Raw genomic sequence first — 70,810 nt, 5'->3', positions numbered from 1 at the left:
TGGACAAATAACATAACCTCTCTGTGTCCCGGTTTTCTCAGCTGTAAGATGAGGATACCCCATGAGCGTACTGATGATGCAACAGATTAGTACATGTAAGATGCATAGTGAGTTTTCAAAAATGTTGATTATTATTATTTTGTTTGTATAAATTTATGAGATACAAATGTAATTTTGTTGCATGCATCGATTGCGCAGTGGTGAAGTCAAGACTTTTAGAGTATCCACCATCCAAATGATGCACATGTATACCCATTAGGTAACTTCTCATTTTCCACTCTCCTTCTACTCCCTCTGCCTTCCCAGTCTTCATCGTCTTATCATTCTACTCTCTCTGTCCATGTGTCCACATTATTTAGCTCCCACTGATAAACGAGAACATGAGGCATTTGTCTTTTGGTGTCTGAGTTATTTCACTTAATATAATGACCTCTAAAATTAATAATAAAATTATCATTTATTTTCTTGTCACAGGAAACTGATAAAGGAGGGAGAAGAAAGAATAGCAAGAGAAAAAGGAAAAAAGTCAGGGCAGGGCTAGGTTGCAGAAGTTATCAAGAAGGAGAGGACATCAGTTAGAAAACAAAACTCGCCAAGGGGAAGATGAACAATCTATTAGAGGCTGGGTGCGGTGGCTCATGCCTGTAATCCTAGCAGGCCGAGGCAGGCGGATCACCTGAGGTCAGGAGTTTGAAACCAGCCAGGGCAACATGGTGAAACCCCGTCTCTACTAAAAATACAAAAATTAGCCAGGTGTGGTGATGTGTGCCTGGAATCCCAGCTAGTCAGGAGGCTGAGGCAGGAGAATCACTTGAACCCGGGAGGCAGAGGTTGCAGTGAGCCAAGATCGTGTCACTGTGCTCCAGCCTGGGTGACAGCAAGATTCCATCTCAAAAAACAAAACAAAACAAACAAACAAAACAAACAAAAAACCAAGCTACCAGATTGGGTAAGGAACATTTTAGGGATATTTGAGAGCATACTTTGAATAGGGTAGTCAGGAAGGAAACCATACTCCAAAGGGAAAAGGTGAGATGTTCAGAGCAGAAGAAAGAGGAGGAGAAAACCAATTGTTGAACAAAGTGGCCCCTGACTGGGGGATAGGTTAAGTCTCAGTCATTGCTACAGTCACACATACCTGGAAGAAGGGATGACCCCTGCATTCCTGTGGTACAGGTATCCCACGCCAGCCAGCCCTGGAAGCTCCCTACTGTGCCGTAAGCCAACCACTTTTCCTTGCTGAAGAAATCTCATGAGGATTGATGTATGTATCTCAGGTCAGCTGACTCATGAAATTACTATCAGAAAAGCGAACTGCTTCCCCTCTTTCGCCATCAGACTCATGGTTCTGCTTTTCGTTTATTTGCTGTACCTTTTCTGCTTAGCATATTGTTGATCACCTTTAGGATGATTGAGTTGGTAAACCCTAACAAAGAAATGCCCTGTAAGTTACATCACATTGCCTGAGGATGAGGAAGTGCCTTTGGGACCAAAATAAATCTTAAATAACCCTGTGGTTTTGAGCTGGGTAAACCAGATTTTAGGGCATCCGTGTTGGTATCTGAAGTTTCCAGAGGAGTCATTTTCGCATATCTTTCTCTTCGCCCAGTAGATGATACTTACTGGATATGATTGCTGAGCCAGAAGAAGTTAAGAGTCCCAAAGTCTCATAGAAGGTAATACATTATTTGGTTATTTGGACCAACCCTAACCAGTCACAGGATTTGGGAGAAAAGGTCTCTAAATCTATCCTTCCTCCAACAAATATTTATTTATTTATTTGGGTCTTGCTTTATTACCCAGGCTGGAGTGCTGTGACACAATCATAGCTCACTACAACCTCAAACTCCTGGGCTCCAGCGATCCTCCCACCTCAGTCCTCTGAATTGTTAGGACTACAGGTGCATGCCACCACGCCTGGCTAATTTTTTTTTTAGTTTTATTATTTTTTTTGAAGAGAGACCAGGGTCTCACTTTGTAGCCCAGGCTTGTCTTGAACTCCTGGGCTTAAGCAATCCTGCCTCAGCCTCCCAGTGTTGGGATTACAGGTGTGAGCCATGGCACCTGGCCTCCCCTGCTGAAAACTCTTCTAAAGTTCTCCATTAGACTTAAAACACCAGACTTCCTACTAAAGCAGTGTCACTGTCTGGGGTTCATCCTCTCATGTCAAGGAAATTAAGGATGTGGACGCACAAGAAATGAATTTAAGGCCGAGCACAGTGGCTCACCCCTGTAATCCCAGCATTTTGAGAGGCTGAGATGGGTGGATCACCTGAGGTCAGGAGTTCGAGACCATCCTGGCCAACATGGTGAAACCCTGTCTGTACTAAAAATACAAAAATTAGCTGGGCATGGTGGTGTATGCCTGTGATCCCAGCTATTCAGAAGGCTGAGGCAAGAGAATTGTTTGAACCCGGGAGGCAGAGGCTGCAGTGAACGAAGATTGTGCCACTGCATTCCAGCCTGGGTGACAAGAGTGAGACTTCATCTAAAAACAAAAACAAAAACCAAAAAAAAAAAAACAGTTTAGGAGCAGAAGTTTAATAGGCAAGAGAAGAGAAAAAAGAGAAAAGCTCTATCCTGCAGAGAGAGAGGGGCTCCCAAGCGGGTCTTCCGGTCTCGTGGTGAGATACATGGGGTTTTACAGCCAAGCTTGCGGAGGAGCTGTCTGATTGACATAGGGCCCGAGAGATTGGTCGGACTGGCTGTGCTGTTTGCATAGCACACAAAGAAGCTGGCCGCCCCATCCTCATCTTTTATTATGCAGATGGAGTCTCTACCTGGCTGGCACCATGTTGCCCGCTTTTATACTGCACACATGGTGATAAAGAAAAGGGAAGAGGGAACCTCCATGTTGTACCTGCCTGGCCCCCAAGGAGCCTTTTCCTATTGGCACGGCTGCTGCATTGACCTTCGCAAACTTCCAGCTTGCTTATTTATGTTTGTAGCTCGATTCTACAGACCGCTGTTTGTTGTGGTGGTGATGATGATGATGATGGTGGTAACGGTTGCGGTGGTGATGGTGATGGTGGTAATCATAATCGTGGCGGTAGTGATGGTGGAGGTATAGGTGGTGGTGGTGACGATGAAGGAAGAGATGATGATGATGGTGATGATGGTTGCGATGATGGTGAAGGTGATGAAAGTGATGGCGATGGTAGTAGCGATGGTGGCGGTTACATTATGGTGATATTTTCAGAGATGGTGATGATGGTGATTGAAGGTGACAGTTGCAGTGAAGGTGGTTGTTGTGGTGATGGTGATGGCGATGAAGGCTGTGACAGCAGTGGTGATTGATGATGGGAGTGAAAATAGCAAAGGTGGTGGTTATATTGGTCGGGGAGGTAAAGATGAAAAGAAATAATTTTGGGGCTGCTTTTTTTTTTTTATCAGGGAAGCCTTACTGAGGACTCTCTTAGTCTCACCAGTTGCCTAAATAATGTCTTTTTAGCTCCTGTATCACTACTATGGCCTGTCAGCCCCTCCATGGTTTTTCCTCATCCACATCTTCAGCCTGATTTACTATGACTGTCCCTTGTGCTTCTTGTACATGGGACACAGAGGTCTCTTCATTTCTTGAACACATCAAGTTTTTTCCCACCCCAGGGCCTTTGCATGTGCTGTTGATGCTTTCTAGAATGCTTTCCACCTTAATATTCACATTTGTCTCCTCTAGAGTCCTGCAGATTTTGACTTTTTCTCTGTCCCAACTTAGAAATCCAGAGTGCCTTGACTGCTCTGTGACATCGCCGGCTGTATGTTTTACCCTGCAGGCTCAAACCAAGCTGAGATCTTAAACATCTCCAGGCACTGGTAAAGCTGTTTAGGTTGTTTATTAAAACACTGCAAGAAGGCTGGGCGTGGTGGCTCATGCCTGTAATCCCAGCACTTTGGGAGGTTGAAGTGGGTAGATCACCTGAGGTCAGGAGTTTGAGACCAGCCTGGCCAACATGGTGAAACCCTGTCTCTACTAAAAATACAAAAATTAGGCGGGCGTGGTGGCATGTGAGGTTGCAGTGAGCTGAGATCGTGCCATTGCACTCCGGCCTGGGCAAAAAGAGTGACGCTCCATCTCAAAACAAAAACAAAAGAAACAAAAATGAACAAACAAGCAAACAAACAAAAAAACCACGGCAAGGAAGTAGCCCTGGTGGCAACTGAAGACACGGTCATGGATTAAATCATTTAGGGAGAGATTATAGAGTGGAAAAAGAACCCTGAGTAACTCATTTAAAAACTCAGGGAATGTCAATTTGTGCAAAGGCAATAGAAAAGAAATAAAAATAAAATAAAGGAATGGAGGTGTAGCTATTAGAGGAGACAGGACAAGAATGGCCAGAGAGATGGGAGGTGAGGGTGGGAAATGAATGGAGTATGGTATTATGGAGGTAAAGGAAAGAGATCACACTGAATTAAGACTGAAAAATATCCACAGGACAGAGCTGCAAGGAGGTTGTTTGTATTCTTTTTTTTGAGAGGGAGTCTGGCTCTGTCACCCAGGCTGGAGTGCAGTGGTGCGATCTCAGCTCATTGCAAGCTCCGCCTCCCGGGTTCACATCATTCTCCTGCCTCAGCCTCCCGAGTAGCTGGGACTACAGGTGCCTGCCCCCATGCCGTGCTAATTTTGTTTGTTTGTTTGTTTGTTTATTTAGTACAGACGGGGTTTCACCATGTTAGCCAGGATGGTCTCGATCTCCTGGCCTCATGATCCGCCTGCCTCGGCCTCCCAAAGTGCTGGGATTACAGGTGTGAGCCACCACGTCTGGCCTGGTTGTTTGTATTCTTAGCAAGAACAATTACAGTAGTGAAGGTGCTGGTGGTGGCGATGATGATGATGTTGACGATAGTGGTTGTGGTAGTGGTTGCTATGTATAAAGTTTCGGTGCCACGAAAGAAATGGCACTCAAATATAAAATTTTCCTTTTAATTCTCAGTGAGGCAAGTTACTTCTACATAGAAGGGTGCGCCCTTACAGATGGAACAATGGCGAGCGGACATTTGGCCCAGGGAGGGGAAGGGGTTCTTATCTCTGACACACGTGGCCCCTGCTGCTGTGTCGTTCCCCTGTTGGCTAGGATTAGACCGCACAGGCTAAACTAATTCCGATTGGCTAATTTAAAGAGAATGACGGGGTGAGAGGTTTGGCGGGAGTCAGGGCAGAGCAGGTAGCAGGTAATCGGAATGAGTTAGGGTGGAGCAGGTGATCAGAATGCGTTAGGGTGGAGTAGGTGATTCGAATGAGTCAGGGTGGAGCAGGTGATCGAAAAAGGTTACTTTACAAGGAAGTTAAATTTAAAAGTAGAAGGCAAAGAATTGAATGTACTGACATATTAATTCTTTGAGAAGAAATTTAGAACTCATATCTAATATGGCTATGATGATGATGATGATAATAACGGTTGTGGTGGTGATGATGGTGATAAAACGGTTGTAGTGGTGACGGTGGTAATCATGGTAGTGGCAGTAGCGATGGTGGTGGTAAAGGTCGTGGTGGTGATGATGGTGGTGATGATGCTGGTTGCGATGGTGCTGAAGGTGACGAAAGTGACGGTGATGGTAGTAGCGATGGTGGTGGTAACAGGATGGTGATGTTTTCAGAGATGGTGGTGATGATAGTGATTGATGGTGACAGCTGTAGTGAAGGTGATTGTTGTGAGGGTGATGAAGTCTGTGATAGCAGTGGTGATGATGACGGGAGTGAAAATAGTGAAGGGGGTGGTTATGTTGATAGAGGAGGTGAAGATGGTGGTGATGCCAATAATGATAGGGAAGGTGGTGGAGGTTGTGGTTATAATGGTGTAAGCCCAAAGTGGATTGAGGAAAAAGCACGAGGTGAAGAAGTGGAGACAGCAAGTGAAGTCACCTGTAAAGACAGTTAGAGAAAACAGTGTGCGAAAGCAAGATGAACAAGAGACTTCCTTGGGTGTTTGGAGCATGGTGGAATTAACTGGCTATTGGGATTGTCAAGGCCGTGAACGTACATAGTAGGTTCGTTGGGCTCTCAACATCCCACTGGCCCAGCCTGCATGCAGTGAGGTTTCCTGATCTTTCTCCCTAGTGATCTTCTAGGGGTGGGGTTGTAGAGGCAAGAGTTGATCAAGAGAGACAAGTGGTGCTACCTAATGCTCAGGCCAAAGTGGTTGACATAGTTTGGACGTTGTTCCCTCTAAATCTCATCTTGAAATGTAATCCCTGGTGTTGGAGGTGGGGCCTGGTGGGAGGTGATTGGATCATGGGGGTGGATTTTTTGTGGCTGGTTTAGTGCCATTTCCTTGGTGCTGTCCTGGTGATAGTGAGTGAATTCTCGGGAGATCTGGTTGTTTAAAAGTGTATGACTCCTCCCCTCCTCTCTCTTGCTCCTGCCCTCACCATGAGACACCTACTTTCCCTTCACCTTCTGCCATGTTTGGAAGCTTCCTAGGCCTTCCCAGAAACCAAGCAGATGTCAACTTCCTGTAAAGCCTGCAGAACCACGAGCCAGTTAAACCTCTTCTGTATAAATTACCCAGCCTCAGATATTCCTTTGTAACAATGCAAGGATGGCTTTACTCAGTAGTTATGCTATTACAGAATGTGGGCTGCAGAGTCAGAATCCCTGGGTTCAAATCCTGGCTCTGCCAATTATTAGCTGTGTGACTTTGGGAAAGTTACTCAACCTCTCTGTTCCACAGGCAACTGATCTGGGATAACTGCAATAGTCTCCTAACTTGTTGTCCTTCTGTCCCATCCTCCACCTTGCCGAACTTTCTGAAAGATGACTCTGGGCCCATTACACCTCTGCCCCACAACCCCATGAATATTTTACAGGCTAAATACACTTACTTAGTAGGTGCATAAATCTCACCTCACTCTGGTCCCACTCCACTTCTCCAGCCTAATTTCCTACCCTTCTGCTTCAGCCTTTCCACCTTCCCTGATACATTTTCTGTTTCCCTGAACTCCACATGCTACTTCTAGCCTTTCATGCCTTTGCACATGTGATTCTCTCAACCTGGAATGTGTTTCTTTTTTTTTTTTTTTTTTAAGACAAAGTCTCGCTCTGTCACCCAGATTGGAGTGCAGTGGCGTGATCTCGGCTCACTGCAATCTCTGCCCCCCGAGTTCAAGCAATTCTCCTGCTTAGCCTCCCGAGTAGCTGGGACTATAGGCACCCGCCACCGTGCCTGGCTAATTTTTGTATTTTTAGTAGAGATGGAGTTTCCTCATGTTGGTCAGGCTGGTCTTGAACTTCTGATCTCAAGTGATCTGCTCGCCTTGGCCTCCCAAAGTGCTGGGATTACAGGTGTGAGCCACCGCACCCCGCCTGGAATGCCCTTTTGTTTCTTGCCACTCTACTCCTGGCCACATCCTTCAAGTGCCATTCTTTTGCATATCCTTCCTTGATTAGCTCTTGTGAAAGGAAAATAAAGTCTCAGGACCCCAATTCACTATTCCAAAAGGAAAAAAAATTAAGCTGAAAGCGGAGTCAAGCAGATGGCTACAGATAAAAGGTCAGGTATCTTCACAGGTAGCTACTGTATATTCATTTTATCTTATGTAAAGTGCCAATATACTGAGCACAAGGTGAATACATCATTAACTATTCCCCCACCTGCTCCTTTTTTCTCTTGCAACACATGGGTTCAGTAATATGACCAAACTCTCCCTCTTTCCTCTCCAGTCTGCTTTTCCCCTTTAAATACTGAAGCCCTCAAAATTATCTTTGGAGAAACAAACAGACGATAGTATGTCTTTTTGTGTTCCTTTCTTCCAGGCACGTTCTTAACCCTAGCAAAATAAGCTTCTAAATTGATTGAGACCTGTCGCAGGTACTTTTTGGTTTATACTCTCCACTGTCCCCTTCCCTGCCTCTAAGATAGAGTTAGCTTCTCTCATTTCTCTGTTCATACCCTATTTCATCAAATCTAAAGCATTATTAATTTTAAGGTACACCATTGGCCGGGTGCGGTGGCTCACGCCTGTAATCCCAGGACTTTGGGAGGCCGAGGTGGGCGGATCACTTGAGGCTAGGAGTTTGAGACCAGCCTGGCCCCCATGGCAAAACCCCATCTCTACTAAAAGTACAAAAAATTAGCCAGGCGTGGTGGCACACACCTGTAATCCCAGCTACTCGGGAGGCTGAGGCAGGAGGATCGTTTGAACCCGGGAGGCAGAGGTTGCAGTGAGCCAAGATGGTGCCACTGCACTCCAGCCTGGGTGAGAGAGTGAGACTCCATCTCAAAAAAATAAATAAATAAATAAATAAATAAATAAATAAAATAAAATAAAATAAATAAATTAAGGTACACCATTACTTTATGTACCACTACACCTAACCATTAAACTATCACACAATGCTTTCTTATTCCTTATAAATTTTTATTTTATTCTTGAATGAGCTATAATAGATTTATTTAGAAATGAATGTTTATCATGCATAGCTCTGTTGCATGCATACCAAAGAAACTAGCAGTGGGAACTAAATTGGTTAAGATGTTCTTGAAGCTTCTTCATATTCAGAATCTTCTAAATTACTTTCAACACAGTCATTGATGCCCATGTTTCAATGTCCATATTTCTCTACATCAGTAGTTCTCAAGATGTGGTCCCCAGATCAGCTGCATCAATATTGTCTGGGAATTTGTTAGAAATGCAGATTCTTGGGCCAGTTGCGGTGGCTTACGCATGTTGTCCCAGCACTTTGGGAGGCTGAGGCGGGCGGATCACGAGGTCAAGAGATTGAGACCATCCTGGCCAACATGGTGAAACCTCGTCTCTACTAAAAATACAAAAATTAGCTGGGCATTGTGGCATGCGCCTGTAGTCCCAGCTACTTGGGAGGCTGACACAGGAGAATTGCTTGAACCTGGGAGGCAGAGATTGCAGTGAGCTGAGATCGCGCCACTGCACTGTAGCCTGGCAACAGTGTGAGACTCTGTCTCAAAATAAATAAATAAATAAATAAATAAAATAAAAATAAATAAATGCAGATTCTTGGACCATATCCAGGCCTGCTGACTCAGGAATGTCGAGATAAGAGCCCAGTAAGTGTTTTTTAACAGACCTTCCAGGTGATTCTGATACATGCTTAAGTTTGAGAACCCAGCTTTGCATGGTATTGTTCTCTGAACCATCAGGAGTATTGTGATGTAGCATTTAATCAAAGAATCCACGAGAGAACCAGAGGCCATTGTTAGTTCTCTGCCATCCTCACATTGCTTAGTGGAGCACCTGAATATAAATCAAATGTCTTCCAACTGTGATGACAAAATGAAATTATAATTCCTATTCATAACCAAGTTATTGTGGCATAATATTCCAGGGGCTTTCTTGCTGGAAATCTAAAAGTGTGTTCTCAGTTATCTCTGAGAGCTTCTTGCAGGTTCATCTCATAGATGCTCCTGAATAGCCCTTTCCATCCTTCCATGCATCCATCCACGCATCCATCCATCCATCCATCCATCCATGCATCCATGCATCCATCCATCCATCCATCCATGCATCCATCCATCCATGCATCCATCCATCTATCCATCCATGCATCCATCCATCCATCCATCTATCCATCCATGCATCCATGCATCCATCCATCCACATGCATGCATGCATCCATCCATCCATCCATCCATCCATGCATCCATCCATCCATCCATCTCATCCATCCATCCATCCATCCATCCATGGTTCATCCATCCATCCATCATCCATCCATCCATCCATGGCATCCATCCATCCATCCATCCATCCATCCATCCATCCATCCACTCACCCAGCCGCCTGCCTTTCATCCATCCACTCATTAACCTATCCTTCTTTTCATCCCCCAACCCATTTATGCACTCATCCATCCACTTAGTCACACACTCAACTTTTCATCTTGGGTAACAGAGGTTGGGATGATCATGATTTTGGTGAGGATAGAGATTGAGATACAAATGATTTTTGGTGGGGGATGGAGGCTGGGATGCACATGTTTTTTTAGGGGGATAGAGGTTGGAATGCACATGACTTTTGAGGAGTTAGAGGTTGGGATGCTCATTATGTTTTGGGGGATAGAGGTTGGGATGCATGTGATTTTTGGGGGGACAGAGACTGATAGGCACATGATTTTTTGGGGGGATAGAGGTTTGGATGCATGTGATTTTTTGGAGGGTTTGTAATGCACATGATTTGTTGGGGGTAAGGGTTGAGATGCACTTGATTTGTTTAGGGGATGAGGATTAGAATGCACTGAATTGGCCGGGCGCGGTGGCTCACTCCTGTAATCCCAGCACTTTGGGAGGCTAAGGCAGGTGGATCACGAGGTCAGGAGTTCAAGACCAGCCTGGGCAAGATGGTGAAACCCCGTCTCTACTAAAAATACAAAAAATTAGCCAGGCGTGGTGGTGGGTACCTGTAATCCCAGCTACCCGGGAGGCCGAGGCAGGAGAATCACTTGAACCTGGAAGGCGGAGGTTGCAGTGAACCGATATTGTGCCATTGCACTCCAGCCTGGGCAACAAGAGCAAAACTCCATCTCAAAAAAAAAAAAGAATACACCAAATTTTGAGGGGAGTGTAGGGTTCATAATGCACATGATTTTGGGGTGGGGTTTATCATGCACATGATTTGCTGGGGGGCAGAGTTTAGGATGCACTTGATTTCTTGGAGGGATAAGGGTTAAAATGCACATTTTTTGGGGGGGGTGCAAGGAGTGGGATGCATATGATTTTTGAGGCATAGAGGTTGGGATGCCCATGACTTTGGGGGTAGGGGTTGTAATGCATGTGATTTCGTACAGAGGGGTTACTCCTAGAAGAAGATTACTGAAGAAGGAGGATAGGACAGGGGAAGGAACTAAACAAGGAGGTGGTCTCAGCAAGAGTCCAGCCTCGACCTAATCCCATGGGGAGCTCTGGACTGTGCACCATGGAGTTGATCCACCTTGAGGCAGGGCCCTTATACAAGGCCCTTATGTCAGTCAGTCATTGACTGTGGCTGCCCTGGGGGTGGGTGCAAGCCAAACCTCACAGGTAAATGAATGAATGCAACCGCGAAGGACAACTGGGTGGAGCACCAGGAGCATCGACTGCATTGCTCAAACCTTTCTCTGGGTCATGCTCACCCGCTGCCTCAAATGTTGCTACACAGAGTATGAATGTCACTTTCTCTTCATTTTAAAGTGTTCAAAATAACAATTCTCATTAGCCATGTTGCAACATCACATGATAAACGTGGGGGTGAGCAGCTTCCACATAATTCTTTTTTTTTCAATTTCTGCTGTTATTTTTCATTGAAAAAATAAGAATTGTATCTATTGATGGGGTACTATGTAACGTGTTGATATATACACATGTGGAATGATTTTACCAAGTGAATTAACACATTCGTTACTTCACATACTTATATATTTTGTTGTTGTGAGAACATTTAAATATATTATTTATAATTTTTTTTGTTTTGGAGACAGTGTCTCACTCTGTCACCCAGGCTGGAGTGCAGTGATGTGATCATAGCTTACTGCAGCCTTGGACTCCTGAGATCAAGCGGTCCTCTTGCTCCAGCCTCCTGAGTAGCTGGGACTACAGGGGAACGCCACCATGCCTGGCTCATACATATAGTTTGTAGAGATGGGGTCTTGCTATGTTGCCTAGGCTGGTCTCCAACTCCAGAACTCAAGCTCTCCTCCCACCTCAGCTTCCCAAAGTGCTGGGGTTACAGGCATGAGCGACTGTGCCTGGCCAAAATGTAATTTTTAAAACAATTTTCAAATATACAATGAATTATTAACTATTGGCACCTTGCTGGGCAACAGCTCTTGAAAATTCATTCCTCCTGTTTAACTGGAACTTCATATTCTTTGGTGCATGTAATGCTTACTTCTTTTAAGGGGGGAGACCACCCCTCATATTGTCTTATGCCCAATTTCTGCCTCCAAAGAAAGAAGAAGTGCAAATTAAAAGGCAGAAATGAAATCCACAGGCAGACAGCCTGGGCACCGCACCCTGGGCCTGGTAGTTAAAGCTCGACCCCTGACCTAACTGGTTCTGTTATCTTATAGATTACCGACATTGTATAGAAATGCACTGTGAAAATCCCTATCTTGTTCTGTTCCGATCTAATTACTGGTGCATGCAGCCCCGAGTCACGTACCCCCTGCATGCTCAATCAATCACGACCCTCTCACATGCACCCCCTTAGAGTTGTGAGCCCTTAAAAGGGACAGGAATTGGTTACTCGGGGAGCTTGATTCTTGAGACTGTCTTGCCGATGCCCCCGGCCGAATAAACCCCTTCCTTCTGTAACTCGGTGTCTGAGGAGTTTTGTCTGCCGCTCGTCCTGTTACATTTCTTGGTTCCCTGACCGGGAAGCGAGGTGAATGGTGGATGGTCAAGGCAGTGCCTTAGGCGGCTTAAGCCTGCCCTGTGGAACGTCCCTGCGGGGGACTCCGACCAGCCCCAGTGACGCGGATCCTGAGAGCGCTCCCGGGTAGGCATTTGCCCCGGTGGGACACCTCGCCAGAGCAGTGTGTGGCAGGCCCCCGTGGAGGATCAACGCAGTGGCTGAACACCGGGAAGGAACGGGCACTTGGAGTCTGGACATCTAAAACTTGGTAAGACTAGTCTTTGAACTTGCCCACTCCATTTGAGTGGAAGCGTGGTCTCATCACCCACCGCGTGCCTGTACCGGCACTTTGGTTTTGGTTTTGGTTTTGACTTGGTTTGAATTGTTTGACAGGATTGGTCTTGGGAACTTGCCTACTCCATTTGAGTGGAAGTGTGGCCTGATCACCCACGGTGTGCCTGTACGGGCACTTTGGTTTTTGTTTTTGACTTGACTTGGATTGCTTGATACTTTGGTTTTGGTTTTGACCTGGCTTGGATTTCCGGATACTCTGATTTTGGTTTTTATTTTGGTTTTGTGTAAACTACAAAAGTGTGTGCGTGCCCTTTTTACCCGTTGTTTTGTGGTGTGCGTATGGTGTGAGCGTGGTTTTTTGTCTAGAGGAAACATGGGTGAGGCACAAAGTAAGCCTACCCCACTAGGAACTATGTTGAAAATTTTCAAAAACAGGATTTAAGGGAGACCATGGAGTACTATGACACCAGAAAAACTTAAAACTTTGTGTAAGATAGACTGGCCAGCATTAGAGGTAGGTTGGCCATTAGAATGAAGCCTGGACAGGTCCCTTGTTTCAAAGGTATGGCACAAGGTAACCTGTAAGCCAGGGAACCCAGACCAGCTTGTTTTAGATCCCCGCCCCCAACACACGGGGGTTGAGAGAACAGCAGCATAAACAGCTGGCAGAGGCAAGGAAAGACCAGCAGAGAGAGAGAAAGGAAAGAGACAGAGAGGAAAAGAGGCAAAGAAAGAGAGAGGAAGAGACGGAGAGGAAGAGACAGACAAAGAGCAAAGTCAGAGAGAGAGAGACAAAGTCAAAGAGAGAAAGAAAGAGATATACAAGCAGTTAAAAAAAAAAGTGTACCCTATTCCTCTAAAAGCCATCATACCAATTCTAATTTGGACAAAACAAGGTCTTATTAATAGCAAAGGATAATTAAAATCCCAAACTTACAAGGTTTTCAACAAAAGTAAAGTTTGCTAAAAGTTAACAGTGTAACATGTATTATAGTAATTCTATTCTGGTGACCTTAGACAGTCTAGTCCACAGACATTAAAAAAAAAAGTTTCACTTTGGAAAAAAAAATGGTTATCATCTTCGGGAAAAAAAGGGGGAAGAAAAAGGGGGGGGGCGGAATTTACATAAAAAGAGTGTTACATGGTAAATTCTTGTCCTGAAATAAATTAACTGGTTGTTTAAAGAAAGAAATGTTTGTAATAAGTCAGAAAGTTAAGGCATATAAAAAAAATTGCCTGTAAAATCATGAAAAGAAAAAAAAAAGGTTATAAAAAAAGTGTGTTAAAAAAAGAATTTATGCAAAAAAGTTGTATAATTTAAAAGTAACTAGGCCTCCTGAATGTAAAACTATTGGGGGGGAAAAAAAAACACAGTTTCTGTGCAAGTTGTATAAGAAAAGCAAAATACACCTTTGGTAAAAGGATTATAAGGAGGCATAAGAATGTACATTCTTAACTACGTTAAAAAGTTAAAAATTACTGTTTTGAAGGTTTAAGCAAGGTTTAAAATGTTAATTGTAAAGAACATTCTGTGTGTAAACATATTAGCTAAAGTTAAAGAAGTATCATCCAGTTTTTCTGTGAACTGGACATTCAAGTAAAAGCATAACAGGTTTTTCTTAAAGCACCAACCTGGTCTTCAGCAAAAATTATAAAAGGTTAAAAAGAGTCTATAAAATCTTACCTTATGGTCAAACATTAAAAATTAAATAAGTATGTCTACAAGGTTTTATTAATATTAGGTTTAACATTAATAACACACTAATGTAAAGATAAAATTTAGCTTATCTGGTATAAAAGTCATATGAGAAGCATTGTTAAATGTAAAATGGTATTTGGCTTTCTTTGGTTTAAAAACGAATAAAAATAGGTGCTAAAGGAAATTTCTCAGTAAAAAGGTACTAAGGACTATAAAGTCCACTGCCAAAGTCCCCACATTTAGGACAAAAGGTCAATTTCTTAAAAATTATATACTTGGTTTATCTTCCACTTTACTTTCTCACAAAATAAAAAAACAAAACAAAACAAAACAAAAACAAAGTCTTTTTTTTTTTTTTGAGACGGAGTCTCGCTCTGTCACCCAGGCTGGAGTGCAGTGGCCGGATCTCAGCTCACTGCAAGCTCCGCCTCTCGGGTTTACGCCATTCTCCTGCCTCAGCCTCCCGAGTAGCTGGGACTACAGGCGCCCGCCACCTCGCCTGGATAGTTTTTTATATTTTTTTTAGTAGAGACGGGGTTTCACCGTGTTAGCCAGGATGGTCTTGATCTCCTGACCTCGTGATCCGCCCGTCTCAGCCTCCCAAAGTGCTGGGATTACAGGCTTGAGCCACCGTGCCCGGCAAAAACAAAGTCTTTTAGCACATGTACCACCCCTAGAATTTCCGGTAAACCAGCACCAGCCTGAAGATCACGTTCTCATGGAAAGGTGGAAAGAAGAAAAACTTGAGCCAACCTGGGAAGGACCCTACCTTGTGCTGCTAACCACTAAGACTGCTGTTCGTACACCAAAAAAAAAAAAAGGATGGACTCATCACACCCGAATCAAGAAAGCGCCAACCCCTCCAAAGTCGTGGGCCATAGTCCCAGGGGAAAACTGTCATGCGCGTCCCTGTGAAGAGACCACCAAACAGGCTTTGTGTGAGCAATAAAGCTGTTTATTTCACCTGGGTGCAGGTGGCTGAGTCCGAAAAGAGAGTCAGCGAAGGGAGATAAGGGTGGGGCCGTTTTATGGAATTTGGGTGGGTAAAGGAAAATTACAGTCAAAGAGGGGGTTGTTCTCTGGCGAGCAGGAGTGGGGGGTCACAAGGTGCTCAGTCGGGGAGCTTTTTGAGCCAGGATGAGCCAGGAAAAGGAATTTCACAAGATAATGTCATCATTTAAGACAAGGACTGGCATTTTCACTTCTTTTGTGGTGGAATGTCATCAGTTAAGGCGGGGCAGGGCATTTTCACTTCTTTTGTGATTCTTCAGTTACTTCAGGCTATCTGGGCGTATACGTGCAAGTCACAGGGGATGCGATGGCTTGGCTTGGGCTCAGAGGCCTGACAAAAACCCTACAGAACTAAAGCTAAGAAAAATTTAGCTCTTTTAATCTATTCTATTACTCTTTCTTCTTTCCTCATTCTATTGCTGACCATCTAGTTATTAATATAACCAAGTCAATTTTGCCTCAAACTATTGCATTTAATGCTTGCTTTGTTACACCCTGTGAGGACTTGCCAAGTCAAAGACAGCTTTCTACTTCAGAAAAGTACTTCTGTCCCTCCTGACTCTCCTCAGACTAGACATTAGTAAACTAGGACCATTTAATCCGGAGAGATTTCGATAAAGACCCCAGTGCCAACCAGGAGTGTTGTCCCCGGATGTACAGCTTTCACGCCATAGTTGGTCCAATGTTCTGTGGACCACTAAAGAGCAAGGATGGACTGCCCCAACTGGTTTTTGTAATTTCCCTGAAACCATACATTGATTTTACTAGAGGATCCTAGAAGTTAAAGACTTAAAACAAACTTTAGCAATTAAGACAGGATACCAAGATGCAATTGCCTGGTTGAAATGGATCAAATATTCCATCTGCACATTAAACAAAAGCACTTGTTACACTTGTGCACATGGCAGGCCAGAGGCCCAGACTGTCCCCCTTCCACTAAGGTGGTCCTCCAGTCGACCAGGCATAGGCTGCATGATGGCTCTTTTCCAGGATTCTACAGCCTTGAGTAATAAGTCATGCCACGCTCTCTCTGCTATATCCCAAAGTCCCTGCGGGTCAGCCCCCGAGGGCCATCCAGCTTCTGTCTCCCAACACTAAGTTCACTTCGTGTCTCTCACGACAGGGAGGAAACTTAGCATTCCTTGGAGACTTGAAAGGATGCAGTGAGCTTAAGAATTTTCTTTTTTTTTTTTTTTTTTTTTTTTGAGACGGAGTCTCGCTCTGTCGCCCAGGCTGGAATGCAGTGGCCAGATCTCAGCTCACTGCAAGCTCCGCCTCCCAGGTTTACGCCATTCTCCTGCCTCAGCCTCCAAGTAATAGCTGGGATTGCAGGCACCTGCCACCTCGCCCGGCTAGTTTTTTGTATTTTTTAGTAGAGACGGGGTTTCACTGTGTTAGCCAGGATGGTCTCGATCTCCTGACCTTGTGATCCACCCGTCTCGGCCTCCCAAAGTGCTGGGATTACAGGCTTGAGCCACCGCGCCCGGCCCAAGAATTTTCAAGAGCTTATCAATCAGTGAGCCCTTGTTCATCCCTGAGCAGATGTGTGGTGGTGTTGGGGTGGACCTTTACTGGGCACTCTGCCGAATAACTGGAGTGGCACTTGTACTTTAGTCCAATTGGCTATCCCTTTCACCCTGGCATTTCATCAACCAGAAGTAAAAATAATAATAATAATAAGACATCATAAAGCGAGAGAAGTCCCTTATGGCTCTTTCAACTCTCATGTCTATTTAGACACAATTGGAGTCCCACGAGGAATACCAGATCAATTTAAAGCTTGAAATCAAATAGCTGCAGGATTTGAGTCAGTATTTTAGTAGGTGACAGTTAATAAAAATGTAGATTAGATAAACTACATCTATTACAACCAATAGCAACGAGCTTTTCATGAGGTAAAAGAAAAACTCATGTCGGCCCCAGCCCTGAGGCTACCTGACCTGACAAAACTCTTTACATTCTTATGTGTCAGAAAGAGAAAAAATGGCAGCTGGAGTTTTAACCCAGCCTGTGGGGCCTGGCCAAGGCCAGTGGTCTGTCTCTCAAAACAACTAGACAGAGTTTCCAAAGGCTGACCCCCAGGTCTAAGGGCCCTGGCAGCAAAGGCCCTGTTAGCACAAGAAGCAGGTAAACTAACCCTTAGGCAAAACCTGAATATAAAGCCTCCCCATGCTGTGGTAACTTTGATAAATACCAAAGGACATCATTGGTTAAAAAATGCTAGATTAACCAAGCACCAAAGCTTGCTTTGTGAAACTTCCCACATAGCCGTTGAAGTTTGCAACACCCTAAACCCCACCAACTTGTTCCCGGTATCAGAGAGCCCAGTTGAACATAACTGTGTAGAGGTGTTGGACTCAGTTTATTCTAGTAGGCCGTTAAACATCAGTAGACTGGGAGCTGTAGGTGAATGGGAGCAGCTTCGCCAACCCCTGCAAAGTGACTCTGAAAAAGACGACAAGCCCTGCTGCAGTCACACCCGGAAGCTGACTGGTTCACTCATGGCCGAAGCATGAGGAAACTCATCGTGGGACTCATTTCTCTTAAAATTTAGACTTGTAGAGTAAGGACTTCAACTGACCTTCCTCAGACTGAGGGCTGTTCCCAGTGTATACATCAAATCACTGAGGTAGGACAAAAGGTTCCTAAGGTCCTATTATTTTACAGTTAGGATAAGTGTACTGGAACTCTAAAAAGAACTTGTTTGTATAATGTTATTCTATACAAGGTATGTAGCCCAGGAAATGACCAACCTGATGTGTGTTATGACCCATATAAGCCTCCCATGACCACAGTTTTTAAATAAGATTAAGGACTGAGGACTGGTGGGGGCTCATATGAGTAAGTGTTAGCCAAAACAGAAGAAAAAAAGGGTGCCCAAACAAGTCACCTTAAAATTTGATAACTGTGCTATCATTAATAGTAATAAGTTAGGCAAAACCTTAATATAAAGCCCCCCCCCCATGCTGTGGTAATTTTAATAAATACCAAAGGACATCATTGGTTAAAAAATGCTAGATTAACCAAGAGCTAGTAATAATAATAACCAATACCCTTGATCCTTGCTGGAAAAAAGAAGAGTGTGTGACCTTAGGAATTGATGGGGCCAGACTGGATTCTCAAGTAAATATCTTGGTTCGAGAAGAAGTTTACAAACGCTCTCCTGAGCCAGTGTTTCAAACTTTCTATGATGAACTAAATGTACCAGTACCAGAAATTCCAGGAAAAACAAGAAATTTGTTTTGCAATTAGCCGAGCATGTAGCCCAGTCTCTCAATGTCACTTCATGTTATGTATGTGGAGGAACTGTAATGGGAGATCAATGGCCATGGGAAGCCTGAGAATTAGTGCCTACCTACCCAGTTCCTGATGAATTCCCAGCTCAAAAGAATCACCCTGATAATTTCTGGGTCCTGAAAGCCTCAATTATTGGACAATATTGCATAGCTAGAGAAGGAAAAGAATTCACTCACCCTGTAGGACGACTTAGTTGTCTGGGACAGAAACTGTATAATGGTACCACAAAAACAGTCACTTGGTGGAGTTCAAATCAAACAGAGAGGAATCCATTTAGCAAATTCCCAAAGTTGCAAACCGTGTGGACCCACCCGGAGTCCCACTGGGACTGGACAGTCCCTACTAGATTGTATTGGATATGTGGGCATCAAGCTTATGCCAAATTACCTGACCAGTGGGCAGGTGGTTGTGTTATTGGCACTATTAAACCATCTTTCTTACTACTGCCCATAAAAACAGGCAAACTCCTGGACTTCCCTGTCTATGCTTCCCGTGGAAAGAGAAGCATAGCTATAGGAAATTGGAGAGATGATGTATGGCCCCCTGAGAGAATCATACAGTATTATGGGCCTGCTACTTGGGCACAAGACAGCTCATGGGGATACCATACCCCTATTTACATGATCAACCGAATCATATGGTTACAAACTGTCTTAGAAATAATCACTAATAAAACCAGCAGAGCCTTGACTATTCTGGCCTGGCAAGAAACTCTGATGAGAAATGCTATCTATCAAAATAAATTAGCTCTCAACTACTTGCTAGCAGCTGAAGGAGAGATCTGCAGGAAATTTAACCTTACTAATTGCTGCCTACACATAGATAATCAAGGGCAAGTAGTTGAAGACATAGTTAGAGATATGACAAAACTGGCACATGTGCCCATGCAAGTGTGGCATGGATTTGATCCTGGGGCCATGTTTGGAAAATGGTTCCCAGTGCTAGGAGGATTTAAAACTCTTATAATAGGAGTTATAATAATAATAGGAACCTGCCTACTGCTCCCTTGTTTGATACCTGTACTTCTTCGAATGATAAAAAGCTTCATTGCTAACTTAGTTCCCCGAAATGCCTCCGCACAAATGTACTACATAAATCACTATCAATCTGTCTTGCAAGAAGACAAGGGTAGTGAAAATGAAAGTGAGAACTCCCACTAATAAAATGAGTGAGAGTCTCAAAAGGGGGGAATAAGGGAGGAGACCACCTCTCATATTGTCTTATGCCCAATTTCTGCCTCCAAAGAAAGAAGAAGTGAAAACTAAAAGGCAGAAATGAAATCCACAGGCAGACAGCCCGGGCACCGCACCCTGGGCCTGGTAGTTAAAGATCGACCCCTGACCTAACTGGTTCTGTTATCTTACAGATTACAGACATTGTATAGAAACGCACTGTGAAAATCCCTATCTTGTTTTGTTCCGATCTAATTACCGGTGCATGCAGCCCCCAGTCACGTACCCCTTGCTTGCTCAATCAATCACGACCCTCTCACATGCACCCCCTTAGAGTTGTGAGCCCTTAAAAGGGACAGGAATTGGTTACTCGGGGAGCCCGGCTCTTGAGACTTAAGTCTTGCCGATGCCCCCGGCCAAATAAACCCCTTCCTTCTTTAACTCGGTGTCTGAGGAGTTTTGTCTGCCGCTCATCCTGCTACACTTTTTTTGTTTTCTTAAGACGGAGTCTCACTCTGTCACCCTGGCTGGAGTGCAGTGGTGTGATCTCAGCTCACTGCATCCTCTGCCTCCCAGTTTCAAGTGCCTCTCCTGCCTCAGCCTGCTGAGTAACTGGGATTACAGGCGCTCACCACCACGCCCAGTTAATTTTTGTATTTTTAGTAGAGACGGGGTTTCACCATGTTGGGCAGGCTGGTCTCGAACTCCTGACCTCTAGTGATCCGCCCAACTTGGCTTCCTAAAGTGCTGGGATTACAGGCTTGAGCCACCATGCCTGGCTGTAATACTTAATTCTTGACAGCCTCAAAGATGACCATGGCAGCCAGCTTGGTAGTCAGGTCGATGTAGATCCCTACACAGAGGATGCTGTTGATGTCTCACCGAGATCCCATTTCCTGGCTGATTCCCTAGAACTATTTCTATGAGAAGTAAAATCAAATTTTATTAATGCCAAGAAAGTATTTATTTACCCTAAGGAACAAATGGTTTGTTCTGTAGGGACTCATCCCCCAGCTGTTGTGAATTAGTTGCTATCACTCACAGCTGTCTGATATGCCAACCTGAAATAATCAAAAGCATCAGATTCCAGTTTTAAAGAGCTTATTCAAGAGAAAAGCCAGGAATAGCTATTCCGGGATGCACAGACTCTAGAGAAATGGAGTCAATGCTCTGAAGTTAAAAGCTAAGTTCTTGCTTGTATAGGAAGACAAATTTAACGGGATTACATTTTCTATACAAGGCTGGTATATGAGTTATAACAAATTAATGTGTGTGTGTGTGTGTTTTTTTCTGTGTGATTTTCTTTTTGTTGTAGTTGGTTTTCATTTTCTTTCCAGTTTAAAAGCATGTATTTAACGTTCCCTCTAAAGGCAATGTAACAGCCATGAAGTCCTTATGTGAGAAAAGGAGGAGAGGGAAGTTAATTTATAATGAAAGTCAACAGCAGAGAAGGAAGGGTCTTCCCCGGCTCTTCAGCCACCTGTAACATTTTACAAAACAGTGCCAGTAAAGGAAAAGGTTTAATCTGTAATCAGAGAAACAAAAGCTGTGGCTTCCTGGGTTTCAGCTGCCTGTCACCCAACTCAGGCCCTGTAATTCACATTCCTTTAGGGCCCTAAAGAATTTAATTGAGTTCCAATAGCTTAGTTTTCTTTTTATTTAGAGGTGAATTCTCACTGTCACCCAGGCTGGAGTGCAGTGGTGTGATCATGGCTCACTGCAGCCTTGAACCCCGGGACTCAATAGATTCTCCCACCTTAGCCTCCTGAGTAGCTGGGACAACAGGCACATGCCACTATGCCTAATTTTTTTTTTTTTTTTTTTTTGTAGAGACAGGGATCTTGGTACATGACCCAGGCTGGCCTCAAACTCCTGGCCTCAAGTGATCCTCCCATCTGGGCCTCCCAAAATGTTGATATTGCAGGCATCAGCCAACTGTGTCCAGCCCCAGTAGCTTACATTTTGAATGACTAATTTTATACCTCCTTCAGAGAATTGCTGCCTCAGCTGAACAGGAGCTGCTTTGGGAGGTTCTGATCCCCCACCCTTAGGAATCATCTTGCAGCCAATGGCTGTCTCAGATGGGGGTACAAAAGGTAGCTCCTTTCCTCAAAATGGAATGGGACCAATTCTGGTCTCATATTCCAGAGCGCCCTATGGAATTAGGCTGAAACTTGACTCCAGCTGAGCCCACATCTTTGTTCACCTCCTTCCTTTCCTTCCTACCCTGCTTTCCTTACTCCCTCTCTCCCAAGAGCACCCCAGCAAATCATGAGGACCCACCCTCCTCCCAGGGATTGTGATCTAACCAAATCCCTCCCTTGTTTGGTTATGTCATCAAAACAAAAGAAGAAATAATTCAAGTTTCCTAACACTTTCTGGTTTTATCCTGAGATTTTAAAATATGATGCTTGGTGTATGGCAAGAGACAAATAAGATTCCCTATTATCAATATTACTTTATTGATGATAATAATGATGATTGAGTCCTATTCCAGAGTGCTTAATTTCTTTTTTAAATTGAGATAAGAGTCTCGCCATATTGCCCAGGCTGGTCTTTAACTTCTGGCCTCAAGTGATCCTCCTGCCTTGGCCTTCCAAAGCACTGGGATTACAGGTGTGAGCCACCGCGCCCAGCTCAGAGGGCTTACTCTTTACATTATAGTGCCATCTTCTGGTAAGACTGAAGAAAAAGAAATCCAAAGTAGCTTCAAATGCTGGGCTTTAAGAAGCTGGATTGAAGTATGGATGAAGGTCTAAATCTTCCGGGTATGAGGAGTTGAGGCAAATCCTACAGAGACATTAACTTGTTCTTTTTTACATCACCTTAAATCTATTATTGTATCTTTATTATTCTGAGACATTCAGGCCCAAAGATACTCATTAAGTCAATAAGCTAAATTTAGTGACAAGTGCATGAGAATGAGAGTTAGGAAGCCTGATCGTGATATTTATTCATTCATGCATTTGCAAATCCATCCATCCGACAAATGTTTAAGATATGTGTCTCTGTGCTCAGTGATTTTATGTCAGGTTGATTCATTTTACTCAATCTTTACTTTCTCACATTTAAAATAGGGTTAACAATGGAAAACAGTGTGGCGATTCCGCAAAGACCTAAAAACAGAAATACCATTTGGCCCAGCAATCTCGTTACTGGATATATACCCAAAGAAGTATAAATCATTCTATCATAAAGACACATGCATGTGTAAGCTCGTTGCAGCATTACTCACAATAGCAAAGACACGGAACTAACTTAAATGCCCACCAATAGGAGGCTATATAAAGAAAATCTATGTCTTAGATTCACATATCTTATTTTTAGTGAGAAAGGCAAGCTGTAGAAGAAACAAAAATACATCATCTTATTTTTGGAATAAAGACAGCTGACCCGTGAACAACAAGGGTTTGAACTATGACTATCCCCTTATAGGCAGATTTTTTTTCTACCCCTGTTCTCCTTGGGACAGCAAGACCAAACCCTCCCTTTCCTCAGCCTACTCAAGGTGAAGCTGGCGCTGAAGACCTTTATGATCTTTATGATCACTTCCACGTAACGAAGAGTAAATATATTTTATCTGCTTCATGATTTTCTTAATAACACTTTTCTCTGAGCTTAGTTTAAGAATATGGCATACAATACATATAATATACAAAATATGTGTTAACTTTGTTATTGGTAAGGCTTCTGGTTAACAGTAGATTAGTAGGTAAGTTTTTGGGGAGTCAAAAGAAGTGAATTTTCCACTGCACAGGGTGGCGCCCCAACTCCCGTTGCCTACGATTGAGCCATATATAAAAATACAAAAACAATCTTAAGTATGGGTATATTTTTGAAGGGGACTGGATTAAGCCCATGGATAAAGGTGGAAGGGGTTGGAGAAAAAGGAAGGAGAAAAGGGTAAGTTAAATATTGAGCATCCCTAAAGAACCCTGGGGGAGGGTCGGGTGTCCCCTCTCAACCCTCCAAGCTCAGGTCCGTCATCCCGCCCTCCGAGTGCAAGCTCCGCTCCCATTCCCACCCCAAGCACAAGCCCGCCCATTTTTGCCCCTTGGGCGCCCGACCCGCCCCTACTACCACCCTCCAAAACAAGGCCCAGCCAACTCTGCCACTGGGGTGCAAGCCCCCTCATCCGTCTTCGGAGGGCAAGCCACACCCCACCCCGCCCCCGAGCACAGGCCCCGCCCCACTTTTGACCCTGGGCCCTAAGCCCCACCCCTATCCCCGTCCCTCGGATATAGGCTCCGCCCCCAGCACCACCCTCCATGCTCTGTGGGACCCCACTCCAGAGCCTAACCTCATCCCCCGGGTAAGAATACTAGAATTTCGCCTTGGAGGCTAAAGAAGATGTTAGTTTTTCTGCCGCCGCCTAAGGCTACTCTGGCCACTACAGCCGGAGCCACAGCCACTTCCGTTCCCAGCGGCCCCAAGACCAGAAGCGGAAGTGAGCGCGGTGGCGGCAGACGGCTGCTGAGCTGTGCTGCGCGGCGCCGCGCGGCGCGGCGCGGTGGGAGTGTCTCCGGCTGGTCTGCAGGTGTGGCCCGGCCCCTCGGGAGGGCGGGGAGGGCTCGGCCGGCGCGGGGAGGGGCTGGAGGGCCTAGAATAGCTCCGCCTGTCTGAGGTGCTTCCTCCCTGCGATCATCCCCGGGCCGGCGTGAGGCCCGCACAGCCGGGGCCTCGCATCTGAGCGCCCACCGCCCGGTCTGTCGCTCTCAGGTACCCCCCGTCCGGGCAGACAGGGCTGTCATCCTATCAAAAGGGAAATCCCAAACAGTCCAGGTCCCACGGCTCAGGAATATGGTGACACCGGCCCCAGCCCTCACCTGTCCTTTCCAGTTTTTAGGGGAAGTGCATAAAGAGGGCCCTACCTTGCCTATAGTATGCAAGATAACTGCAAATTAGTAATCCACGTTTTATTTGATACGATACTTACTATTATCTAGCTTTGCAACTGGAAAGTGAGGTCTGGGTCTACATGTGCAAACTGGTTTGATTGGCCAAATTTACTTAAAAAATTGAGTGCATCTTTCTATTAAGGAATGAATTGGATGACGAGAGATTTCTTTTGGTGACTGACAATTTGAAGTATTTTAGCTTAATATCTGTTAGCCTGGCTTTGCATCTCTTCCTTTCTTTAACTTTTTCTTTCTCATAAGAAAGCTTTTGGCCAGGCTTGGTGGCGCACTCCTGTAATCCCAGCACTCTGGGAGGCCGAGGCGGGCAGATCACCTGAGGTCAGGAGTGCGAGACCAGCCTGGCCAACATGGTGAAACCCTGTCTTTACTAAAATACAAAAATTAGCCGAGAGTAGTGGCGGGCGCCTGCAATCCCAACTACTTAGGAGGCTGAGGCAGGAGAATCGCTTGAACCCCAGAGGCAGTGGTTGCAGTGAGCCGAGATCGTGCCACTGCACTCCAGCCTGGGTGACAGAGCAAGACTCCATCTCAAAAACAAAAACAGCAGCAAAAGGAGGAGTTTTAACTTTTTTTTTCTTTATTTTCTATGTTTGAGACGACTTTTACTTCTGCTCTGGGCATCAAGTTTTTCACTGTGAGGTGAGGGTGTCTTAAGAAAAGTTGTTCCTCAGTTATTTCACAAATATCATTATCAAGGAAAAGTAAGACTGTTATTCAAATCTTTTCAAGTTGGCTCCAGTCCTTCCCCTAAGCATGTGAATCACGGAGCTTCAAAACTAATGGGACTTCAGGGAAAAGACGATATAAACTTTGCAAGTAGTGGAAATTCAAATTGAGTTGGCCATTTTGAATTGGGATGTCTTTTTTTTTTTCTTTTGAGACGAAGTCTCGCTCTGTCGCCCAGGCTGGAGTGCAGTGGCCGGATCTCAGCTCACTGCAAGCTCCGCCTCCCAGGTTTACGCCATTCTCCTGCCTCAGCCTCCCGAGCAGCTGGGACTACAGGCGCCCGCCACCTTGCCCAGCTAGTTTTTTGTATTTTTTTTAGTAGAGACGGGGTTTCACCAGGTTCGCCAGGATGGTCTCGATCTCCTGACCTCGTGATCCGCCCGTCTCGGCCTCCCAAAGTGCTGGGATTACAGGCTTGAGCCACCGCGCCCGGCCTGGGATGTCTTTTTTAATAATGGGATTAAAGCTCATGTCTACTGAGAAATGAGGAAAAAATTAACTTCAGAGGAAAATCATGCATCAGGCTTCAGTTTTATGAGTGACGTGTTTGTTTCCAAAAAGAATATATGCGCTTGCCTTGCCTTTTTAAAAAGAATTAATATTTTTAAAAAATATTTATATTTATTTTTATTTTTTGAGACAGAGCCTCGCTCTGTCACCCAGGCTGGAATGCAGTGGCCCAATCTCTGCTCACTGCAAGCTCCGCCTCCAGGATTCACGCCATTCTCCTGCCTCTGCCTCCTGAGGCCCGGCTAATTTTTTTTGTATTTTTAGTAGAGATGGGGTTTCACTGTGTGAACCGGGATGGTCTCGATCTTCTGACCTTGTGATCCGCCCGCCTCGGCCTCCCAAAGTGCTGGGATTACAGGCGTGAGCCACAGCGCCCTGCCAAAAAGAATTAGTATTGTTTCTTAAAGATACCTGAAACTGTGTGATTATGTCTTATGAAAGACAGGCATTTTAAGTTGTTATTATATTTGATTTTTGTGGTATCATATTGTCTTTTTTTTATTTTGAGACAGAGTCTTTTTTGAGACAGAGTCTCACTCCGTCAGCCAGGCTGGAGTGCAGTGGCACTCCAGTGCTCGCTGCAGCCTCCTCCTCCTGGGATCAAGCAATTCTCCTGCCTCAGCCTCCCGAGTAGCTAGGGTTACAGGCGTGTGCCACCATGCCTGGCTACTTTTTGTATTTTTAGTAGAGACGAGATTTCACCATATTGGTCAGGCTGGTTTGAACTGCTGACCTCAAGTGATCCGCCCACTTCGGCCTCCCAAAGTGTTGAGATTACAGGTGTGAGCCACTGTGCCTGGCCACCTGGACCTCATTCTAAGGCCATGGGGAAGTCACTGAAGTTTGAAGTAGAGGAGTGACATTATTATGTTTGTGATGTAAACAAAACACTAGCTCCTGGATTGAGCATGGAGTTTAGGATGGACAAGGATGAATGCAGAGTCCATATGGGAGGCTGGAGAAGTTCAGGGCTTGGATGATGGTAGCTGGGGCTTGATGATTGTGGAATTGGAAAAGTTGGAATGTTTGAGATGCCTGCAGGAGGTAGAATTGAGAGAATTTGATGATGGATGCATTCTCTTTAGCACGTAAGCAGGGTCTGCAAACTGTGGCCAGTGGGCCAAATCTGGTCTGATGCTGGCTTATATAAATAAAGTTTTATTGGAACACATTTGTTCATGTGGCTGTTTTTGCCCTGTGACCATATAATTAAGTGGTTTCATCAGAGACCATATGGCTCACAAATCCTAAGACATTAATTACTTAGCCCTTTGCAGAAAAAGTTTACCACCCCCTAATATGTAAAGCACTTAGTATTCATTAAGCACTGTGCTAGTGACTGGATGTGGAGTTGTGAAAAAAGTAGATACAGGTCTATACTTAAAAAGTTTACATCAGGCTGGTTGCGATGGCTCACGTCTGTAGTCCCAGCACTTTGGCAGGCTTAGGCAGGTGGATCACCTGAGGTCAGGAGTTTGAGACCAGCCTGGCCAAAAGGGTGAAACCCCATCTCTACTAAAAGTGCAAAACTTAGCCGGGCGTGGTGGTGCATGCCTGTAATCCCAGCTACTTGGGAGGCTGAGTCAGGAGAATCACTTGAACCTGGGAGACGGAGGTTGCAGTGAGCCGAGATCACGCCCCTGCACTACAGCCTGAGCAACAGAGTGAGACTCAAAAAAAAAAAAAAAAAAAAAAAAAAAGTTTACGTCATAGTTGGAGAGAGACAGGCAATAATCATTTAACAGATAAATATCAAATCACACCTTCATATAGGCAGTGGAGGGAAAGTAGATGTTCTTAGAGGTATTTTGAGGGCAGCTAGGAGTTAAAATGATCCTTTGATGACATGGGAAGAGTCAGTAGAAGTCACTAGGCGCTATTGTTTGAAAGGGGGCTTGGGGCCCAACATGTTGCTTATGGAGGCAGATGTCCTGTTGTAAGGGTTTTTATTGTGGCCACTCTGCTGGAGACCCCCCAAAATGCTCTGCTTCCATCCTCACCCCTTCTTTTACCTCAGTGTCTCTTTTATTGCAGGGAGGACACCGACTGAGACCTCAAACCCTGGCTCCAGTGTCATGGTGAGGAAGCTGGGGGCTCCTGTGGTTGAAGGGGTGGATACATAGGATAACTATGTCCTCTGGGCCCTGTCTTCTCTCTCCCCACTTCCCTGCCCAACTGAGGAAGAAAGGGGAGGGCGAGTGAGGAGCAGCCTCATCCCTGCCCTAGGGGACCTGGGGACGTCCTTCTGTGCCTGACGTCTAGAGGGAAGCTGGCATGGAGGAAGAGCCCCACAGCAGACCCCAGGGCTCTGAGCGGAGCTCCTCCAGGGCCAGCCTTGCCATCCCTGGTTAGACCTATTGAAAACACATGTGGCCATAGAAATATAAATTCAGCTTAAATTTATTAAGATTCAATACATTTAGCCAGGCATGGTTGTGTGTGTCTGGAATCGTAGCTACTTGGGAGGCTGAGGTAGGACGATAGCTTGAGCCCAGGAGACTGAGGCTGCGTTGAGCTAGGATTGTGAGCTTGTACTCCAGCCTAAGCTACAGAGTAAAACCCTGTCTCTTAAAAATAAATAAATAAATAAAAAAGTTTAAAGTGCTCAGTTTCTCAGTCGCCCCAGTCACATTGCCCAAGTGCTCAACAGCCACATGTAGCTGGTAGCCCCTTTCTGGAAAGCGCAGGCATGGAACATTCCCATCAGCAGAGAGTGATGTCTGTTGGACAGCGCTGCTCTGAAGAATTCTGTAACTAAAAGGCCATACAGATTCTCAGATGAGGCCGGGCGTGGTGGCTCATGCCTGTAATCCCAGCACTTTGGGAGGCCGAGGCGGGCAGATCACTTGAGGCTGGGGGTTCAAGACCAGCCTGGCCAACATGGTGAAGCTCTGTCTACTGAAAATACAAAAAAACAGCTGGGCATGTGGCGCGCTCCTGTAATCCCAGCTACTTGGGAGGCTGAGGCAGGAGAATCACCTGAAGCCGGGAGGTGAAGGTTGCAGTGAGCCAAGATTGTGCCACTGCACTCCAGCAAGACTCTGTCTCAAAAAAAAAAAAAAAAGACTCTGAGATGCAATGGAAGTCCTACTTTCACAAGTATGAAAGATTATTAAGGACATAAGTCTTGGGGAATCCCAGGGAGTTCACAGAAATTAAGCGGTCAAGCCCAAATATGTGATGCTGTGCCAATTTGTGATAAGGAGTTCAGGAAAAACTCTGTAAGCCAGGAAGGACAGGCTCTGGCATCACAGTCAGTGGAGTTACACAGAAAGCCAAAACGTACACTCTAGGATTTGTCCAAATGTTGAAAGAAAGTGAACATTTCAGCTTGGTGGCCCACGTGATCTCTGTCACAGCTACTCAGTTCTGCCGTTGTGGCCTCAAAACAGCCATTGACGCATTGTAAATAAATGCACGTGGCTGTGTGCCAAGAAAACATTATTTACAAAAATAGGCGTTGGGCTGGATTTTCCACGCCTGCCGTGTCTGAACATTTTCTCTTCTCCAGTGATAACCAGTCATTCTGCTCACTGGTGGGGGCGGTCTTTGCCGAGCCAGAACGTGTGTGCTGTTTTAGGAATCAGTCACCTTGGAGGATGTGGCGGTGGAGTTCATCCAGGAGTGGGCATTGCTGGATAGTGCGCGGAGGAGCCTGTGCAGATACGGGATGCTGGACCGGTGCAGGACCCTGACCTCCAGGGGTAAGGCTGGCGTCACCTGGCTCCTTCCTGTACGCAGGCACTAAATGCTTCTTAAGCGCCTGCCATGTGAACAAGACAGACGTGGCTTAGGCTTTGTGGCACTTATCGTCCACAGGATGGCAAAGCTTCATCTGTTGCACTGCCTTCTTTCCCTCTTTAGTAAGGCCCTGTTTTGGTCTCCTTGAATTTGGTCCCAGGCTTCCGAGGTGAGAGAGCCTCAGCCCCTTGGGGCAGAGGGGAGGGTGTTTGTGGGTTGGGTCCTGAGTTCATTAGCTACTGGGCAAGATCCCTTTGCGACCCATCACACTTGCTCAGCCCAAAGAATCTGAAGCCCATGTTGAAGCTGAAGGAGAGTCTGAATTGAAAAACAAGAGTTTGTTTTCCCCTGCAAGCCCTCCCTTCCTCAGCCCCTGTGTCTTTCTTCGTGTGCAGGAACTCCACCATGCAAACCCAGTCGCGTCTCCCAGCTGGGGCCAAGAGCAGAGCCAAGGGCAACAGAACGAGGGATTCTCCATGCCACGGGTGTAGGTGAGTACCTAAGACAGGCTGTGGATTCCCTGACCCACCTGGCTGGGTGGTGTGCCCTGGGAAGTGTCAGGTTAAGAGCATTTTCAAACGCCCTTTGTTCTGAGGGGACACTGAAGACTATTCGGAGTGAGGTTTCTCAAGTTCCTTTAGCTTCTCTTCTATTTTCACTTTCTAGCCCTCCTCTTCTACTTTCCTTTGGTTTCAGAAAAATATTTGTTCTAATTTCTCTTAAAAAATTAGAGGGCCAGGTGTGGTGGCTCATGCCTGTAATCCCAGCACTTTGGGAGGCCGAGGCTGGTGGATCACCCGAGGTCAGGAGTTCGACACCAGCCTGGCCAACATGGCAAAACCCCGTCTCTACCAAAAATTAGCCAGATGTGATGGTGTGCACCTGTAATCCCAGCTACTCGGGAGGCTGAGGCATGAGAATTTCTTGAACCTGGGAGGTGGAAGTTGCAGTGAGCCAATATTGCATCATTGCACTCCAGCCTGGGGGATAGAGCGAGACTCTGTCTCCAAAAAACAAAACAAAACAAAAATTAGAGCTATAAGTCACACACCATGAAATTCACCCCTTTAAAGTGTGCAGTTCAGTGGTTCACGACCTTGTGTAACCATCACCACTACCTAATTCCAGAACATTTTCATCACCCCAAGTAGAAACTCTGTCCCCATGGGCAGTTACTCCCCATGACCCCTCCCTCAGACCCTGGCAGCCACTAATCTGCTTTCTGTCTCTATGGGTTGTCCTGTATAGACATTTGTATAATGGAAATCGTATCATAAGTAGCCTTTGGTATCTGGCTTAGTATAGTAATTTTGTGTTGCAAGTAAGTTATAGACTGGGTAGTTTATAAACAATAGAAGTTTATTTGACTCCTAGTTCTGGAGACTGGGAAGTCTAAGGTTGAGGGGCTGCGTCTGGTAAGGGCCTTCTTGCAGCATCGTAACATGGTGGAAGACATCATGTTGCAAGAGAACAAGAGAGGCCCAGACTTGTTTTTACAACAAGGCCACTCTAGAGATAACTAACCCCCTTCTGAAGTAACCACATTAATCCATCCATGAGGGCAGATTCCTCATGACCTAATCACCTTTTTTTTTTTTTTTTGAGACAGAGTCTCGCCTTGTCACCCAGGCTGGAGTGCAGTGGCGCGATCTCGGCTCACTGCAACCTCTGCCTCCCGGGTTCAAGCGATTCTCCTGCCTCAGCCTCCTGAGTAGCTGGGATTACAGGCGCCCACCACCACACCCGGCTAATTTTTGTATTTTTAGTGGAGATGGGGTTTCACTATGTTGGCCAGGCTGGTCTCGAACTCCTGACCTTGTGGTCTACCTCGGCCTCACGAAGTGCTGGGATTACAGGTGTGAGCCATTGTGCCCAGCCACCTAATCACCTTTTAAAGGTTGCAGCTCTCAATACTGTTGTATGGGAATTGCGTCCAACCCATGAACTGTGGAGGACACACTTAAACTACAGCAGTATCTGTCTTCTTTCACTTAGCCTCACGTTTCCCAGATCCATCCATGTTGTAGCATGAATCAGAACTTAATTCCTTTTTAAGGCTGAATAATATACATTGTATGGATAAGCTACATTTTGATTATCATCAGTTGATAGACAGTTGGATTGTTTCTACTTTTTAGCTATTGTGAATAATTTTGCTGTGAACATTTGTGTACAATATTTCCTTTTTCTTTCCTTTTCTTTTTTTTTGATAGTGTCTTGTTCTGTCGCCCAGGTTGGAGTGCAGTGGTACGATCATAGGTCACTGCAGCCTCAGCCTTTTGGGCTCAAGTGATTCTCCCACCTCAGCCTCTTGAGTAGCTGGGACCACAGGTGCATGTCCTCATGCCTGGCTATTTTTAATTTTTTTTCTAGAGACCATTCTTCCTATGTTGCCCAGGCTGGTCTTGAACTCCTGAGCTGGAGTGATCCTCCCACCTCGGCCTCCCAGAGTAGTGGGATTACAGGCGTGCGCCACCGTGCCTGGCCTTGTATACAAGATTTATGTAGACATGTATTTAATTCTCTTAGGTATACACTGAGGAGTGGAATTGCTGGCTCATATGGTAATGCTATGCTTAACTTCTTGAGCAACTGTCATACCACTTTGCAAAACAGGTGCACCATTTTACATTCCCACCAGTGGTGATGAAAGTTCTGACTTTCTCCACATTCTCACCCATATTTGTCGTCCACTTCCTTTTTAAATTTAACCTTTCTATGTATGTTCTTTGTTTAGTTCTTTCTTGCTCTTTTCTCTAATAACATCTGCTTTCTGGAAATAGTCTCAGTCCTCATAGAATTCTTAGCTAGGAAATTGCCTCTCATTTCCCCCTCATTCCTATGACTGCCAGAGTCCACACACAGCCCTACACACAGATGCTGTCTTCCCTTTCAGGCTCTTCCCAAGTCTAGGGTCGATTTTAAAAGCTGGGCTGGGTGTGGTGGCTCATGCCTGCAGTCCCAGCACTTTGGGCCGATCACTTCAGGTCTGGAGTTTGAGACCAGCCTGGGCAACATGGTGAAACCCCATCTCTACTAAAAATACAAAAATTAGCCGGGTGTGGTGGTGGGCGCCTGTAATCCCAGCTACTCAGGAGGCTGAGGCAGGAGAATCGCTTGAACCCGGGAGGCAGAGGTTGCAGTGAGCTGAGATAGCGCCGCTGTACTCCAGCCTGGGTGACAGAGTGAGACTCCATAAAAAAAAAAAAAAAAAATTAGCTGGGCATTAAAAAAAAAAATTAGGTGGTGCATGCCTGTAATCCCAGCTACTTGAGAGGTGGGAGGTGGAGGTTGCAGTGAGCCAAGATCGCATCACTGTACTCCAGCCTGGGTGACAGAGTGAGACCCTGTCTCAAAAATAAAATAAAAAGTAAAGAAAACATGTGACTCATGCCTGTAATCCCAGCACTTTGGGAGGCTGAGGCAGGTGGATCACAAGGTCAGGAGTTGAAGACCAGCCTGGCCAAGATGGTGAAATCCCGTCTCTACTGAAAATACAAAAACAAATTAGCCAGATGTGGTGGTGGGCACCTGTAATCCCAGCTACTTGGGAGGCTGAGGCAGAGAATTGCTTGAACTCGGGAGGCGGAGGTTGCAGTGAGCCAAGATCGCGCCACTGCACTCCAACCTGGGTGAAAGAGCAAGACTCTGTCTCAAAACAAAACAAAAGTGTATGTGTGTACACACACACACACACACACACACAAATATATATATATATATTTACATATATATTTTCAATTTTATGCCACTATTTGTTTTTGAAAGGAGTTCATTTTTTCTCAATTCATTTCAGACTGGAAATCTCAACTTGAATATATGTATTTGGTATTAAAATTTGAATATTTATATTCAATATTAAAAGAAAAGGCCTATGTGTGTATAGTGTGTATATATATTCACATACATATGTGGATATATATGTAGGTGAATACATATTTTCAATTTAATGTCACTATTTCTTTCTGAAAGGAGTTCATTTTTTCCCCCATTCATTTCAGCCTGGGAATCTCAACTTAAACCCAAAGAGTTGCCTTCTATGCAGGCTCTTTTGGAAGAAGCATCCTCCAGGGACATGCAAATGGTAAGATGCACGTGGTTTTCCCTGGCTCCCAGCACGGGAGAAGCTGAGGAATGTGTGAGGTGGAAATACGGGACCAGAGCCAGGGAGGTGTTAGCAGCATGGGTATCTCTTGGAAGGGAAACAGTGTCTGAGGGCATTTCCTGTGACTTCTGAATTTGGGCAAACCCTGACTGTTGCTCAAGATTTTTTTTTTTTTGAGACAAAGTCTCGCTCTGTCACCCAGGCTGGAGTGCAGTGGCATGATCTCGGCTTATTTCAGCCTCCACCTCCCGGGATCAAGTGATTCTCCTGCTTCTGCCTCCCGAGTCGTTGGAACTGCAGGCGTGCACCACCACGTCTGGCTAATTTTGGCATTTTTTGGTAGAGACAGGGTTTCACTGTGTCGGCCAGGCTGGTCTCAAACTCCTGGCCTCAAGCGATCTGCCTGCCTCAAGATTCTTTTTTTCTAGAAGGTTTCCTGAAGGAAACATTTTAATAAATGTGAGTCAGACATTGTGTGTGTGAAATATGACCTCCTCCTTAGCAACTGTCAGAAAAACCCCTCCTGGTAGAGAAGCCCCATTGTGAGTAAGAGGGAGCCCTGTGATAGAGCTGGCAACACACTCAACTTGACGAACCCCAGCTGTCTAAACAAGGCATGGCTTGAAAATGTTGAGAATATGCTCCTGGTGGGGAGGACCCCTGGGCACTGACACAGATATTGACGAGCTTCCCACTATCACTCACCTCTTTTTCTCTTTTTTAAAAGACAGGGTCTCGCTCTGCCACACAGGCTGGAATGCAGTGGCATGTTCATGGCTCAAATTCTGGGCTGAAGTGATCCTTCTACCTCAGCCTCCCGAGTACCTGGGACCACAGGCCTGAGTCACCATGCCCAGCTATTTTTTTTCTTTTTCTTTTTTTTTCTTAGAGATGGGGTCTTGCTGTGTTGCCCAGGATGATCTTGAACTCCTGGCCTCCTGTGATCCTCCCACCTCAGCCACCCAAGTAGCTGGGACTACAGGTGGGAGCCAGTGGGCCCAGGCATTAGTCACCTCTTGTCAGGAGCAAGCTCCACCTGGAGAAGAGGCTCCTGAGGAGTTGAAAGGAGGCAGGAAATATTTCTGGAGGAGCCGTAATCTGGATTTGGATGAGAGAACTGGCCAGACAGAGGCCGCTTTGATTGGAAAGAATGTGGGGAAGTTGCTGGGCATCCTTCTCTTCTTAGGAGACCCGTCTAGATTCCACACTGGAAGGAAGCCCTTTTCAGTGTGGAAAGGTCTTCCATATGAGCTTGTACATTAACAGTACAGGAGAAAATATACACTGAGCCCCCACCATCCCCTCTTTGGCCCTGAATTCCCTCCCCCTCAAACGATAGGACCTTCCAAAGTTTGGGTTCCCATTCCTGAGTGTTGTTGAAAGTTAGGGTTAGGGTTTGGATAGAAAGAGGCACAGAGCTCAGCTTCACTCCCCAGGTGGGGCCTGTTAGTCCCAGGGTCAGTGAGAACCCCGGGATCCCTCAGTCAGTGCCCCTTCCCCTGTGTCATGGATGGGTGTCAGCATCAGAGATGCCCCACCCAGTGGATAGGGTGCAGTGGCCTACGTTTTAGAGACCCACACTCCACTTCTTTGGCGGGGAAGCTTCTGGAACACCGAGAAGCCTCAACCTGTGCAGCCTGGTGTGGGCTGCAGATCAGCCAAAACTCACAACCTGCCTGGCTGCAACAGACCCCTGGGCAGCTGACAGCCCTCCTCACTCCCCAGGCCCTGCTCATTCTTGGTTTACACTCTTGTTTTGGTGGAGAACACCCTCCAGTAGCTCCTTGGGAACAGGTGCTTGGGTTTTGAGACCTTGAGTTCTGAGAATGTCTTACCAGGGCTGCTGGATTGCAGGTTCCTCATCCGATGTGGTGGTTGTGATAAGCCTCATTACGGAACATCCTTTTTCCTTTCTTACCTTTTTACATAGATATGGGGTCTTGTTCTCTCGCCTAGGCAGGAGTGCACTGGCATGATTGTAGCTCCCTGTAGCTTCGAACTTCTTAGCTCAAGTGCTCTTCCTGCCTCAGACTCCTCCCGAGTAGCTGAGACTACAGGCGTGCACCACCATGTCTGGCTAATTTTAAAAAATTGTTTTGGAGAGAAGTCTCGCTGTGTTGTGCAGGCTGGCAATTGCAGGGCATTCTGTGCGTCATGTAGCCCCCAGTGCTTGTTGAATGAAGGGATGAATGGATAAGGTGTTGCAGAAGGCATCTCCAGGTCCCATCCTCCACCCCCATGTCTCTCTTGCTCAGCAGGTGGACCCCATGTGAAGAAAGGAGAGAGGGAGAGAGAATGAGCCACGAGGGCCCGGTGCCCTCTTCGTTTCTGTGGGCTCTCTCCTTTCAGTACAGGGCTCCAGCGCCCTCCACAGAACTCCACACCCAGCCCAGCAAGCCCCTCTGTAATGGGTGCTGAGAGTGGCAGGCATGGGGCTCTTATTACATCAGAGCCCCAGGAAACAGGCAGTCACAGACTATTCTGAGTGGGCAGAAGAGGTCCACCCATGGATACATATTTAGAGAAGCTGAGAAGTTTATCACTGAAGACATCCAGCCTGTGAGTAGTAGAGGTGGGTTTGGAGCTAGGAGTTGAACCCAGACCTAACCCCAGAGACCACAGTCTCAGCTGCCAGGTTCTGCTGCCTGACAATCATACAACCTGCCACTGGGGTGATGGTAGCCCTTCCGGGCCATGCCAGGCATCATTGCGCCTTGTCACAATCACTGAGACCCTGCACGGTGGCTCTGAGACCTCCCTGTCACATGGGGAAAAGTGCTGATGGCCAGGGACAGAGTGAGTCCCCATGGCCTCCCTCTCTTTTGTCGGCTGGTCCAGCGGAGGGACCAGTGAAGAGGAGGGTGGGAAACTGCTCTTAGAAGAGCCCCAAGGAAGCCAGGCACGGGGACTCACCCCAGAATCCCAGCAACTCAGGAGGCCAAGTTGGGAGGACCACTAGAGCTCAGGAGTTTGAAACCAGCCTGGGCAACATAGCAAGAACCCGTCTCTGCAAAACATACAAAAATTAGCCGTAGCCAGGTGTGGTGGTGTGCACCTGTAGTTCAGCTACTTGGGAGGCTGAGGCGAGAAAATTGCTTGAACCCGGGAATTCAAGGCTGCAGTGGGCCATGTGTTTGCAACACTGCTCTCCAGCCTGGGTGATGGAGCAGGATTCTGTCTCAAAGAAAAATAAAAAGCCCCAAGGGAGGCTGAGGAACAGCCCTTGTTCTGTCCCAGGGCCACCCCACAGCTGCCTCTTCTGCAGACACCCAGCTCTTTGAGGCTGCAGGGTTGCTGCTCTCGTCCTCTGCTGGGTCCCCAGGCCTGCACCAGCGGTGCCCATGTCTCAGTCCGTTCTCACCCTGCTAATAAAGACATATCCAGACTGGGTCATCTATAAAGGATGGAGGTTTAATTGACTCACAGTTCAGCATGGCTGGGGAGCCCTCAGGAAACTTACAACATGGTAGCAGGGGAAGCAAACACGTCCTTCACATGGTGGGCAGGAAGGAGAAGTACAGACAAAAGGGGGAAAAGCCCTTTATAAAACCATCAGATCTTGTGAGAACTCACTATCATGAGAACAGCAGCGTGGGGGTAACCGCCCCCATGATTCAATTATCTCCCACCAGGTCCCTCCCACGATATATGGGGATTATGGGAACTACAATTCAAGATGAGATGGGGGTGGGGACACAGCCACACCATATCAGCCCAGTACATATTTGTTCGACAAATCGGCAGAACACCGAAAAACACTTTGTTTAAGTAGAGTGACCTGTGTCAAAATGATTCTGATGCAAACATTTGTCTCAAAATGTACCTGTGCGATTTTAATTTATGACTCAGAAAGGCCAATGTCATTGGAAAATTTTGATTACTTGTATTTCCTGGGAGGACAGGGTACACCATGCCACACAGGTCCACACAGGGAAGCACCAAGGTCAGCCTGGGGGCAGAAAGGAGCAAGGGGATAGCCCAGGCCATAGCCTTTCTTGGGGTTTCCACAGGAAAGGTGAGGCTGGGCAGGGTAAACCGCCCAGGATTGGTCAGTTTGAATAATTTTAGTGGACCTTGGCAGGTAAGTGCTGTCCCTGGCTATTTTAGGGCAGGGGAAATATTGACTGAGATAAGGAGCCGGTGAGATAAGAACTGTATGGTGTGTGGGCTGTGGGTCACAGGGGAGTTGGAGACAAAGTTGGCAGGCAGTTTCACCCTGAGAATGATGGATGCCCTGGGGACAAGGACAGCATTCCTATTCAGAACCGGTATCTCCTGACCTTTCTTTCTTTTTTGTTTTTTGGGTGACTTAAACAGCAGAAATTTATTTTCTTACCCTTCTGGAGGCCAGAAACCCAAGATCAAGGTGGCAGCAGGGCTGAGTTCTCCTGAGGCCTCTCTCCTTGGCTTGCAGGTGGCCACCCTCCTGCTGCCTCTTCACACGGCCACCCCTCTGTGCCACACCCTAATGTTCTGTAGTGAAACATCTCATAGCCTCTCCAGGGGCTCTGTCCTAACCTCAGGTCTGTCTCTGCATCTGCAGTGTCTTAAATCCTGGAGACCCTCGGTGGCGGCTGGTGCCTGCAGTAGGTTGGGAGTAGTTACTAGATCTGAGGCTACCAGATGCCAGACCCGTGTACCTTGCCTTTTTTTTTTTTTTTTTAAAGACACAATCTCGCTCTGTCGCCCAGGCTGGAGTGCAGTAATGCAATCTCAGCTCACTGCAACTTCTGCCTCCCAGGTTCAAGTGATTCTCGTGCTTCAGCCTCCCGAGCAGCTGGGACTATAGGCGTGCACCACCACACTTGGCTAATTTTTGTATTTTTAGTAGAGATAGGTGTATCAGTCTGTTTTCATGCTACTAATAAGGATATACCCAACGAGACTGGGCAATTTACAAAAGAGAGATTTCGTTAGACTTACAGTTCCACGTGGCTGGGGAAGCTTCACCTCACAATCATGGCAGAAGGCAAGGAGGAGCAAGTCACGTCTTACATGGATGACAGGAACTAAAGAGACCTTGCACAGGAAAACTCCCCTTATAATAACCATCAGATCTCATGAGACTTAGTTATTATCATGAGAACAATCATGGGAAAGGCCTGCCCCCATGATTCAATTACCTCCCACTGGGTCCCTCTCACAACACGTGGGAATTCAAGATGAGATTTTGGTGGGGACAGAGCCAAACCATGTCAATGGGGCTTCGCCATGTTGGCCAGGCTGGTCTTGAACTCCTGGCCTCAAGCAATTCTTCCACCTCAGCCTCCCAAAGTGCTGGGATTATTGGCATGAGCCACTGCACCCAGCCCCATTTGCCTTGACTTCTGGCAGCCCTAAGCCCCAAACCAAAGGTCTCTTGGGCCGAGAACAGCTGCAGTGCTACCTCTGTCCTGCTCAGCACCCTCCTGTCTTTTCCCAGGGGCCGGGGCTGTTCCTGAGGATGCAGCTGGTGCCCTCTATAGAAGCGAAGGAGACACTATTGACTCAGGAGGACCGGCCAGCTCTCCAGGAGCCGCCTTGGTCTCCGGGATGCATGGTAAGCCTGGGAGAGGTTCACTGTGATGGCACCAGGCACAGTCAGGAAGGCCTGGGGTGCGGAGTGTCTGTAAATTGGGGTAGGGGAGGGAAAGGAGGGCTTCTGGGGCCTGTAGGAGGCCCAGGCTGTGGGCTTGGGGTGGTGCAGTCTGTTTCTGTGTTGAATATACTTGTCCCCAGGGTGATGGCGGGCTCCAGGGTGGGTCCTGGGAGAGGGTCTGGTTGTTAGACTGTGGGCCCTGCCTTTCCTGGTCCAGCCTTTTTTCTTCCTGTCCTTCCACCCCAGTCCCACTGCTTCCACGACCTGGAAACTGACAGGAACTGGCAGGTCCTATGACCTGAGCAGGCTCAGGGAAGCGAGGACCTCTTGGCTCTGGGCCCTGTGTGTCCTTACCAAGGCAGAGAGAGAATGGGAGAGAGAGCCACTGTAAGGCAAAGGTCGCTAACCCCCAGGCCGTGGACCAGTGCTAGCCCCTAGCCTATTAGGAACCAGGCTGCAGAGCAGGAGGTGAGCGGCGGGCGAGCATCCATGCCTGATCTCCGCCTCCTGTCAGATCAGCAGCAGCACTGGATTCTCGGGGAAGCGCGAATCCTATTGTGAACTGCGCATGTGAGGGATCTAAGCTGCAGGCTCCTTATGAGAATCTAACTAATGCCTGATAATTGACGTGGAACAGTTTCATGCCAAAACCATACCCCAACCCTGGTTTGTGGAAAGATTGTCTTCCATGAAACTGGTCCCTGGTGCCAAAAAGGTTGGTGACTACTGCTGTAAGGCACATCCTGAGCCCTGCACGAGGAGAAAAGGCCTCTTTCACTTGTCCCTGCCCTGTTCCCTCGCCCAAGGGACCTGCTGCATGTACCCCCCACCCCCCATCCACCACCAAGTCCTGCTAGCGTTATCTCCAACGTGTAACCCACCTCCAGCTGCCCCTCCTGTCCCCGCTGCTGCCCCCCTGCCTAGAGCCACTGTTAGCTCTCCTGGACTCTAGGTCGGCTCCTGACAGGCGCCTGGGCCCCACCCTGGACACAGAAGCCAGAGCGATCCCTTAGAAGTGCAAGTCAGGTCAGACGTGTTTCCTGAGCAAGCAGCTGCCAGCAGAGAAGAGTTCACATCCTACTCCAAGGAGGGGTCTTCCTCCCAGAAAAACTCACTGACTGTCTGCTCCTCTCTCACGCAGGTCCACCTCCAATCTTCCCTCTACCCCTCAACCTCCTGGCCATCCACTCCCCACTGTTTTCCCAGCTTTTCCCTGACTTCTGGAGCCTCCTTGGAGGGTGCCACCTTCCCCGGCCCCTGCCTGGGCACCCTCTCTCCAGGCCATTTTGGATCACAGTGATTAGCTTTGTATTTAAGGATTGGGTAAATCCTGACAAGGTAAATGGGTCTATCTCTTCTTTTATTAATATGTTCCCCGAAGCAGGATCAAACATGCACATTCATCTGGGGTGAGCAGGTGTGAGTGGACCCCCTCAGCCTCTTGACTCTAACTGTGACCCCTGTCACTCTGTGCAGGGACTGAAGGCCGCTGTGCAGATTCAGAGGGTGTTGATACCAGTGCCTACGCTGGGCCCCCCCGACCCGTGGGTGGCCGGGGATTCTGGTGAGTGAGTGCCGCATGGAACACGTGGCCAGAGGGCCCTGCTATCCTTGTGTTCTGTCCAGGAACTTGTATCCCATCCTGCCTACATTTCCTCTGACTGCAGGCACTGCCGTGGCACCATAGGGAGAGGATGCAGAAAGCCTCTCGTTATTTGTGTGTGTAAGCAGGAGGGCACATCCAGTGACAGATTCTTCTGTTAAGAAAGAGAGGTTCACTCAACCGCAGGAAAAGGCCAGACCTCTCTTTGGGCAACATGAAATTCTTGACTACACGATAATACCAATTTTTGAAAATTATGATTGAATTTACTAGAAATGGCCTGTGTTTTAACTGGGTTTTTAAAAATGAGGTTCAGGCTGGTTGCAGTGGCTCATGCCTTTAATCCCAGTGCTTTGCAAGGCATAGGCAGGAGGATTGCTTGAGGCCAGGAGTTCGAGACCAGCCTGGGTAACATAGTGAGACCCCTATTTCTAAAAAAAAAAAAAAAAAAAATTAGCCACAGGTGGTGCCTCCTAAGTCCTAGCTACTTGAGAGACTGAGGCAGAAGGATCGCTTGAGCCCAGGAGGTCAAGGCTGATGTGAACTACAGTTGCTTTACTGTATTTGCAGCCTGGGTGACAGAATGAGTCCCTGTCTCTAAAAAAAGAGGTTCAAAGCCACTTCTCCTGAGAAGTGGGGAAGAAATTAATTCTAGAAGACAAATAACATTTTAGCTTTAATGGTAAGGTGTTTGTTTTCTTCCAGTTTGCCTTCTAGTAAGAATAATAAACTTTGTTTCTTAAAAGTGCCATCCACTCTTGTGTCTGGAATCTCTGTTGTCTTCTTGACAGGGAACAATTCTTAGATCTAGGTCACGTGTTGCTCTTCAGTATATTTTTGGTAAGCCTTCTGGGCTAGGCTCTATTTTGTTACTACTTCTTTTTTTTTTTTTCAATTGAGACAGCATCTCGCTCTGTCACCCAGGCTGGAGTACAGTGGCGTGATCTTGGCTCACTGCAACCTCTGCCTCCTGGGTTCAAGCGATTCTCCTGCCTCAGCCTCCCAAGTAGCTGGGATTACAGGTGTGTGCTACCATGCCCGGCTAATTATGGTATTTTTAGTAGAGACAGGGTTTTGCCATGTTGGCCAGGCTGGTCTCAAACTCTTGACCTCAAGTGATCTGCCCACCTCAGCCTCCCAAAGTGCTGGGACCAGAGGTGTGAGCCACCGTGCCCGGCCTATTTTGTTACTTCGTGAAGCGGGTAACACCACCATTGTCATCATCATCTGGTGGTGCGATGGGGACCAGGAAACAGTCACAAAGAAAACAGTGACCCCTCTTCCGTGGAGCTCACAGTCCGCTGGGTGGTCAGAGTTTGAAATGAGTAACAGAGTCCAATGCAAGTGTGTTGTACAAGGACTTCATCTCAGGGCACAGGGGAGAATTCTGGGAAAGGATGGATATTTAAGCTTAGGCCAGGGTTTCTCAACTGCCACACTGCTGATACTGGGGCCTGTTTACTCTCAGTTGTGGGCCGTCCTATGCATTGTAGGATGTTGAGCAGCATCCCTGGCCTCAACTCAACTAGACGCTAGCAGTGCTTTTCCTCTATGAGTTTACCAGGGCTGCCATATCAAAGTTCCACCAACTGGGTGGATTAAACAGCAGAAATATGTTGTCTTACCACTCTGGAGGCCAGAAGCTCGAGATCAAGGTGTTGGCAGGGCTGGTTCCTTTGGAAGCCTCTCCTTGGTGTGTAGATGGCCATCTTGTCTCTGTGTCTTCACATCATCTTCCCTCTGTACATGCCTGTGTCCAAATGTCGTCTTCTTGTGATGGGGTTTGGATTTGTGTCCCCGCCTAAATCTCATGGCAAATTGTAATCTCCAATGTTGGAGGAAGGGCTTGGTGGGAGGTGACTGGATCATGGGGGTGGACTTCCCCTTGCAGTTCTCTTGATAGTGAGTGAGTTCTCACGAGATCCGGTTGTTTAAAAGTGTGTAGCACCTCCCGCTTCACTCTCTTCCTCCTGCTCCAGCCATGTAGCACGTGCCTGCTTCCCCTTTGCCTTCCGTCATGATTGTAAGTTTCCTGAGTCCTGCCCAGCCATGCTTCCTATACAACCTGTGGAACCAGGAGCCAATTAAACCTCTTTTCTTTATAAATTCCCCAGTCTCAGGTAGTTCTTTATAGCAGTGCAAAGCGGACTAATACATCTTTTAAGTACACCAGTCATATTGGACTAGGGCCCGCCCTACTGACATCATTTGAATTTAATTACCTCTAAAGACTCTATGTTCAAATATGGTTACCAGGGGTGAGATAAGATACCAGGGGTTAAGACTTCAAGATATGAATTTTTGGGGTAATACACTTCAGCTCGTAACATCCACATACCCCCTAGTCATGAAAAGCTAAAGTGTCTCTAGATGCTACAGACTGAATTGTGCTTCCCCTCCCCAAAGTTCGTGTTGAAGCCCTAGTGTCTCCCCCGAAGGTGCCATGGGAGATGGGGCCTCTAAGGCGGTGACAAAGGTTAAATAAAGTCATAAGGGTGAAGCCCTGAACCAACAGAACTCATGCCCTTACAAAAAGAGGAAGAGACACCAGAGCTGTCTCTCGCCCATGTGAGGACACAGCCAGAAGGCAGCTGTCTGCAAGCCAGGAAGAGAGCCCTCACCAGAAACCAACCATGCTGACATCTTGATCTCAAACTTCCAGCATCCAGAACTGTTAGCAGCAAATTTCTGTTAAGTCACCTAGTACATGGTATTTTGGAATGACAGCTCGACACCAAATGTACCCTGGGGGACAAACCCTGACCTAGACCATGATAAATACTGTAACATTTAGCTTGGTCAGGTGTTGGGCTGTTGGGAGGTTCGGAGAGAGGATATCAGGCTTAGGAACAACATTGATAAAATTCCCCGTGGAGCAGAGAACCGTTTGCATCCAGGGCCCATGGAAGATGCTGTGAAGGGAGGAGGGAGAAGTGGAGAGAGAGTGGTGTGAGCTGATTGAAGAAGAAGCAGGTTCCAGATTGTTTAGGGCTTGGAAGTGCAGGACAAGAACCTTGGCCCATGTTCTAAGCCCACTGGGAGCCAGTGACGTGTTTAGGTGAGTGGTGCAATGCACCTGTGATTTTTTTTTTTTTTTTTGAGATGGAGTCTCACTCTGTCGCCCAGACTGGAGTGCAGTGGCGCAATCTTGGCTCACTGCAAGCTCTGCCTCTGGGGTTCATGCCATTCTCCTGCCTCAGCCTCCCGAGTAGCTGGGACTACAGACGCCCGCCACCACGCCTGGCGAATTTTTTGTATTTTTAGTAGAGATGGGGTTTCACCATGTTAGCCAGGATGGTCTCGATCTCCTGACCTCGTGATCCGCCCGCCTCGGCCTCCCAAAGTGCTGGCATTACAGGTGTGAGCCACCGTGCCCGGCCTTGCACCTGTGATTTTAATAGAACCCCACCCCCCAGCACTTGTGAGGAGTGTGGGCTCAGCGAGGAAAGCAGTGGTAGGTGGAGGCTGTTAGGAGTAGAGTGGTGCTGGTCTAGACTTGGGGTTGAGTGTGGAGGAGGTGTGCTGGGTTCCCCCAAGACCACCCCAGGCTCGATGATCCACTAGGAGGACTCACAGGAGATGTCGTACTCATGGCTATGATTTATTACCACAAGTGGATATTAAGCAGAATCAACAAAGGGGGTGCTGGGCACGGTGGCTCACGCCTAATCCCAGCACTTTGGGAGGCCGAGGCGGGCGGATCACCTGAGGCCAGGAGTTGGAGACTGGCCTGGCCAACATGGCAAAACTCCATCTCTACTAAAAATACAAAAATTAGCCAAGCATGGTGGTGAGGCAGGAGAATCGCTTGAACCTGAGAGGAGGAGGTTGCAGTAAGACTCTGTCTCAAAAAAAAAAAAAAAAAAAAAAAAAAGCAAAAGGAAGCCCAGAGGAAACCAGAGCCAGGCTTCCAGAGTCCTCTCCGAGCACAGTCGCACAGGACAGGCTTGATTCCTCTATCTATCTATCGCCAAGTTGTGCCAGCACCACATGCAATGTTGTCTACTAGCAAAGCTTATTAGAGACTGAGCGCACACCGTTTTCACTGGCCAAGTAGGCTGACTTGAGGTACAGCTCAGAATGTGCCTGTCTTAGTTGGTTCGTGTTGCTATAAGGGAATACCAGAGTCTGGGTGATTTATAAAGAAAAGAAGGATAGGCGCAGTGGCTCACGCTTGGAATCCCAGCACTTTGGGAGGCCAAGGTGGGCCGATCACTTGAGGTCAGGAGCCTCGCCAACATGGTGAAACCATGTCCCTACTAAAAATACAAAAATTAGCCAGGCATGGTGGCGTGTGCCTATAATCCCAGCTACTTGGGAGGCTGGGGTGGGAGAATCACTGGAGCCTGGGAGGCAGAGGTTGCGGTGAGCTGAGATTGCACCACTGAACCCCAGCCTGGGTGACAGTGAGACCCTGTTTGAAAAAACAAGAAGTGTATTTGACTCACGGTTCTGCAGGCTGTACCAGAAGCATGGCACCAACATCTGCTCCTGGAGAGGGCCTCAGGCTGCTTCCACTTATGGCAGAAGGGGAAGGGGAGCCAGTGTGTCGAGATCACATGGTGAGGGAGGAAGCAGGAGCAGGGTGGTGGGGAGGGAAGGGAAGGGGGAAAGGTGCCAGGCTCTTTTTAACAACCAGCTCCCTTGGGAAGTAATAGAAGAGTACTCATGGCCGGGCGCGGTGGCTCAAGCCTGTAATCCCAGCACTTCGGGAGGCCGAGACGGGCGGATCATGAGGTCAGGAGATCGAGACCATCCTGGCTAATACGGTGAAACCCCGTCTCTACTAAAAAAAAAATACAAAAAACTAGCCAGGCGAAGTGGCGGGTGCCTGTAGTCCCAGCTACTCGGGAGGCTGAGGCAGGAGAATGGCGTGAACCCGAGAGGAGGAGCTTGCAGTGAGCTGAGATCCGGCCACTGCACTCCAGCCTGGGTGACAGAGCAAGACTCCGTCTCAAAAAAAAAAAAAAAAAAAAAAAAGAAGAGTACTCATTCTCTCCGTTGGAGAGCATTAATCAATTCTTGAGGGATCTGCCCCCAAATCCCGCCTCCGACACTGGGGATTAACATTTCAGCATGAGTTTTGGAGGAAACAGTCCCTAAATTCCAGACTTTCAGAAGGAAAGCAGGTGTTCAACATAAACCGCATTGTTTGTACAAGTGGTTTAAGTGGAGTGAGTTTCTTTTATCAGTTAGGGGGGTGGGAAACTTCCTGAAATCCAAGTTCTCAGACTTGGTTAGCCCTTGGTTAGCCCAAGGGCTAACCTTGTAAACACATCTCACTAAGGAGTCCATCCAGGCCTGGTGGGTTCACTCCTTTCTGCACAGTAGGGAATTGAGGAATGATTTAAAACACATAGAGGCCAGGCGTGGTTGCTCATGCCTGTAATCCCAGCACTTTGGGAGGCTGAGGTGGGAGGGAGGACTTCTTGAGGCCAGGAGTTCGAGACCAGCCTGGGCAACATAGCAAGACCCCATCTCTACAAAATAAGAAAACTAGCCAGGCATGGTTGTGTGCACCTGTGGTCTCGCTACTCAGGAGGCTGAGGAGGGAGAATCACTTGAGCCCAGGAATTCAAGGCTGCCGTGAGCTAGTCCAGCCTGGGTGAGAGAGCAAGACCCTGTCTCAAAAAATTTATAGTAATAATGCATATAAAACATTTGTATTGAGGTTGAGTTAATTTGATGGTTCATATATTCATTTACCAATGACATGGAGCATTTTTGTGCCAAGTAGGGTATCAGGAACAGGGTGGTAAAAGCACCCAGGCTGATTCTTACAAAGCTTCCAATCCAGTGAGGATGACAGAAAATAAACACCCATGGCTACAATACATAGCTGGTTACAGATGGGAAAGGGATGTGAAGAAAGGGAACGGGTCCTATCGGAGAAAAGGAGAGAAGGGGCTCTTTCTACAGGGGAGGAGACCTCAGGATGGGGCACTCTGAGGGGGACATTTCAGTGGATCCAAAAAGAAAAGGCTCAACGTAGGCGTTGGCTGTAGCGGGGATGGGTGGGAGAGGGGCTTGGGGGTGAGTACTGCCATGTAGAGATGTCATCACTATTTATTCTGATTAGTTGCTGGGATGTGTAGAGTGTCAGAGAGGGGTGAGATTTCTGATCAAAGACAGGGACAGCACTTCCTGAGATCGAGGACATGGTGGAGGACGGTGATGAGTTTCATTTATTTATTTATTTGTTTTTTAAGACCTAGTCTTGCTCCGTTGCCCAGGCTGGAGTGCAGTGGTGCAATCTTGGCTCACTGCAACCTCCGCCTCCTGGGTTCAAGTGATTCTCGTGCCTCAGCCTCCCGAGTGGCTGGGACTACAGATGTGTGCCATCACGCCCAGATAATTTTTGTATTTCTAGTAGAGATGGGGTTTCGCCATATTGGCCAGGTTGGTCTCCCGACCTCAAGTGATACACTGGCCTCAGCCTCCCAAAATGCTGGGATTACAGGTGTGAGCCACTGCACCTGACCTAGTTTTTTTTTTTTTTTTTTTTTTTTAATAACGGAAATTTCTCTTTCACAGTTTAGGATACCAGAAGTCTGAAATTAAGGTTTCGACATGGGTGTGCTTCCTCTAATGGTTCTGGGGGAGGATCCTGCCCCCTGTCTGCTAACGGTGGCCTGCAGCCCTTGGTGCTCCTTGGCTTGTGGACGCAGCCCTCCCGTCTTTGCCTGTGTTGCCTCACGGCCGTCTCGCCTCTGTGTCTCTGTCTCTGTCTCTTCTCTTAGGAGAACCATCGTATTGGATTAAGGGCCTACCCTACTCTCGTATCATCTCAACTCATTACATCTGTAACAATCCTATTTCCAAATAAGGTCACATTTTGAAATACTAGGGGTTAGGGCTTCCCATTTTTTTGGGGGGATACAATTCAAGCCATAGCAGTCTGTTCTTTAGTACCCCCAAATTCATGTCCTTCCCACATGCAAAATACACTCACGTGATCCCGACATTCCCAAAGTTGTAATCCATTCCAGCATCAACTCTAAGTGCAAAATCTCATCTAAGCACCATCAACTCAAAAGCTCATCTCATCTGATGAGAATCCCACAACTCATGATGTCAGTCATCTACAGCAGGTATGAGGGAGACTCAGAGCGTGGTCCATTGTGGGGCCAAATTCCTCTCCATCTGCGAACCTGTGAGAAATCAGAAAGCAAGTGATCCGCTTCCAAGATACAGTGATGGCGCAAGCATAGGATAGACATTCCCATTTCAAAAGGAGAAACTGGAAGGGAAAAAGGGGTCATGGGTCCTGAGCAAGTTTAAAACCCATCAGGGCAAAAGCTAGGAGGTTTCCAGGCCTGGAACGAATGCTCTGTGGTTGGAAGCTCTGACCTCTGGACCTCATTTTGGGTACATTCTATTCCTGTTCCCTGAGATGGGCAGAAAGATTTGAGCCAATGGTTGGATACATGGTCTGGTGTTCAGATGTCAGAGTCAGCCTAGAGATTTGGGCTTCATCATGAAGATGTGGGAATTGACACCCAGAGAATGGGTGAGGTTGCACGCCAAGGCAGAGAGAGTTGAGGGAGGTGCGAAGAGGAGGCCTGCAACCTGTGGATGCCGGCAACATGTTGGAGGAGAAGCTCTTACAGGAAAAAGAGGAGGCCGAGGTTGTGATCACCGATCACAGGCTGGGTGGGCTATAATAAGGAGGGATTGGCTAGGTGCAGTGGCTTGCAGCTATAATCCTGGCTACTCAGGGGGCTGAGGTGGGAGGATCACTTGAGGCCAGGAATTCAAGGCTAGCCTGGGCAACATAGTGAGACCCCCATCTCTAAAAAAATTTTTTAAAAATTAACTGGGTGTGGTGGCACACACATGTAGTCTTAGCTACTTGGGAGGCTGAAGTGGGAGGATCACTTGGGCCCAGGAGTTTGAAGTTGCAGTGAGCCGTGATTGTGCCACTGCACTCCAGCCTGGGTGACAGAGCAAGACTCTGGTTCAAAACAACAACAGGAGCAACAACAACAACAACAGCAAACCTAGAAGAGATCGGACGACGAACACACATCAGTGGGATTTCCCAGCACGGATGGAGGTCACTGGTGATTCCAGGGTGGTGCCGGCCCTTGGAACGGTGGCAATGAGAAGCAAGTGGGAGGGGAGGAAGTGGGCACAGAGGGTAGATAGCCCATGATAGGAAATGAAGAGATAGAGGTAGCCCAAGGGAAAAGTGGGGTGTTATGGCTTGACTTGTACCCCTCCAAAAAGACAGGCTGAAGTCCTAACCCTGTGAATGTGGCCTTATTGGAAATAGGGTCTTCGTAGCTGTAACCAAGTTAGGAGGTCACAAGGGTGGGCCCCCAATCCATCATGACTGTGTCCTTATGAGAACATGAGGAAGATGCTGCGTGAAGACAGACACAGGGAGGGGACCGTGTGACGGGGGAGGCAGACACTGGAGTGATGCATCCACAAGCCAAGGAGCCCCAAGCATTGATGGCCACCACCAGAAGCCAGGGAGACGCAAGAAAGGACTCTTCTCAGAGTGTCAGAGGCGGCGTGGCCCTGCTGAGCTTAGTTTTGGACTCCTGGTCTCTAAAACTGCGAGAGGATACATGTCTGTGGTTTTAAGCCACTCAGTTTGATACTTTGTTATGGCAGCTGCAGAAAACACATGGGGTCAGGGATTGGGTGTGGGTCAGCTTTAAAAAGTGAGGGGAAAGGTCCCATCGGGAGGGAGAGGTGAGGATGCAGGGGACGAGTGATGATCTGGGAGTTGCTTGCTTGTCTGTCATAGGCCGGAAGGACGATACCTGGTGCAGAGGGAGGAGTGGTATTGATTTGACGGCAGGTGGGAAGGAAGTTTCCTTTTAAGGCAGACCTGCAGGTTGGTTGTGGTTTATCTGCCCTCTACTTGTGGTTAGTCCTGGAGCACCACTAGCCCTGCAGTGTAGGGGGGCAGAGGAAGGGGCCAGGCAGCCGGGGAGGAAGAGCTGTCCCAAGGCTGAGTCAGGGGACAGTGGTGGGTGCTGCAGGAGCACTGGAGTCTCCCGGTGAATTATTGAGTCTATAGCTCTTGGGATATGGAATGAAGGGATATGTGTGTGTGTGTGTGTGCGCGCGCGCGCGCACGCGTGTGTCTGTGTGCATGTCTCTAAGTGTGTGTATGCTGGTCTGTGTGTATATGTTATATATATGCACAGGTACATGTGGTGTGTAACTGTGTTTGCATGTATATGTGTGCATGTCCGTGTGTACGTGTGTATGTGATTGCATGTGTGTGCAAGAGCTTGCAGATATGTGTCTACATGTGTGTGTCCCTGTGAGTGTGGGCATGTGTGTGTGTACAGATGTGATCACTCACAGCCAGGGTGGGCAGCCTTGGGGCCTGTGAGTGTGCCCAGTAGGCCAGGCACCAACCCTCACACCTCCTTGCTTCTCCCCTAGCTGTGCCTGCACGGGACCCTGCCTGGCTTCAGGAGGACAGAGTAGAGGAAGAAGCTATGGCTCCTGGGCTGCCAACCGCCTGTTCACAGGTAGGTAAGAACTTCTTGTTCTAAAAGAACACTGCTGTGCTCAAAGGCTGGACTTGCCCTCTTCCTGTGACCTGCCTGGATCATTTCATGGGGTTGGTCTCCATGCTTCAGGGACTGGGCCTCTTGCAGTGGGTGTCAGCAAGGGAGCATGGGCCATGATCCCACCACCTCATTCAGACCCTCCTGAGGCTGCTGAGCCCCAGGAGGGAAAACAAAGCAAGGATGTGAGCCGTCCTCATTTTGTGGTCTTCATGGTCTCACTGAACAAAGAGTTGAGTCATTTTCCAGGTCGTTCCCTCTTGCCTGTACCATGCCCAGGTCTGCTGGACCCTGGAGCTAGAAGGGGGACAGATCTGCAAGAGCTTCCTGGCTCCTTGTCAATAGATAAGTCCTGTCCTGGGGTCCAGGACTCGCAACATTAGTTATTGCCTCTTGCTGTTCTTACTTAAGGAGTGGAGTGTAGAGAGAGGAGTTCTAGTTCAGAGTCGTGAGCCCAGGGGCAGTTTCTGGGGGATCTCAGAACCCTGTCTGAAAGTCCTCTGCGTGGGGTTTCCCTTCCCCAGGCCTGCCCGCCTCCAGCATCCTCTGGCATACTGGTGGGAGTGGTCCCTGGCTGAGCTGGGATGGATGTGTGTTTTAGGAACCAGTCACCTTTGCAGATGTGGCTGTGGTGTTCACCCCAGAAGAATGGGTGTTTCTGGACTCTACTCAGAGGAGCCTGTATAGAGATGTGATGCTGGAGAACTATAGGAACCTGGCCTCTGTGGGTAAGGCGACTTCGTCTTTTCTTTCCTTTTTTTTTTTTTTTTTCTGAGACAGAGTCTTGCTCTGTTGCCCAGGCTGGAGTGTGATGGCGTGACCTTGGCTCACTGTAACCTTTGGCTCACTGCAACCTCCACTTCCTGGGCTCAGATGATCCTCGCACCCCAGCCTCCTGAGTAGCTGGGACCACAGGTGTGTGTCATCACACCTGGCTAATTTTTGTACTTTTTTTGTCGAGGTGGGGTTTTGCCGTGTTGCCCAGACTGGTCTCGAACTTCTGGGCTCAAGCGATCCACCTGCTTCAGCCTCCCAAAGTGCTGGGATTACAGATATGAGCCACTGCACCCAGCCAAGGCTTTGTCTGTTCATCACAAGCTTAGGCAGCAATGCTCCAGAAGTTGTGCAAGTCTCGGAAACCTAGAGGTAGAAAAACAGATAATTCCCACCTTCATGAGCTTCCAGTCTACTGGCCTTTCTGTGGAATGAAGATCTTTTTACTGCTCTGTCTCTCCGTGATTAAAAGCTTTTGGGCTTCTCAAATGTATTCCTGAACCAGGCCCTTCGTTTTGTAGACCAGAGAGCCTCAGTGCCCTCTGGGACCCAGTGAGAGAACTTGTATTTAGTTCTCAGTGAAAAAGTTTGGCTGTGTCCATCAGAATTTAGACACAAGCATTTTGCCCCTCCCATCTCTAGAGCCCCTAGAGACTTGAGAATATTGGCCCTGGTGTCAGGGCATGGCACAGTCCTCCCACAACATGCGTTGTTTTTCTCATGAGCAGCTGATCAACTGTGCAAACCCAATGCATTGTCTTATTTGGAACAAAGAGGAGAGCAGTGGACCACTGACAGGGGCATCCTCTCAGACACCTGTGCAGGTGAGCCCAGGCAGATCAGGTGAGCATCAGCTCTGGTCAGTAAGGGGAGTGTCCAGTTTGGAAACTGTCAATCAGGGCAACTTATTCATATCCTTGACTGAGAAGCCTGTTTGGTTGAGCTCCCTTATTAAATGCCACCTTCTTTCCTTTTACCCTTTCCTTTTTAATCTCTAAAACTTTACATGAATCTCCTAGAAAGATTTGTCCTACTTTCTCTTCATATTTAATATTTCCATGTGTCTATTTTATCCATTTCCAACCCACTGTACATTCTTGCTAATATTTTTCCTCAGCATTAGTCACAATCTTCATAGAATCCTTTTTTGGTAAATTACCTACTATTTCCTTCCCATGTTCATCTGATTACATAACTTCTCACCTAGCCAAACACCTTAATATTTTCCTAACTCTTAGATGCATTGCTTCTCATTGCAATTTCTTCCCGTATTTAGGATCAGTATTTGGGAAAAAAAAAAGTCCACATGTGCCTTCCTTACTTTTTAGGTCACCTTAATCCCACAGTTTCTTTCTCTGTGTGTTTAACTTTTTCTTCCCTAATTTATTTCAGAGCCTCAACTTCAACCCCAAGAGGCAATTCCTAACCAAGATCCTTTTACAGAGATTCTGTCCATTGATGTGAAAGGGGTAAGGCTCACCAGGGATTATTCGTGGTTCTCTATAGTAGGATGAGTCTGGGGTTACTGTAAGTTAGAAAAGCAGCCCAAGAGCCAAGAGAGATTCAAGGGAGGAAGTGCTTACCCAGGAGGAAGCAGTTTCTTGGGAGAGAGTCCGTGAATGTCATGGATTGGTGGAAAACTAAACGTAGATCATGTTCTCACAAGTAAGCATTTTCACAGATATGACAGAGATACCAAGTGTTTAAGACTTACTTTAGCCTTACACAAATTGGAAAAATTCTGCATCTAAGAAGCCCCATGAAAATAATGAAAAGATAGCTCTTTGCAACAGAGTATCCACCCTGTTCCACTTGCGGGAACTCTGGGTAGAAATGGTATGGACTCCGTAAACGGTAAAAGTATTAGATGTAGAACTGTCTTTTTCTTACATTCATTTCACATAGGGGAGAATATCTGTGAATCTAATAAGGCCTTTGGTCTTCACATTTTCCTTCATCGACAGGAGCAACCTCAGCCTGGAGAAAAACTCTATAAATATAATGAACTTGAGAAACCTTTTAACAGCATCGAACCACTTTTCCAGTACCAGAGAATTCATGCTGGAGAGGTGTCCTATGAATGTCAAGAGAGTAGAAATTCCTTCTTCCAGAGCGCCCATCTAATCGTGCCTGAGAAAATCCGTAGTGGGGATAAAACCTATGCATGTACCAAATGTGAAAAATCCTTCAGATACAGCTCAGACCTTATCAGGCATGAGAAGACTCATACTGCAGAGAAGTGCTTTGACTGTCAAGAATGTGGGCAAGCCTTCAAATATTCCTCGAATCTCCGGCGACACATGAGAACCCATACCGGAGAGAAGCCATTTGAATGTAGTCAGTGTGGGAAAACCTTCACAAGGAACTTTAACCTGATTCTGCACCAGAGAAACCACACAGGAGAGAAGCCCTATGAGTGTAAAGATTGTGGGAAAGCCTTCAATCAGCCATCATCCCTTAGGAGCCACGTGAGAACTCACACTGGAGAGAAGCCCTTTGAATGCAGCCAGTGTGGGAAAGCCTTCAGGGAACACTCTTCACTGAAGACACATCTGCGAACCCATACCAGAGAGAAACCATATGAATGCAACCAGTGTGGCAAGCCCTTCCGGACGAGCACTCATCTGAACGTGCACAAGAGGATACACACAGGGGAGAAACTGTATGAGTGCGGGACTTGCGGTCAGGTCTTGAGTCGTCTTTCAACCCTGAAGAGTCACATGCGAACTCACACTGGAGAGAAGCCCTATGTGTGCCAGGAATGCGGGCGAGCCTTCAGTGAGCCCTCATCCCTCAGGAAACATGCAAGGACTCACAGTGGCAAGAAGCCCTATGCATGCCAGGAATGTGGGCGAGCCTTTGGTCAGTCTTCACATCTTATTGTACATGTGAGAACACACAGTGCCGGGAGACCCTATCAATGTAATCAGTGTGAGAAAGCCTTCAGGCACAGCTCCTCACTCACTGTACACAAAAGAACCCACATGGGAAGAGAGAACATTAGGAATGGTAGCCTGCCTTTACCCATGTCTCATCCATACTGTGGGCCCCTTGCTAATTAACTTCCATTTTGTAAAAATAGAAACACATGGGGCTATGACTTTCCCTCATAATACTCCTTTAGCTGCATCTCATGTTTCAATGTATAATATTTTCATTTTGGTTTGATTGTAAGTATTGTCTTAACCTCCATTATCATTTATTCTTTGACCTATCTATTATTTGGAATTAGATTTTTCAAAACTAATACGTGGATATATTTTCATAGAGGTATAATGACTTACAGCGAAATGCATACATCTGAAGTATACAGTTGGATGAGTTTGACAGATGCATACATGCATGTAACTAACACTCCATTCCAGATATAGAATGTTTCTATCTTTCTAGAAGGTTCCTGCATGTTATATGGCTACTTCTTAGTTGCCTTTTTGTTGTTGGTTTCTAATTTAATTACATGGTGAGAAGAGTATGTGGCCTCTTTGTTATTGAGTCATAGGTATTTGCTGAGATTTGCTATTAGGTCTGGTGTGGCTTATTCTTCTAGCTGCCAGCCAAAATTGCCCCTTCCTCCTTAGAAAAGAACCTGGGTTTTCTGTTCAGATTGGTGGCATGCACTATTTAAAAGCTTCCATCGCCTGGCTGGGCATGGTGGCTCATGCCTGTAATCCCAGGCTGAGGCGGGGGGATCACCTGAGGTCAGGAGTTCGAGACCAGCCTGGCCAACATGTTGAAACCCCATCTCTACTAAAAGTACAAAAATTAGCCAGGTTTGGTGGCATGCATCTGTAATCCCAGCTACTTGGGAGATTGAGGCAAGAGAATTGCTTGAACCCAGGAGGCAGAGGTTGCAGTGAGCCGAGATTGCGCCACTGCACTCCAGCCTGGGCAACAGAGTGAGACTCTGTCTCAAAAAAATAATAAAAAAAAAAGCTTCCATCTCCCAGCCCTTCTTGCAAGCAAGGGCAGGCCATTTATTCTGGTCCTGGCTAGTATGAATGTGAGAAGTCACTGGATGTGACTCTGGGGAAGATGTTGTGTTCAGGGATGGTTTCATGTAGCCACATCTCTCCACTTCTTGCCTTTTGGACAAGGAGACATGATATTTAGAGCTAGAGGAGCCCTCCTGTGACCATAAAGGGTAAAAGCCACAGGCTAAGAGTGTGGCCGGAAGTCACATCCATCTTGCTTCTGTAATCTAAAAAATATTTAGGATATATTTAATAGAATTGGCATATTTATGTGATTGCAGCAGCCCTGGACTATTTGTTTCTGGATGTCCCATACATGAAAAATAGGCACTTCTTACTGGTAGAAGATGGTTTTTTTGTTTGTTTGTTTTGTTTTTGTTTTTGGTGGGAGGTTTATTTCAGCTGAATATAGTTCCTAACTGATGCACTTAGTATATGTCAGTTTTTATAAATGCTTCATGGATGGTTGAAATCAATGTATTGTATTCTGCAGATGTCTGCTAGATCAAGCATATGTGTTTAAAAACCATCTACACATTTATGAATATTGATCTGTGATCTAGCATTTATTAAGAGAGGTATGTTAAACTCTCCCACCATGATTATGTATTGCTGAAAAATCTTTGTCCATTCTGTCAATTTTTAAATTTATGTATATACATACATATATGTGTTTTGAAGCAATGAAATTAAATATAGATACTGACATTTTTTACATTTCCAACAAATTGTTACTTTTATTCTTATAAAGTGATCATCCTTTTCCCTATTACTGAACATTCAACCATTCATCATAATGATAGTAAATACTTATTTAGAGTTTACTATTAATAGATAGTAGCCACTGCCTGAAGCTTTGCATCTTTTAATTTAGTCCTCACACTGACACTTTGAGGTATGTGCTGTTATCATCCCCAATTCACAGATGAGGAAGCTGAGGCCCAGCAAATTAAGGTGGGCTATCAGGGTCATCTGGGTGGCATGTGACGGGCCTGACTCTCTCTACAGTGGCAGACCCAGGGGACTAGTCTCCATTTTTATTTGTTCTTTTTGTTTTTTGGTTTTAAAGTTCTCTTAGGTATAATTTACATAAACGTTAATAAATCTTAGGGTACACCTTGGTGAATTTTGCATATGTCTATACCCACCACAGGCTCCATCAAAATATTTTATCATCCCAGAAATTTCCCTTGGGCCCCACCTCATCCTCAAAGGTTACCATTATTCTGACTTCTATCACCATAGATTTGTTTTTCCTGTTCATGTAAATGGAACCATAAACAGCCCTCTTGTGTCTGTTTTTTTCACTTAATATAGTGTCATTGAGATTTATCTATGTTGTATTATCAGTAGTTTATGCTTTTTAGTTGCCATGTAATAGTCTATAGTCTGAATATACCACAATTTAAAGATGCTATTCTGTTTATGAACATTTGAGTTCTGTCTTTCAGGTTCATCCATGTTAAAATGACAGAATTTCCTTCCTCATTAAGGCTGAATAGTATTCCATTGTGTAGATATACCACATTTTCTTTATCCATTCATCCACTGATGGGCAGTTAGGTTGATTCCATATTTTGGCTATTGTGAATAATCCTGCAGGTTTTATTGTTATGAATAAAGCTGCTGTGAATGTTCTTGTTAAGTGTACATAGGTATTCATTTCTCTTGAGTATAAATGTAGGAATGGAATTGCTGGATTTTGGAGGAGACCTATCTTTAGCTTTAGTAGATCTTGCCAGACAGTTTTTCAATGTGGTTGAAACCATTTATACCTCAATTTGTACATGAATGAATGAAAGTTTCATTGCTTCACATCTTTGGCAACACGTGGTACTGTCACTCAAATTAATTTGAGCTACATTAGTGGGTATGCAGCAGTTTCTTAGATTTAATTTGCATATTCTTGATGAGTAATGATACAGTGGTAGATGGTTGCCATAATGACTTCTTCTGTCCCTCTATGTATATCTCTTTTCCATGTGACTTTGCAGCTCCTCCTATCAAGAGGTGGAGTTTATTTCTCCACACCTTGAAGATGAGCTTGGTCATGTGACTTCCCTTGGCCAATGGAACATTGACAAACATGACAGAAGCAGAGGCTGGAAGAACACACATTGGGCTTTTTCTTCTTCGTTGTGACCATCTGTATGTCATCTGTGGAAAAATGTCTAAGTCCTTTGCCCATTTTTAAATAAGTTTTTCTTTGTTGTTGAGTTGTAGAAGTTCTTTCTGTATTCTGAATATTAACCCCTTATCAGATATATGATTTGCAAATATTTTCTCCCATTCTAGGGGTTACCTTTTTACTCTATTAATTGTATCTTTTGATACGCAGAAGTTTAAAATTTTGATGTAGTCCAACTTATATTTTTTGTTTTCTTTGGATGTCATATCCAAAAAATCATTGCTAAATCTAATGTTGTGAGGCTTTCCCCCTACGTTTTCTTCTAAGATTCTTACTGTTTCAGCTCTTGCATTTAGGTCTTTGAGGTACTATGAGTTAATTTTTGTTTGTTTGTTTTTGTTTTTCTGAGACGGAGTCTTGCTGTGTTGCCCAGGCTGGAGTGCAATGGTGCAATTTTGGCTCACCGCAACCTCTGCCTCCCTGGTTCAAGTGATTCTCCTGCCTCAGTCTCCTGAGTAGCTGGGACTACAGCTGCGTGCCACCACACCTGGCTAATTTTTTGTATTTTTAGTAGAGACGGGGTTTCACTGTGTTAGCCAGGATGGTCTCAATCTCCTGACCTCATGATCTGCCTGCCTCAGCCTCCCAAAGTGCTGGGATTACAGGTGTGAGCCCCGCACCAGGCCAAGTTAATTTTTATATGTGATATAAGAAAAGAGTCCAACTTCATTCTTTTGCATGTGCATATCCAGTTTTCCCAGCATCATTTATTGAAGACTGCCCTTTCCCCATTGAATGGTCTTGGCGCCCTTATCAAAATTCATTTGACTGTATATATGAGGTTTTATTTCTGGGCTCCCTACTCAATTCCATTGGTCTATATGTCTGTCTTTATGCCATTACTGTGTTCTGTTGATTACTGTAGTTTTACAATAAATTTTGAAATAAGCAAGTGTGGTGTGAGACCTCCAACTCTGTTCTTTTTCAAGATAGTTTTGACTTCTTGGTTTGGTATTCTTGAGATTTCATATGAGTTTTAGGGTGGATATTTTCCTGTTTCTGCAAAAATATTAAGTCATTCAGCCCATGAACATAGTATGTCTATTTGTTTGTGTCTCTTTTAAGTTCTTTCAGCAATGATTTTTAGCTTTCAGTATACAGGTTCTTCATCTCGTTGGTTAAGTTAATTCCAAAGTATTTTATTGTTTTTGATGCTATTGTAAATGGATTTGTTTTCTCAATTTCCTTTTTGGGTTGTTCATTGTTCGTGCATGGAAATGCAACTGATTTTTTTTGTGTTGATCACACTTCTTTTGAAACCCAATATTATGAAGTGTCACTACTCTCCTTGGTCCAAGTTAAAATGCTTTCCTGGGCCGGGCGCGGTGGCTCACGCCTATAATCCCAGCACTTTGGGAGGCCGAGGCGGGTGGATCACGAGGTCAGGAGATCGAGACCATCCTGGCTAACACAGTGAAACCCCGTCTCTACTAAAAATGCAAAAAACTAGCCAGGCGTGGTGGTGGCGCCTGTAGTCCCAGCTACTCGGGAGGCTGAGGCAGGAGAATGGCGGGAACCCGGGAGGCGGAGCTTGCAGTGAGCTGAGATCCGGCCACTGCACTCCAGCCTGGGCAACAGAGCGAGACTCCGCCTCAAAAAAAAAAAAAAAAATGCTTTCCTGGATCCAAATGGCATTTCTTTTGTGGGGAATTATCAACAGTAAAGATCTAGGTTGATCAAAACTCAGTCTGAGAGATCACCAGCAGGAGAGGGCAGAGATATCCATGGGATGGAGATGAAATAGCCTTTGTTATTATGGGTGTATTATGGGCCTCTTTTCTCATCCAATCCAGGATGCTGACATTCAAGGTGACAGATCAGCTGTTCATCTTGGGCATTCTGCAGGTGGGCCCAGTTGCTATGCTGTTGCCTGTCTCTTCACCATCATCAACACCCTGCAGGGTGTCTTTATCTTCCTGGCATACTGCCTTTTCAGTCAACAGGTGCCACTGTCTAGGTCCCACCCAAGACTCTTCTTGTCCTTGCCTCTCTTAATGAGCTCACTGCAAGCTCCGCCTCCCAGTTCAAGCCATTCTCCTGCCTCAGCCTCCCGAGTAGCTGGGACTACAGGTGCCCGCCACCACGCCCGGCTAATTTTTTTGTATTTTTAGTAGAGATGAGGTTTCACCATGTTCACCAGGATGGTCTCAATCTCCTGACCTCGTGATCCGCCTGCCTCGGCCTCCCAAAGTGCTGGGATTAGAGGCGTGAGCCACCGTGCCTGGCCATAAATTATATTCTTAAAAAATGCTAAGAGAGTGGATGTAAAGTGTTCTCACCACAAAATAATAACTGTATGAGATGAGGCATATATTAATTTGCTAGATCTAGTTATTCCCCAATGTATACATCCATTAAACATCATGTTGTACTTGATAAATACATAATACATAAATACATAAAATACAATTTTATCTGTCCAAAGAAAAATGCCAGTGGGATCCCCTCTAGTTGTGTACTGGGAAGGGCAGAAATCCTCTGTTCTTTGTTGCCTTGAGAGAAAGATTTTGGCCAAAATGACTACTTTAGTCAAAAAGAGAATTTATTGAAGGAAAATAGAAAGAGAATTATTTTTATTTTTTATTTTTTGAGATGGAGCCTCACTCTGTCACCCAGGCTGGAGTGCAATGGCACAATCTCTGCTCACTACAGCCTCTGCCTCCCAGGTTCAAGCGATTCTCCTGCCTCAGCCTCCTGAGTAGCTGGGATTACAGGTGCCCGTGACCACGCCTGGCTAATTTTTGTGTTTTTAGTAGAGACGGGGTTTCACCATGTTGGTCACGCTGGTCTCGAACTCCTGACCTCAGGTGATCCGCCTGCCTCGGCCTCCCAAAGTGCTGGGATTACAGGCGTGAGCCACCTCCCTCGGCCAGCAGAGAGTTATTTAAAGGGACATTACGCCCTGCAAAGATGAGGTAGAGCAGGCCGCTGGAGGGAATGAGCCAGCAGTAGCCAGAGAGTTCTGCCTTAGGTTTTTCACGATGTTGGGCTCTTCCTTGAAGTTTCCTCCTCTGTCTTAAGTCTCTGCTTTTTTCTTTGCTTAGTTTTCCTACTCCTGCTTTAAGTCTCTGCCTAGTCCTGCCTCATTCCCACCCAGGTTTATGGGGCCTTCCCTTACCATTAGTTGGTGCACACGTGTGGCCCTGTGCTAGATAGGAATCCTACCTAATGGCCGCATTGCTCATCACTGCCACCCCAGGAAGGTCATATGGCAGTAACATCTGTCATATAGCGGTTAAAAGAATTTCTCCTTTGCCCTCCTTTTCAACACGTAGCTAGATTCTGACAGGGTAACTGCAGAGTGAGCGATTACTGGGCATCTTAAGGGGAAATCCGTTCCTCTTAGGTATTTCTGCGCCTCTCTGCTTATACCTAGCATGCAAGTTTTGGGTGGTCCCTGGGGTGCGAGACTTTCCACATCTCCCCTTCCTCAGGAGCTCCCCCTCCTGCTCATGTCTAGCTGTCTGCCTACTCTAACAGTCCTAACAACAATGAAATCCCCAGACATAGTCAAAAGTCCCATAGGGGTTAAATTGCTCCCAGTTGAGAACTATTGTCTTAAACACCTAAAAAAAAACAAAACAAAAAAACCCCCAAAAACCTGTCAGTAATTTTCTTAGTAACTATTTTATTTATTTATTTATTTATTTATTTATTTATTAGAGACAGTGTCTCGCTCTGTTGCCCAGGCTGCAGTGCAATGACGCAATCTTGGCTCACCGCAACCTCCGCCCGCCAGGTTCAAGCGACTCTCCTGCCTCAGCCTCCTGAGTAGCTGAGATTACAGGCATGTACTTACCACGCTGGCCAATTTTTTTTTTTTTTTTTGTATTTTTAGTAGAGATGGGGTTTCTCTATGTTGGTCAGGCTGGTCTCAAACTCCCGACCCCAGGTGATCCACTCACCTCGGTCTCCCAAAGTGTTGGGATTATAGGCGTGAGCCACCGCGCCCTGCCCAGTAACTCTGTTTTATGGTTATTTACAATTCTGTAAAGCAGTGTTTCACAAACCTTGAAGCAGAGGAAACAGCACGTACATTTTACAACAGAGAGATAAGCTCTGTGACACACTTAAGTGTCCTTATCGTCTTTAGCTTGGGAGTTAAGTAAACGTAGGTAGTGAGAGTTCTGAGAAAAACCAATTTAGTGAAACATGTCATCTGAATTGAAACTTTTAATTTGATTTGATTTTTTTCCTTTGTGATTTTTATTTTTCGTGGGTGCATAGTAGGTGTATATATTTACGGGGTACATTAGATGTTTTGATGCAGGCACGCAATGTGAATTAAGCATATAATGGGGAATGGGGTATCCATCCCCTCAAGCATTTATCCTTTGAGTTACAAACAATCCAACTACACCCTTTATATTATGTTTAAATGTACAATTAATTTATTGACAACAGTCACCTTATTGTGCGATCAAATAGTAGATCTTATTCATTCTTTCTATTTCTTGTACCTGTTAACCATCCCCACCTCCCCGCAGCCCCTCACTACCCTTCCCAGCCTCTAGTATTCATCCTTCTACTTTCTATGTCCATTAGGTCATTTGTCTTGATTTTTAGATCTCATAAATAATTGAGAACATGTGACGTTTTGTCTCTCTGTACATGGCTTATTTCACTTAGCATAATGACCCCCAGTTTTCCATCCATGTTGTTGCAAATGACAGGCAAATCCAGCTAGCAAGATGATTTCAATAACAAGCGCTTTTAAGGGAGAAACGGGAAGTCCTGCTTTCTTTCTTTCTTTTTTTTTTTTTTTTTTAGATGGAGTCTCGCTCTGTCGCCTAGGCTGGAGTGCAGTGGCCGGATCTCAGCTCACTGCAAGCTCCGCCTCCCGGGTTCACGCCGTTCTCCTGCCTCAGCCTCCCGAGTAACTGGGACTACAGGCGCCCGCCACCACGCCCGGCTAGTTTTTTTTTTTTTTTTTTTTTTTGTATTTTTTAGTAGAGATGGGGTTTCACCGTGTTAGCCAGGATGGTCTCAATCTCCTGACCTCGTGATCCATCCGTTTCGGCCTCCCAAAGTGCTGCGATTACAGGCTTGAGCCACCGCGCCCGGCCCCTTTCTTTCTTTTTTAAATCTTGTTTTCTTATTTCCTTTCTTAGAAGGGACTTGTAAGCTATCTTTCTGCAATTTTATATATCATTTAAAATTGAGTTTTCTACCAGAAGAATTAGAAAGATTCTGCTTTGTTTCATAGAAAAATCTGAACTGACATTCTTTGAGCCATGAAGAGGAGAAATAAGACTCTTCTTCATGTTTGTTGTGTGTTACAAAAAATTCATCACGTCAGACATTTGAAGAAAGTCATTGAAGACATATGTGATGCTCAATTCTTGCAGAATCTGGAATTTTTCTGTGCGTTACAGCAAACTCTTGGTCCAAGTTCTTGGTCACCTGGGTTTAAGATCTTTTCTACAGCTTCTCCTTCCTGCAAAGACTCTTCCGGATGCTAGAAATCTATAAGGAGAACAACGAGCCTCAAAGGACTTTCATAGCAACAACATCCAAAAAGACTGGGGTGTTCACACTATGGTCTGAGTTTCTTAATTTCTTTGTTCTCTATTTCTATGGTTTTACTTATCCACTTCTTAAAAATATGTTTACTCATTATGTCTAAAGCAAAGATCAAAATAACTCTTTATGGAGCTTATGAGACAAATACAATATTTCTTCCAGCTAGAGTTAGCACAGAGGCCCAGGGAACCCTGGAAATCAACGTTACAGTTACATTCCTACCGCAGAATTTATCAAATATGCTCTACAATAGGCCATCTTCTTTTTCCTTCATGCTGATATAGAGACAGATTTTGAAACCCCAAACAGGAATGTGTGCCAAGTTCCATCTCAAAGGAATGGCATTCAGAATTTCTAGGCCTTCTAATCGCATGCCCTTTCCGTGGTGCATTTCTGCTTTTCTTGAACAGATGTACTATACAGTTAAAAAAATCTTGAAGATTTTGGCCAGGCGCGCTGGCTCAAGCCTGTAATCCCAGCACTTTGGGAGGCCGAGGCGGGTGGATCACGAGGTCAGGAGTTCGAGACCATCCTGGCTAACACGGTGAAACCCCGTCACTACTAAAAATACAAAAAATTAGCCGGGCGTGGCGGCGGGCGCCTGTAGTCCCAGCTACTCGGGAGACTGAGGCAGGAGAATGGCATGAACCTGGGAGGTGGAGCTTGCAGTGAGCCGAGATGGCACCACTGCACTCCAGCCTGGGCGACAGAGCAAGACTCTATCTCAGAAAAACAAAAAACAAACAAAAATAACTTGAAGATTTCCTGCATATCTATTAATAGAGGCAATCAAGAATGACTATATCCGTCACTTGAATTTTAAGCTACTGCTTTTTCAAATATGATCCAAATATTGAAATTAGTAGGCAAAGATATCTTTTTGACTTTTTAAAAACTTATTTTTAATTGTGGTTAAAAAAAAAAAAACCACATACAATGCAATTTGCCATCTAAACCATTTTTAAGTGTAAACGTCAGTAGTGTTAAGTTTATTTACATTGTTGTGGTCTCCCAAAGTTTTCTTTTTGAAAACTGAAACTCTGTATGTACTAACCTTTTCCAACCTGCGTGTGGCCCAGGATGGCTTTGAATGTGACCCAACATAAATTTGTAAACTTTCTTAAAATATTAAGAGATTTTTTTTTTTTAGCTCATCAACTATTGTTAGTGTTAGTGTATTTTATGCGTGGCCCAGACTATTATTATTATTCTAACATGGCCCAGGCAAGCCAAAAAATTGGACACCCTGCAGTCTATATCCATTAAACAACAACTTCTATTTCTCTCTAGCTCTAGCCTTTGGTAACCACCATTCTTCTTTCTGTTTCTATGAAATTGACTACTTTAGATACCTCATAGAAGTGAAATTACACAGTATTTGTCTTTTTGTGACAAATTTATTTCAGTTAGCATAATATCTTAAAGGTTTTCCTTGTTATAGTATGTGACAAAACTTCCTTTCTTTTAAGGCTGAGTAATATTCCATTGTATGGATGGACCACATTTAACTTATTCATTCATCCATCAATGCACATTTGGGTTCTTTCTAATTCTGGGCCCTTCCAGATATTCAGCCCTATGAGGCCTTCCCCTGTCTTCCCCCAACACTCTGCACTCATTCTCCATTGACATTAAAGTTACTGCCATTCCTCCTTACATCCTCACTCCTTCTTATGTTTCCCCAACCCTCATACTCCATTGCCCTCTTTCGCAACAACACATTTCAATTTCTCACAGTTCTCCCTGCCCCCTACTTTGTACTCATGGTTCGAGCTACCTGAGAACCTTCTTTCCATACCAGATGGCTGAGTCCATACTCTCCAGTGTACTTTGAGTTCTTACAGTCCAGCCTGCTCTCCTCATTTCCCTCAGGCCCCCACACCTGCCCAGTTCTCACTCCCTCCTCCCTCCCCTCTTGTTCCTGCTTCACCTCATACCTATTCATATTCAGCCCACCATACGAAATCCCTACAAGCTCTCCAAGTCCACCTTGCATTGCTGCACCAGCCTCCCTGTATCCTCTTTCCTTCCTAGTCTCTCCCATTCGTGCCCTATTCAACTTGGTCTCCTCATTTGATAACTCCAACTTATACCTGATGCAGTCACTCCCCAACTCCCTGTTGCTCCAACTTTCTCCCCAGGCTCTCCACAACACCCAGTGCCTCCTGTCAGTATCAATCTCTTCCGATGCCACCCAACACCTCTCAGGCCTCCTCACAACATCCTCAATCTTCCCATCTTCATTTTCTTTTTTCTTTTTTTTTTGTGAGACCGAGTTTCACTCTTGTTGCCCAGGCTGGAGTGCAATGGTGCGATCTTGGTTCACTGCAACCTCCGCCTCCCAGATTCAAGTCATTCTCCTGCCTCAGCCTCCCGAGTAGCTGGGATTACAGGCACACACCACCATGCCCAGTTAATTTTTGTATTTTTAGTAGAGATGGGGTTTCACCATGTTGGCCAGGCTGTTCTTGAACTCCTGACCTCAGGTGATCTGCCTGCCTCGGTCTCCCAAAGCGCTGGGATTACAGGCATGAGCCACCAGGCCCGGCCACCATCTTCATTTTCAGAATGTTCCACTTAGTTCTTCCCAGCCCCTTCCCTCTTATCCCACCATCAGTCTTTCTTTCTTCTTCCTTTCCTTTCCCTTCCCTTCCCTCTCATCCCCTCCCCTCCCCTCCTTCCTTCCTTCTTCCATCTTTCCTTCCTTTTTTCTTTCTTCCCTTCCTCCCTCCCTTCCTCTCTTTCTTACATTGTTTTCTTTTTTCTTCTTTCTTTGCTTTTCCTTTCTCTATCTCCTTTTTTTCTTTGTCTTTCTCTCTCTCTGTATTTCTTGCACTGTAAATTTAAGAGTTTATTATTCAAAAAAAGTTAAAGCTAGCAAAGCAGTTTGTAATAGCCCAAACTGGGAATAACCCAAATGTCTATCACCAGTGATTTTTAAAAATTTCAACTTTTATTTTAGATTCCGAGGGTACACGTTTAGGTTGGTTACAAGGGTATATTGCATGATGCTGAGGTTTAGGGTACAAATGAATCCAGTTAGTGAGCACAGTACCTGACAGGTAGTTTTTCAACCCTTGCCCTCCTCCCTTCCTCCTCCATCTAGTAGTCCCCATTGTCTAATGTTCCCATCTTTATATTCACGCATACCCAATATTTAGCTCTCTCTTATAGGTGAGAACACACGGTATTTGGTTTTCTATTTCTAAGTTAATTCACTTAGGATGATAGTTCCAGTTGCATCCATGTTGTTGCAAAACACACCACCATCAGTCTTTCAAACACCCATCCCAGAATGCCCTAAATGTAGATATTTAGGACATTCGTAGGCAGTCCCTCACATGCTGCCCTGGTCTCAAGCACCATCCCTCCCGCCCCCTCCCCCCCACCATTGGCCCCTTTATTCATTCAATTTCTCTTCTTTTTCCCTCATTATTCCTCCTTAAAATTCCCATTTCAGCCACTCAACTAATTCGGAAGAATTTCTATATCCAGTACTCTCTTGTATGTTCAGATCACTAGAACCCAACCTCTGGATATCAAAGTATCACTACTGGAGCTTGAAGACTCCAAATCTGCAGATTGTGAAGCTTGCAGTTCAGTGGCCCTGGACTTTCAAACTTCCGGGGACGTGACATCCAGGCTCCTTAACTTCCGGCTTCCAGGAGCTTAGTCACATACTTCTGGTTTCCGAATTGTAGGTTCCCCGCAAGGAGACTAAGGCCTGGATGGGTCTTTGTTTCCCCAGTCGCACAATGACTGTTAGATGCAGAAAGGGGAAAACAGCCAGGGAAACTGCTCACAGTGGACCCCCAAGGTGGAGAGTTGGAGGGAGAGGGTTCTTCAAACGTGTACCCTTCAAACTTGTACCCTAGCTCCCTTGTCTGCTGTCTTTGGTGGGCGTGGTCTTGTACTTCAAATCCAGCTGAGAAGCCAAACTCTACCTTAGAGCCGTGTTTAATGTTTCTAACTGGATGATATAATTCTGGAGAAATGAGATGGGAAACTCCGCTGTCTGCTTGCCCCTTAACTATTGTTTGTCTTTGGGTTTCTTACTAAATACCAGAGCTTAATGTTTATTTTTTTACTTAATATTCAAACACAACCCATGAGCAAATTAACATTATTTCCATTATAAATAAAGAGAATGGACTTAATAAATTTAAAAAGGTGAAGATATGGGGGCAAATGGATGCTGCCATCAGCTGACCCTAGAGTTTCCTCTGACCTACCTTCCCCAGCCTTGTCTGTGTTTCACTTCTGCCATGTCCTTAGAGGGGCTGTGTGTCCCCTAGACCACAGAGTTCATTGCACTGCACCTTTCCTTTCTCCTCGTTTTCCATCTTACAAATAATCAATATTCCTGGATATAGGATCATGTCTGTCTTATATGTTTTAGCTTCTCTCAATTTAGCATTATGCCTTTCACAAGAGTATAGGAATACCTCATTTCATGGCCCTTCACAGATATTGCATTTTTTACACATTGAATGTTTATGGCAGCCCTGTGTCGAGCAAGTCTGTTGGTACCATTTTCCCAACAGCATGAGCTCACTCTGTGTCCCTGCATGAACATTTTTTAGAAATAAACTATTTTTAAATTAAAGTATGTACATTTAAAAAACACAGAATGCTATTACACACATTACGGTATAGGGTAAGCATACTTTTATTTACACTGAGAAACCAAAAAATGTGTGTGACTTGCTTTATTGCAATATTCACATTATTGTGGCGATCTGGAACAGAAGTTGCAATATCTCTGAAGTGTGCCTATATGTGCTCATCAAATATGTGATGAATGGATGAATAAATTAGTGTAGAGTGAAGTGCTTCTGTGAATCTGAACATCATGGTCTGGAAACTAAAATCTGGCCCACCATCTGTTTCTGTACAGCTAAGAATAGTTTTTACATTTTTCAAATGGGTGAAAACAAATAAAAAAAGAATGATATTTTGTGTCACATGACTGATACATGAAGTTCAAGTTCAGTGTCCATAAAGTTTTATTAAAACATAGCCATGATCATTCATTTATGATTGTCTATAGCTGTTTTCATACCACAGTGGTAGAGTTGAGCTGCTGTAAATACCTGTCCCACAAAGCCTAACATATACACTAACAGGCTCTTTAAGAAAACATTTGGTGACCCCTGCCCTAGGTAGACTCTATGGGGATATGGGCTCTGCACTCATCGGGCCCCACGTGTTCCAAGCCTCCAGCTGTGTGTTCTGCTTCCTCAAGCAGCAGCTGACTCTGACATTCCCCATCTCACCTCAGCAGTCTCTATCATGCAAAGGGCATGCAGAATCCCATGCACCCATTCTGCATGTAATAAAAGGCAGATGTTATATGGTCTCTTGAACCAGGCTTAGGCATGGAGGTTGAGGATCAGGAGTGACTTGAGGGTACTGACTGACAGAGCAGGAGCCCCGTTATTTTGGACAAACACTGCCACTTTAAGTTTCAGCTTCCTTTTCAGACTTCTGGATTTAAGGAAATTGCTTTTTTAGAAACTATAAGCAGCCAAAAAAAGCAGACAGTAAAACACAGTTAAAACAGCTCGGGCACAGAGGAAGGTGGGGGAAAAGTCTCTTGGGTAACTGCCAAACTTCGCCTTCACACAATGGGCCCCAGTAAAAAGTGGGCCTTAATAAGCACATTCCTTTCCCTCCAGGTGCACTAAAATAGGGAAGCTAAAAGCAGACTTGGGGGGGTATCCCTGCAGCTGCAGAAAAATGTATAAAAACAAGCACACTGCTCTCCCTCCCATATAATCACAACAAAAAAAAATCACAGAAGCAGTCCAAGCCTCTAATAAACTCTCCCACCCTAAATCCTTAAAAACTCTTAGTCTGTAAAAAAGTGTGACTCTAACCTAACTCGGCCAACAGCTCCTCTCAGGTGTGTTTTCTCTAAAATAAATCTGTCTTAACCATCAAGCCACCTTTCGTGTTTCTTTCCTCTTTCTTTAATTCTTACACTGACCCAGTGGAGGCTTGGCAAGGATGCTTGTACCAAGTGGGTCACTTCTGCACTATCTATAGAGAAGGAGAAATGGCTAAAAGTAGAGATACCAGGTTGCCAACAATGGTTACTTGGGGGGTAGCATTCAAAGTTCTCCAAAGCCCCTAAATCAATACTCATTGAGTTTATACAGACAGGCACAGAGCAGTGAAAAATGTGAGTTGCACTGGGAAATGTTCCCAGCTGAGTTGACAAAGCAATGCTCTGTACTGTTTTGGTTCTTATACAAAGGTGCCCAGAGAATGGAGATGGTAGGTAGTGTAGGGCAGTGCAAGAAGCTCTAGCTCTGGGACCAGTTGGATGGGGTTTGAATCCTAACCTGGGCTCATGTTAGTGGGATGGCCTCAGTCAAGTCACTTAACACTCAGGATCTCAATTTCTCTTTTGTAAAACAAATAGAGGCCAGGTGCAGTGGCTCATGCCTGTAATCCCAGCACTTAGTGGGGCTGAGGCCTGTGGATCGCCTGAGCTCAGGAGATTGGGACCTGAGCCTGGGCAGCATAGTGAGACCCATGTCTCTACAAAAAATACAAAAATTAGCTAGGTGTGTGGCATGCACCTGTAGTTTCAGCTACTTGGGGGGCTGAGGCAGGAGGATTGCTTGGGCCTTGGGAGGTCGAGGCTGCAGTGAGCAGTGTTTGTACCACTGTACTCCAGCATGGGTGACAAAGCAAGACCCTGCCTCAAAAAAAATTAGAATCTACCAGTTTGAGTTGCTTTTGGAACTTAACATTATAATCTATGTGAGATTTTATATATACATACATATTTCCCCTAGGAGCAATGGTTAGGTATTTGCTAATTCAGTGTTCACAGTGACTTTATAGAGTTATAATTACTGCAAATAAAGACAATCAACTGCACTTTCAAATTGTTGTGGTAAGTGGCTGTGTTAATATCCTAACACTATATAGGGATGCCCATTTCCTACAACCAAACCAGCCCTGAATATTGTCCAACTGTTCGGTTTTTGATAATTTGATAGAATTTTGTTCTTGTATTATTATTATACTTTCCCTGATTACTAGTGAGGATAAACATCCTATGTAGTTATTAGCCATTTGTCTTTCCTTTCCTATAATTTATTTATTGTAGTTATTTTTTAAAGAGATAAGGTCTTCCTCTGTCACCCAAGCTGGAGTGCAGTGGTGCGATCATAGCTCACCGCAGCCTTGAACTCCTGCACTCAAGTGATCCTTCTGCCTCAGCCCCCTGACTAGCTGGGACTATGGGTGCATGCCACCACAGCCCACTTTTTTTTTTTTTTTTTTTTTTTTTGGTAGAGACAAGGTCTTGCTATGTTGCCCAAGCTTGTCTCAAACTTCTGGCCTCAAACGATCTGGCCAACTTAGCCTCTCAGAGTGTTGAGATTACAGGCACAAGTCATTGTGCCTGGCCCATATGGTTTCTTTATTCATACATTTGTATATTTTTTTTTTCTAGTTTCTTGTTTACTTTTTTAAATAAATGGTTTGAAAGAGTTCTTTCTAAGTTAATTTTTTGCTCTTTTTTTCTGAGACAGAGTCCTACTCTGTCACCCAGGCTGGAGTGCAGTGATGAGATCTCGGCTCACTGTAGCCTCCACCTCCCAGGTTCAAGTGATTCTCCTGCCTCAGCATCCCAAGTAGCTGAGACTACAGGTACATACTACTGCACCCTGCTAATTTTTTGTATTTTGTCTGTACAGATAAGATTTCACTATGTTGCCCAGGTTGGTCTTGACCTACTGGACTCAAGTGATCCGCCTGCCTTGGCCTCCCAAAGTGCTGGGATTGCAGGCATGAGCCACCACACCTGGCCTATTTTATAATCTTAACATTAATCTTTTGTAA

At 45.8% G+C, this 70,810-nt stretch overlaps 2 protein-coding genes and 1 long non-coding RNA gene across 7 annotated transcripts in view; 1 reads left to right on the top strand and 2 right to left on the bottom strand.

Moving 5' to 3' along the window:
- The window catches only part of LOC116271681 (adhesion G protein-coupled receptor E3-like), a 17,579-nt gene extending 15,754 nt beyond the window's left edge, over positions 1 to 1,825 (bottom strand). The window contains exon 1 of the mRNA XM_031659810.1: positions 1,139 to 1,825. Coding sequence (XP_031515670.1) covers positions 1,139 to 1,163 — 25 coding nt within the window. The 5' untranslated portion in view covers positions 1,164 to 1,825. The remainder of the gene's footprint in view (positions 1 to 1,138) is intronic.
- A 20,389-nt stretch (positions 1,826 to 22,214) lies between these two features.
- LOC110741904 lies at positions 22,215 to 24,160 on the bottom strand. Its single transcript, XR_002518911.2, has 2 exons — positions 24,077 to 24,160; positions 22,215 to 22,892 (listed from the first exon to the last, which is right to left on the bottom strand). It is a non-coding gene; the product is annotated as an uncharacterized LOC110741904 (long non-coding RNA).
- Positions 23,954 to 54,740, top strand: ZNF333 (zinc finger protein 333). 5 transcript variants are annotated; one of them, XM_009193722.2, is made up of 12 exons: positions 23,954 to 24,088; positions 27,966 to 28,009; positions 29,512 to 29,635; positions 30,068 to 30,163; positions 33,674 to 33,756; positions 39,200 to 39,316; positions 40,832 to 40,919; positions 50,367 to 50,455; positions 51,096 to 51,222; positions 51,997 to 52,092; positions 52,661 to 52,737; positions 53,233 to 54,740. In XM_009193722.2, exons 2-12 carry the CDS (start codon positions 28,007 to 28,009, stop codon positions 54,328 to 54,330), a joined length of 1,998 nt encoding a protein of 665 aa, XP_009191986.2. In that variant the 5' UTR covers positions 23,954 to 24,088; positions 27,966 to 28,006; the 3' UTR covers positions 54,331 to 54,740. The 5 variants fall into 5 exon arrangements, with proteins under 5 accessions (XP_009191986.2, XP_003915103.3, XP_017807757.2 ...); XM_003915054.4 differs by having other exon boundaries at positions 24,016 to 24,313; XM_017952268.3 differs by lacking the exon at positions 23,954 to 24,088 and adding an exon at positions 24,271 to 24,313 and having other exon boundaries at positions 29,443 to 29,635.
- Positions 54,741 to 70,810: the final 16,070 nt, after the last annotated feature.

Source organism: Papio anubis, chromosome 20 (assembly GCF_008728515.1).
Source record: "Papio anubis isolate 15944 chromosome 20, Panubis1.0, whole genome shotgun sequence".
NCBI lineage: Eukaryota > Metazoa > Chordata > Mammalia > Primates > Cercopithecidae > Papio > Papio anubis.
This window is presented reverse-complemented; position numbering and strand designations above follow the sequence as displayed.

What these genes read in the sequence shown, in the direction of transcription:
- ZNF333 (XM_003915054.4), top strand. Translation starts at nt 24,127, where the DNA reads ATGTTAGTTTTTCTGCCGCCGCCTAAGGCTACTCTGGCCACTACAGCC. An exon ending in CTTGGTCTCCGGGATGCATG is followed by an intron (nt 39,317 to 40,831) that starts GTAAGCCTGGGA and finishes CACTCTGTGCAG; the next exon opens with GGACTGAAGGCCGCTGTGCA. An exon ending in TAGGAACCTGGCCTCTGTGG is followed by an intron (nt 51,223 to 51,996) that starts GTAAGGCGACTT and finishes TCTCATGAGCAG; the next exon opens with CTGATCAACTGTGCAAACCC.